Source organism: Staurois parvus, unplaced genomic scaffold (assembly GCF_062004578.1).
Source record: "Staurois parvus isolate SC_StPar_1 unplaced genomic scaffold, SC_StPar_1.0 ptg000361l, whole genome shotgun sequence".
Taxonomy (NCBI): Eukaryota; Metazoa; Chordata; class Amphibia; order Anura; family Ranidae; genus Staurois; species Staurois parvus.
Genome location: NW_028318157.1, coordinates 15,227,533 through 15,299,621, shown reverse-complemented (window position 1 = coordinate 15,299,621; position 72,089 = coordinate 15,227,533).

Sequence of the window (72,089 nt, the reverse complement as noted above, 5' to 3'; positions counted from 1 at the left end):
AGAGAAGGGAAAGCACTGTGCGGAGAGTTAACATTTGTGTCAGGGTAGGTGGTGCTTCTTGGGAACAACTTCATATAAGAATCAGTATCTTTTGTAATCAGACAGAGGAGGCTTGAAAACTAGACTCCACAAGTGCTGGGACATACGGTGGCTGTTCAGGAATAATCTGCCCTACCATCAATTCTTTGTAAGCTGGTCTTGGACTTTTGACTACTGTAAGATTGTTACGACTTCAGTAATTTCACTGATCCAGAGACATGTTGGTAATCCATTACCATACAGCATGTGGGCCGGTGCTCCCTCCTGATTTATAACTGCGTAATTAGGAAGGAGGTGGCAGGAATATTAAAACAGTAACAATTCCCCTTATAGCCTGAGCAGATATAAAGAGGAGGGTTTCCTATATGTGGCCAACTACAAAGTGCATAAAATATAAGAAATTTTACCTCCCCACAAAATACTTTCAGCCACAGCTGTTTCTTTAACCCGTCCGGCTGCTGTCCGGCCGCTGTTTATAAACGGCAGGACGGGACACCTACAGGAGCGGGTTGCCGTCTCTAAACGGCACCTTGTGTCTGAGGCTCGTGCGCGGCTCCTAGAGCGCGCACCCGCGAGCCCGATGATCGCCGAGTCCGACGGACACGGTAGATTACGTGACATGGTATGGGACCAATGAAATCGGTCCCATACCATATGATCAGCTGTGTCCAATAAGGACACAGCTTAAGTGTAAACAAAAGCCGCATGGTGCGGCTTCCGCCTCCTTCTCCTCACACGGAGTTTTCTGTGAGAGGAGAAACAGCCAAGAAGAGGTAGTCAACTGCCCTCCACCTCAGTGACACCTGATCGCCCCTAAAGTGTCCCTGATCGCCCCTAAAGTGGCCCTGATCGCCCCTAAAGTGGCCCTGATCGCCCCACGTGTCCCTGATCACCCCAATAAGTGGCCCTGATTGCCCCAACAAGTGGCTTTGCCCATAAGTGGCCCTGATTGCCCCCACAAGTGGCCCTGATTGCCCCAACAAGTGGCTTTGCCCAGAAGTGTTCCTGATTGCCCCCACAAGTGTCCCTGATTGCCCCAAGTGGCCCTGATTGCCCCAAGTGGCCCTGATCGCCCACAAGTGGCCCTGATCGCCCAACAAGTGGCCCAGCAGTGTCCCTGATTGTCAGTGTCCCTGATCGCCACATAGTGGCCCAGCAGTGTTCCTGATCTCCACAGTGTCCCTGATCGTCACAGTGTTCCTGATCGCCACACAAGTGGCCAAGCAGTGTCCCTGATCGCCGCAGTGGCCAAGCAGTGTCCCTGATCGTCACACAAGTGGCCCAGCAGTATCGCCGCAGTGGCCAAGCAGTGTCCCTGATTGCCACACAAGTGGCCCAGAAGTGTCCCTGATTGCCGCAGTGGCCCAGCAGTGTCCCTGATCACCACAGTGTCCCTGATTGCCACACAAGTGGCCCAGCAGTGTCCCTGATCGCCGCAGTGGCCCAGCAGTGTCCCTGATCACCGCAGTGTCCCTGATTGCCGCACAAGTGGTCCAGCAGTGTTCCTGATCGCCACAGTGTCCCTGATTGCCGCACAAGTGGTCCAGCAGTGTCCTTGATTGCCGCAGTGTCCCTGATTGCCGCAGTGGCCCAGCAGTGTCCCTGATCGCCACACAAGTGGCCCAGCAGTGTCCCTGATTGCCGCACAAGTAACCCAGCATTGTCCCTGATTGCCGCACAAGTGGTCCAGCAGTGTCCCTGATCACCGCAGTGGCCCAGCAGTGTCCCTGATCACCGCAGAGTCCCTGATTGCCGCACAAGTGGTCCAGCAGTGTCCCTGATCGCCGCAGTGGCCCTGATTGCCGCAGTGGCCCAGCAGTGTCCCTGACCACCACACAAGTGGCCCAGCAGTGTCCCTGATCACCGCATTGGCCCAGCAGTGTTCCTGATCACCACACAAGTGGCCCAGCAGTGTCCCTGATCACCGCATTGGCCCAGCAGTGTTCCTGATCACCACACAATTGGCCCAGCAGTGTCCCTGATCCCCACATTGGCCCAGCAGTGTTCCTGATCACCACACAAGTGGCCCAGCAGTGTCCCTGATCGCCAGACAAGTGGTCCAGTAGTGCCCCTGATAACCGAAGTGTCCCTGATCACCGCAGTAGTCCAGCAGTGTTTCTGATTGCCACACAAGTGGCCCAGCAGTGTCATGATCATCGCAGTGGCCCAGGAGTGTCCCTGATCGCCGCAGAAGTGGTCCAGCAGTGTCCCTGATCGCCGCAGTGTCCCAGCAGTGTCCCTGATCACCGCAGTGTCCCCGATTGCTGCACAAGTGGTCCAGCAGTGTCCCTGATCACTGCAGTGTCCCTGATTGCCGCAGTGGCCCAGATCACCACACAAGTGGCCCAGCAGTGTCCCTGATCACCACACAAGTGGCCAGCAGTGTCCCTGATCGCCGGACAAGTGGTCCAGCAGTGCCCCTGATCACCGCAGTGTCCCTGATCACCGCAGTTGCCCAGCAGTGTTTCTGATCGCCACACAAGTGGCCCAGCAGTGTCCTGATCATGGCAGTGGCCCAGCAGTGTCCATGGTCGCCACACAAGTGGTCCAGCAGTGTCCCTGATCGCCACAGTGTCCCTGATTGCCACAGTGTCCCTGATCACCACACAAGTGGCCCAGCAGTGTCCCTGATCACCGCAGTGGCCCAGCAGTGTCCCTGATCACCATACAGTGGCCCAATCAGTGTCCCTGATCACCTTACAGTGTGCCTGTTCATAAAGTGTCCCTGATCTCTGCCACACCAGTGGATCCTGTTCACTGCCATCGTCTGTGAGGAGAGAGATCCAGTACAGCTAACTGTGAGTAATTTTCAGCCTTTGCACAGAGTTTACACACACTCACAAAACATTGCCAGCCACCTCACTGTATCTCTGATTTTTGCCCAACAGTGACTAGTGTGAACCAACTGCAGCCAGATATCTGTCCCTCACTGCAACACCATCCTGATCACTGCCATACCAGTGGGTCCTGATCAGTGTCAAAAATATGGCCAAAAGATCATATACAAGCGAGGAGGCGTTTCAAATTCTGAGTATGACAGATGAGAGTGACGGAGAACTCTCACTGTCAAACTCTGATTCTGTATATGAACCAGAACACAGCAGCGGTTCACTCTCTGAATCAGAAGAAGGTGTTCCAACAAAAAGAATGAGGAACTCCAAGGAGCAGCAAGCAACCACCAGCAGCTCAATACGTTCTTCTGATATGGCTACTACCAGCACTGTAAGTGCAAGTTCTAGTATTCAGGTGTCACATCAGCCACCAAGGATTAGGGCCCATACTGCTGTCCCAGCTGCTCTTTTAAACCCTGTGTGGCTACCTTCAGGATCAAGAGCACCTATAATTCCCCCATTCATAGCCCAGTCAGGCATTCAGGCAGAAACCCAAAATTTTACAGCCATTGATTATTTCCATTTATTTTTCACTGAAGAGTTTTTGAATTCAGTTGTGCACCAATGCAATATTTTCGCCCAGCAATTAATCACTCAAAATCCCAACTCCTGTTATGCTCGAACATTTGAGTGGAAATGCCTCACAGTTGAAGAATTTAAAGTGTTTCTTGGCCTTACATTTAATATGGGACTAACAAAAAAAAATGAACTGCATGCTTATTGGTCGACAAATCCCATTCAACACATGCCGCTCTTTTTTCTACATTTCAACCATAATTCCCTGTTCCCCCCCAGAGATCACCCCGAGTACGACAAACTTTATAAAATTCGTCCACTAATCAATTATTTCAACCAAAAATTTTCAGAAATATATTGTCCTGAAAAAAACATCTGTGTCGATGAATCCCTAATCCATTTCACTGGGAGGCTGATCATAAAACAGTACATTCCAAGTAAACGGGCCAGATACGGGTGAAGATGAACAAACTCTGCGAAAGGTCCACAGGATACGTGCACAAGTTCCGTATCTACGAGGGAAAGGACAGTCAACTAGAGCCCCCTGAATGCCCAGCCTATATGGGGATTAGTGGAAAAATTGTCTGGGACCTGGTATACCCCCTCTTCAATCAGGGGTACCATCTTTACGTGGACAATTTCTACACAAGCCTGCCCCTTTTCCGCCACCTTTATCTCAAGGACACTGTAGATGAGAAAAAGGAGAGAAGCGCCTCTAAGTGCAATAAGTCTTTTAATTCAAGTCTAAATGTAGAAACACTCACATGTGTGAAGTAATCATAAGCATAAAAACCGTGGTTAACAATAGTTAACGGTGGGGTGGTAACCCGGGTGAAGAGCCGTCATCTCTCTGCGATGTGGGGAGGTCAGCTCTCGGCTGGAACAGCGTGGTGGCTGGAGGGGGAACAGTGGTGAGGCCAGCCTTCATGCACGTCCTCCCTCAAAGCCGGATGGAACGCAACCCTTCCTCAAGGACACTGTAGCCTGTGGCACAGTTCGACCCAATCGGAAGGGATTTCCACAACAATTGGTTGCCACCAAGCTAAACAGGGGGGAGTCAGCTAGCTTGAGAAATGAAGAGATCCTGGCCCTTAAGTGGCGAGACAAACGGGATGTGTATGTCCTTTCATCTATCCATAACAGCAGCTCATTGGAAATTCAAGGAAGTCGCGGTCCCATCCGAAAACCCCAATGCATACACGAATACAACCTGTTCATGGGGGGAGTGGATTTAAATGATCAAATGTTACAGCCCTACATACCCAACAGAAGATCAATCTACTGGTATAAAAAAGTATCCTTCTACCTTTTCCATATGGCCCTGTACAATTCCTACATCGTTTTCCAGAAGTCCACACAAAGACCTGTCACCTTCTTACAATATCAGGAAGAGATTATCACATCCCTCATCTATCAAGTAAGACCCGTACCTGAACAAATTCGGTCTGATGCAGTGAGCCGATTGCATGAAAGACATTTCCCCAATATCGTCCCCCCTACCGAAACAGACCGCAATCCTCAAAAGAGATGTCGGGTATGCTCCAAACATAGAATTCGATCTGAAACCCGATACTACTGTCCCCAGTGTCCCTCAAAGCCTGGTCTCTGTATAGAAGAGTGCTTCCGTATCTACCATACCGCACTACATTATTAGTGAAGTACGGTGAAGATATATTTCTTTGTCCTCTGTTTGCTATTTCCCTGCCACGTTTCTGCCTGTTGCCTGAATTCATTTTCCTGCCTTCCATCTGAACTGACCTCGGCCTGTTTATTGACCATGCCTCTGCTTGCTGCCTGAACTGACCTCGGCGTGTTAATGGACCATGCCTCTGCCTGCTGCCTGAACTGACCTCGGCCTGTTACTCGACCATGCCTCTGCTTGCTGCCTGAACTGACCTCGGCCTGTTAATCGAACATGCCTCTGCCTGCTGCCTGAACTGACCTCAGCCTGTTAATCGACCATGCCTCTGCCTGCTGCCTGAACTGACCTCGGCCTGTTAATCGACCATGCCTCTGCCTGCCTCCTGGACTAATCTTTTGCCCTCCCACTTTAGTAGTGGGATTCAAGACAACACAGGGGTCTCACGTATGTGAGGGGATCCAGAGTAGTGTTTCCGAGCAGAGAAAACTTTTCTGTTTTCTTTGGGTTTTTTAATTCCCGGATCAGGGTCTGGAGACCAGAGGCTTCGAAGAGATTTGGGTGGGATGAAGCCTCTACCCCTTTGTCCAGTCTTACCTAACCAAGGCCCTAAGCTTAATGTTTCTGCCTGGACCAATCCTTTTACCACGTCTTTGCTTGCTGTCTGTATTGACTGTGGCCTTTTTATGGACCATGTTCCTGTCTTCTTCCTGGACCACTACTTTGCCTGTTTGCTCACCACGTCTATGCATGACACCGGTATTGACCCATCTGCACATCCCACTGGCTACCTTCCTGCAAGACACTGGTGCCACCCATCCTCTGCACTGAAACAACAGGTACTCTTTGGTTTATCTTTTGTTCAACTTCTTGGTGAATGAACATAGTGCTATGTGGACAGCCACGTACTAGTAGGTTAAGCTTTTAGGAACAGGCTGTAGGTGAAGCTACACTATGCTTTATTGATATATAATGTTTGCTAATTTTTGTGATAAACAGGTTGCAATGACCAGTAATCAGTCCAAACACTGAAAATGTCTTACACATGTGGTATCCCCATACTCAGGAAAAGTAGCAGAATGTGTTTTAAAGTGTTATTCTAAGAATACCTATGCAGTGTGTTAGAAATATGTTATTATTGGTAACATTGCATTAAAGAAAAAATAACTACTTTTGTTTCACATTTTCTAAAAATCTGTGTAAAAAATTAAGTCTTCAGAAGACTTTGCTGCTCCAGGACCTCCAAAATTGTGATACGTAGTCAATAAATTAGATGTGTAATTTTTGCCCTTAGTATGCCTAAGGGTGCTTATTGCATGTGGGGCCCCTCCATTTGGTTAGGCTGTGAAAAAGTCTTGCACGTGTGGTATCGTTATACTCAGGAAGAGTTAGAGAATGTGTTTTGGGGTGTAATTTTAAGTATACCTATGCAGTGTATTAGAAATATCTTCTATATTGACAACTTTGCATAGAAAAAAATACATTTTCATTTTCTTTTAACATATTCCAAAAACTTTTGGCAAAAAATGAAGTCTTCAGAAGACTCCCCATGCCTCTTAAAACATACCTTGGGGTGTTTGCTTTCCAAAATGGGGTCATTTTGTGGATAATTCCATTGCCCTGATGCTCCAGGACCTCCAAAACGGCAATAGGTAGTCAAGAAATTAGATGTGTAATTTTTGCCCTTAGAACGCTAACAGGTGCTTATTGGATGTGGAACCCCTCTATGTGGCCAGACTGTGAAAAAGTCTCACACATTTGGTATCGCCATATTCAGCAGGAGTTAAAGAATGCATTTTGAGGTGTAATTTTAAGTATGCCTATGCTGTGTAATAGAAATATCTCATAGATTGACAACTTTGCATAAAAAAAAATATATTTTCATTTTCTTTTCACATTTTCCAAAAACTTATGGCAAAAAATGAAGTCTTCAGAAGACTCCCCATGCCTCTGAAAACATACCTTGGGGTGTTTGCTTTCCAAAATGGGGTCTTTTTGTGGATAATTCCATTGTCCTGATGCTCCAGGACCTCCAAAACAGCAATAGGTAGTTAAGAAGTTAGATGTGTGATTTTTGCCCTTAGAACGCTAACAGGTGCTTATTGGATGTGGAACCCCTCTATGTGGCCAGACTGTGAAAAAGTCTCACACATTTGGTATCACCATATTCAGGAAGAGTTAGAGAATGTGTTTTGGGGTGTAATTTTAAGTATGCCTATGCAGTGTATTAGAAATATCTCATAGATTGACAACTTTGTGTAGAAAAAAATACATTTTCATTTTCTTTTCGCATTTTCCAAAAACTTGTGGCAAAAAATGAAGTCTTCAGAAGACTCTGCATGCCTCTTAAAACATACCTTGGGGTATTTGCTTTCCAAAATGGGGTCATTTTGTGGATAATTCCATTGCCCTGATGCTCCAGGACCTCCAAAACGGCAATAGGTAGTCAAGAAATTAGATGTGTAATTTTTGCCCTTAGAACGCTAACAGGTGCTTATTGGATGTGGAACCCCTCTATGTGGCCAGACTGTGAAAAAGTCTCACACATTTGGTATCGCCATATTCAGCAGGAGTTAAAGAATTTGTTTTGAGGTATCATTTTAAGTATGCCTATGCTGTGTAATAGAAATATCTCATAGATTGACAACTTTGCGTAAAAAAAAATACATTTTCATTTTCTTTTCACATTTTCCAAAAACATGTGGCAAAAAATGAAGTCTTCAGAGGACTCCCCATGCCTCTTAAAACATACCTTGAGGTGTTTTCTTTTGAAAATGGGGTCATTTTGTGGGTAATTCAATTGTCCTGGTGCTCCAGGACCTCCAAAACTGTGATAGACAGTCAAGAAATTAGATGTGTAATTTTTGCCCCTAGAACGCCTAAGGGTGCTTATTGGATGTGGGGCCCTTCTATGTGGTTAGGCTGTGAAAAAGTTTTACACATGTGGTATCGCCATACTCAGGATGAGTAGCAGAATGTGTTTTGGGGTGTAATTGCAAGTATGCCTATGCCGTGTGAGAGAAAGAACTTGTTAAATGACAACTTTATGGAAAAAAAAAAATAATTTTTTTTACTTTCATCATTTCATTAAAAAATTGGCAAAAAATGACAACTTCAAAAAACTCCCCATGCCTCTCATTAAATACCTCAGACTGTCTACTTTCCAAAAAGGGGTCGTTTGGGGGGTATTTGTACTGTCCTGGCATTTTAGGGCCCCAAGAAATTATATAGGTAGTCCGTGCATCAGGATTGATACATTTTCAAATATATCAAATATATATACCGTGGTCTGTGGACTCTATAACTTTCACAAAGACTAAATAATACACACTGATTTGGGTTATGTCTACCAACAAAATGTAGCACAATGGATTTTGGCCTAAATTTATGAAGAAAGTATATTTATTTGCAAAACATGTTTTTTTTCAAAATTTTCAGTCTTTTTTCATTTTTCTAGCAAAAAATAAAAAACCCAGTGATGATTAAATACCACCAAATTAAAGCTCTATTTGTTTGAAAAAAATGATAATAATTTCATTTAGATACAGTGTTGTATGCCTGAGTAATTGTCATTCACAATGTGAGAGCGCCGAAAGCTGAAAATTGGCCTGGACAGGAAGGGGGTAAAAGTGTCCGGACAGGAAGTGGTTAACAATAGATGAATTGCCTCAGGGCTACTGATCACACTGTAGAGAATCCCTACACATACTGAGCTGATCTGAATAGTGGAGTCCTGTGTGAACTTAAAAACAGGTAGACTCTCACTTCAGTCTGTAGGACTGTCACAGAGTGAGAACACCAACAGAGAAAATGAACTGCGCTGCCTGGCTAGATGGTGAACTATCCAGGCTTTCCATATCCGGCTTGAATCTTCAAGTAGCCATAGATTGCTGAGGAACTTTCCAGGTCTGAAGAGAGAACATCAGTAAAAAGTAGAAAAAGTTACTGTTCTAAACTGACTGGAGAGAATTTCAGGGTTCTCATTATCCAGCATCTGGAATTTCCCAGCAGTTGTTGATAATAGAAAAATGGTCTAAACGAACAGAGAACAGCAGAGCTGAAGAAAACACACCTACATCTCAGGACACTAGCAAAAAACTGAAGCATGCTGGTTATGGGCAGTGTTATCCTGTGCTGGCTAAAAGGTTTTTTTGTCCATTTCCCCAGCAGGTGGTAGTATACCTCAAAGGTTTAAGACTCCCTACTTCCCTCAACAGACAAAAAAGCGTTAATGCAATTTAAATAGACACAATGCAAACAATTATTTAAATCTTTTTAAAGTGTTATTTTTTTCCTTTTTTCACTAGGCTTTTCCTCTCTCTGCTTCATTCCAATTTCTCCCTTTCATTTTCTCACACCTTCTTTATCTCTTCCCTCTTCCTCTCTCTTTCTTTCTTCTTGGTTTTTTTTTCCTTTTAATCTCTCTTTCTCTTTGCTTTTACTCTTTCAGTCTCCCTTTCTTGCTCTTTCTCTGCCTCTCATTTTTTCCCCTGCCTTTTAGTCTCTCCACCTCTCTTTTGTTCTTTCACTCATCCTTATTTTATCTCACTCTTTATTTTATTGTCCTCCTGTTGGTTTCTCAAGCTTTCTCTCCCACCTTTTCTCTACTTGCTTTTTATGCTTCTTTCCCTTTTTCTTTTCTGTCTTTCCCTCTTTGTTTTCTTGTACTTCTTCTGGATTGTGTCACTTCACACTCAGCACTTTTTGTGGGAAATTGAATCTGTAGTGTCAAACCTGAAGTGGCTCAAGGGCATCATTTGCATCCACAACTATGAACATTTTGTTTTTAGTTGGCACTGGATGACATATGTACAATGGGGGAGTGCTGATGGTATGACAGTGGGCAGTATGTACGGGATTAGAATGTTTGTGTGGAAGGATGACAGTGGGCAGTATGTATGGGATTAGAATGCCTGTGAGGAAGGATGAGATGGCTACTATGTACAGTAAGTATGTACTGGGAGTTAGGGAATTGGGGAGTATTTTGTCCAAGGAGAAATGCAATGTTTGCTGGCATATTGATTGTGAAGGGAGAAGGGACTAGGTGGCAGGTAAGTAATATGCCATGAGTGACCTTTGGGATGAGGGGGCGCATTGTGAGTGGAGGAAACGGCGAGGTGGCTGGGTAGACATGTTCTGTTGTTGGGGGAGAAGTAGGAGGGATGTGCTGTGAGAAGGAGTAGGGAGGGGTGCTGACTGCATAGTGATGTGCGGTGAGCCAGGGGTAAGTAGGGGGTCAGGTGGTTGGGGAGAGCTATGCTGGGACAGCTGCATGGTGTAAGAAGAGGATGAAAAAAGGGAAAATGTGTTATGATAATAAAGGAGTAGGAGAGGATTACTGCTAAATTACGTGTGTGTGTGTGCGTGCGTGCGTGCGTGCGTGTGTTTTGCAGTCTCATCCCTCCTACTCATGTAGTTCTGGGGATCTCAGCAGTACCTCTGTAGATGCCTGTACAGCAGTGAGCCTCAGCTCTGGGGTGGGTCCACACAGTGGCTATTTCACTAAAGGCTCTTTCACACAGACATTGAAAATAGGTGGTTGGGTCATGTTTTTTTTTTTTTTTTTTTTTACGCTTCCCAAATGCCTATCAATGCCACTCAATAGGGAGCCGATGGAAGTGTTCACACTGCTGTGTTAGCGTTTTTTGCAAGGCAAAAAACACGCACCACAAGAGCACCTAAAACACACTGTAAATGTGCCTATGGCAGTTGCAAAGCATCAAAAGTGATTGTTTTCCCATTTTAGCCTTGTAAAAAAAAAAACACAGGGCATTTGAGAAGTGTTGCCTGGCCGAACATGAACGCCTGTACAACACATCATAAATGCTCATTAACACTAAAGGTGCGTTAATGCACTTTTATCCTGCTTTAAAATTTAACACCAGTGTGAAAGAGCCTTAAGTGATTAGTATTTTTGCAGCTGACCATGTGCAAAAGAAGATCAGGTGCAGGCTGATAGTTGGACAGCCTGAACTTAAAGCAGCATTACATTCTGTAACACTCACCTGTTCTCCATTGGTCCACAAGATGCCTCTTTGGCATCTTGTCCACAGCTTCTTCTGGATGTGGGTCATAGGCCATCATAGCTGGTGTAGGATGACATAACTATCATGCATGAGCAGGCATTTCGTCATACCAGCACAAAGGCACTGTGTCAGAAATGTAAACTTAGCTGTGCATGCAAGGCTCAATGTACATTCTATAGAATAAAGCAAGCAGGTAAGTTTATTTGAATACAGAAGAGACATGGCAAACTCATAACATTTTAACATTTGTCAGTAAATGAAACCACCATGACCCTGCAGTTCACTATGTAATGTGTAACCACAACATATAACCAATCAGACACCCTGCAGATATGATACTGTCATGTGACAATGTCAGAACTTTTCTGGTTGGCTGCAACTTAAAATTGTCTGATTGGCTACAGGCTGTGTTTACACATTACATTTAGTGAACTGCAGGACCATTGCTGTTTCTCACTCATAATTCATCATTTCCCTCGGCTATGGTGGATGTTCCATCAATGCACTGGCCTAGCTGCTGTGCCATGGAGGTTCCCTCAGATGAGCCCACAGAACGAATAAGACACAGCAGTCTTTAGAAATACAATATTCTTGTGATTTTTAATCAAGAGCTTTTTACTGTGCAGTAGGACAGTCTTCCAACATAACACAAACCCTGAAATAAAATCTCGCCACTTAAGTTGCTAACTATACACACAGGTTTCCTCTTCCTCACTATCAAATTGTCAGTTCCACTCAATACGCTAACACATGTGCAACCTTTAGTTATGATTTCTCTTCTCTCAGCTACGCATTTCACTTTAAGAGGCAATTCCTATTGTTGATATGTTTGGAGCCAATATATCACATTGTTAAATAACTCAGAGAGTTAAAAGGATTGTCAACCAATGTGCAAACAAGAGCATGGTAAAAGTCTGACCAGAAAAATAGTATACCTTGAGGGAAGGAATGTTATACTGAGTGAGTTAAGGCTGGCCATACACTATACAGTTTTCTGTCCAATTTCTGCCCAATTTCCTTTAGATTTACATTCAACTATGTAGCGCAGGGGCCTGCCTAATTGGATACAATTGAAAGTGTTGTTTAGGTTTGACCTCATATTATATGGTTTTTGGTAAATCTAAAGCACATTTCTGAAGAAAATTGTATAATGTATGGCCAGCCTTAGTCTGAACTGTATGCATTAAGTAGGCCTTCTATCTCATGTGTAGAAAGAAGCAGTGCCATCTAAGTACAGCAATCAATAGACAATTTATTGAGGATAAAAAGTTGGCAACTCATAAAAAAGGTGTGTTATCGTCCAGTACATTCTGGGATCTGTGCCACTGTTTGTATCCACCTCCCGCTACCACAACCAGAAGTGACATCAGTCTCTTGGTGTACCAGAGTCAACAGGAAGCACTGGGAACCACCAGCGCCGCCGAGAGACACTAGCCTGACATCCACAGACAACAGCACAGATCCCCGAATGTGACGGATGATCTCTCTTTTATCAAGCACTCTAACACAACTCTCTTGTGAGTTGCCAATTTTTTATCCTCAATAAATTGTCTTCTGATTACTGTACTTAGATGGCACCACTTATTTCTCCTTGTGTTTCCTCCAGAGTCCCTTCTAGCTCTTCTCAATCTGAGACAGGCAGCTTTGGAATCAAACAATAAAAGACTGTCAGTTGGATTACATGGACTTCACCTTTGATTGTTTTCTTTATGTAAAAACATTGACTATATACCATTTTTGCAATACATACCCCAACCTCCACTAAGTGCCCCAAAATACCCACCTACGTTCAATCTGATGTTCTGTCAGTTTAGTTAATAAGGACAGAATAGTCTGTTTGGTATAGGCACAGGTCAGTTGGACAATCCAGGTGCAAACAATTCAGGAACCAGTCCTATATGGGTCTTCTGTGAAACCAAGTTGTAACATGATTGGCGAAGCCAGTATTGCCATTGAAAGTCTTGAAGTAATGAACAATTGGATGCCTTAAATCACACTGATTTGTATTTTTTGTTTGTTTTTTAATTAAAACAAAGATTTTGTATCAAAACATTCAGGCTTTTCAGAAACAGACATATGTTTAGATATGGTCCAAGAGAAACCACTCACGGTTTGCTCACTTAAACAAAAGAAAATATGTATTTTTTTCATTCTTTACATAGTAGATATGATATATTTTTCCTATTATTGAACTGCTTTAGGCTAAATGGGCTGATCTACTTTTAGCTATTGATTTAAATATAAATGAGAGAGCAATATTAGCTTTTTATTGAACATATTCAACAAACCAAGTTTTACCGACACAAGGTATCCATTATCCAAGTATATAATCACTCATATTTTTCAATGACACAATATAAAGGTCTGGTGAGCTTGCTCAATTTTTACAGTAGTATATCATTGCTAATACATTTTACACAATACTATGCATTATTGCATGCTTAGCTTTAAAAGAGTGCTTCAAACATAGCTTGAATGTTATACATGCATGGTGACTGAAGGACACATGGAAAATGTGTAAACTTCATTAAAATAAATAAAATGTATTTATTTTACAGCTGATAGTAAAACATCAGTATACTCATTTCCTAATGACAAGCTCAGTTGTTTTAGGAATGTACCATATTTGTTGTCAACCTTAGCAAAAAATGAAATCACTATGGTCATAAGGCATTGATTTTACCACTCTCTCCCAATGATGTTGTCAGTAGTTTTGCAGTGTGTAAACCCCAATGGTTACTCATATTTAAAGACATTCCTATCACAAGGTAAATTAAGAAACTCATCAACTGTCACCAACTAAAAAAAATGCAGGCAATATCACAGAAAAAATAAACTATTTAAACTAAATGCCTAATTTTAACCTTTAATTTTACTTTTCCATAAACTCAATATAAAGGTCTGGTGAGCAATGCACTTGCAATGTGTCTTTGAACTTGCTAAGGAATTTGACTAATCTGTAAAATTTACATGGCACAGCCACAGTTCCCCTCCCTCTTACCCCTGCATATACCTCTGCTCTTCTGGGAAATACCTAATTACTCTCTGTGATGACCATGCTATTTGGTTCATCTCCTCACCTTCTTACTGTTTATGTAGCTGTCAAAGAGGAGTGAAGGGGAATACTATAATATTCCACTTGAGTGACAGCTCTGACTTCTGGGGGTTCTGACATCACATCCAAGATGGCAGCACTCAGGCCTTTTAATGTCAAGACAAGGAGAGCTTTCACTGGTTAAAAAAACAGGTTAAAGTGATTGTAAAGACTCAAGGTTTTATTACCTTCATGCATTTTATGCATGAAGGTAAAAAAACCTTGTCTGTGCAGCAGCCCCCTAATACTTACCTGAGCCCCATCGCACTCCAGCGCTGTGCACGGGGGCCTTGGCTCTCCAGGGACTCTCCCTCCTTATTGGTTAATCACAGCCAATGAGCCAATAAGGAGAGAGAAGGGGCCAGGCCAAGCCACAGCTCTATGTGTGAATGGACACGCAGAGCAATGGTTTGGGAGTTAGCCTGCTTGGGAGCTCCCATAGCAAGCTGCTTGCTCTGGGGCAGGAGGGAAGGACCAGGAGCACTAGCGGGGGACCCGAGAAGAGGAGGATCAGGGCTGCTCCATGAAAAACCACTGCACAGAGCAAGTACGTATAACATATTTGTTATTTTAAGAAACAATGCATTTAATATCACTTTAAATACAATAAAAGCACACATAGATGAAATTAATGATCTGGCAACGGGGTCTTTATAAAGCAATATCTCTTGAAATGTGATAATAAAACTGTACACATCTGCCTGCTCTTACATACTGCTGGCTTTTAAAGTGGAACTAAAATCACAATATAGAACTCCCTTCTAAAGGTCTGATGTCCTTGAGGGTTCACTGACATCTTCTCCCTGGGTGGTGGTCTTCATCTGTCTTGATTGGCTGGAGCAAGACAACATAGCTCCTGTACAGTCATCCTGGCACACAGGAACCCTACCATTGATGTAAACTGAGCTGTGCATGTGCAGCTTAGTATATATACCAAAAGACTGTGAGTATGAGAGACCTTGCATGTCTCTTGTGTGATAGTCTGTCTGCTTGAAAGCTTTGTAATTTTAGCTTTAGTTAACTTTAACATTTTGCATAGACACAGATTTCCATGCGTCTGCTGTTCTCCTGTTGTAGCCAGGATAATTTGAAAGCATTGCAACAGCCACAGTGAGCACTAAAAAGCAATATCATAGATGTCAGACACATGGAGATTGCAAAAATAGCAAGATTTTTTTTTTGCATATTGAAGTTGGATCTTGTAAAAAGCATTTTAGAATTCAGGAGGCAGAAACATTATGCAGTTTAGCAGATGCTACAGTGCATGATGTCCTTTTTTGGCTTTATTTTATCATTTAATACATGTTTTGGAGATTTCATAAGCAGTATTTTTTTCTTCTTCATACACCCACACATCCTGGGTTTCATCTTCCTAGCCGAGATCTAAAAATAGAAAACAATAGTCAACCAATTGTTATTTATCTCCCGGAGTAAACATTTCCTGTATTTAATTATGCATTTGATTATTTAAAAAATGCTGGAGTCTTCATAGAATGGTTTTGCATCTGTTCATCCACTGTAAAGAGGCACAAAATGGAAAAACACTGCACACATGATTGATCAACTAGCTGCAGAAGCTCACTTATTTTCATTGTGTTTTGTTTCTATGCTAATTCTGCAACCCCTGTACTGACTGCTGATTTGGTAATATTAGCTTAAACTGCCTGTGCGTGATGAGCAGCAGCATAATCTTAACTGTAGGTTTTTAGATTTTGTGAATTGAATAGTTCCTATGGTGAAAATGCAACTGGACCCTAAGGATCTCAAATGTCTGATATTATGGTAAGTCATATATTATCATATTTTATTAAAGGACAGCTTTCAGACAAAGTCTGCTGACCCCTGCCAAACTGCAAGTCAAACTGGAATATTGCTTGTTGCAGGACTTTTATATTGTGCTGTCATGCCTGAGTGCAGCTTCGTGTCAGCAGTGGAACCTCACAGATACATGGCTTGTCTTCCAAGTATCTCCAGTCTTGTGGTCTCGTACATGAACTGCTCAAAACTTGGGTGTTTAATGTATCAATCTACTTTTAAGGAAGTCTCTCTAGCTTCTAGTTAACTATTTTATATATCTCTGTTCTGGTAGTATCACAGATTAAAGCAGAAATAAAACTTTACTTGGTTATAAAACATAGGTTTTATCTTAGATCCAACCAATTCACATAAGAAGAAGATGCACTGTTATGTGTTGGCAAGGGACCAGCAGGTGATACCACTCATAAATATGGAGATGGAGACATTGCCCTTTATACTTCTCTCCCTCTACTGTGATTCTGATGTTATACTGCACTATCCTCATCTGGCCAGCAGGGGGAGAGCTGAAGCCAAGCAAAGATCTGAGAATCCTGGGAGTTGTAGTTTTAGATGGCAACCATATAATGGCTCCACAATAATGATTACACTATGTTGGATTTTAGACACTGTGGGAACTCGCTTCAAAGTGGTAGAGCTTTTAAATGCACACAGCTACTCGCTTTCTTTTTCAGGGCCTTTTTAGCCCACTTTTATTTAAAGAATGTCCCATAACATAAAGGTTTCCCGCACAGGGGTATCCACCATCAAACAAAACAATGATTCAGCCTCCTGGCTTACACTCAGCTTGATGTCTGCCTCCTGCAGACTTCTTCAAGAATTATGGCTCTTGCTCACAGCTGGCCACTAGCACACAGCTAGTCTCTAGCAGCCCCTTGCTGCTTTTGGCTTTCACCTCCCCTAGGTGGAGTCCTCCTGACTCCTGTCTTCCGGGGTGGAGCCCAGAACCTTGGTCCTGACTCTATGAAGAGGCCTGCACACACCTGTGCAATCAGTCTCCTGGCCATTCTCAAAACCTGGTCCCAGGATTGGAGATTTCATCCCTCCCAGATCTCTTTGAAATCTCCAGGCTCCAGATCCCAAAACAGACCTTACAAACAAAGGAGGAAAGTGAAAAGCCACTTTCCTCCATATCAAACACTTACCCTGGAGCCCCTCAATCTGCCTAGTTGAGAATCCTGGGTGACAGATAGTCACACTGTCACAACACATATAATACTTCTTTTAGTGTCTTGAGGTGATTATAAATGAAAGAGCCATTGAAATAAAAATGAAGTGTGATTTTATTCTATCACACAACGGCTTAAAATAACAATGTAAAGCGTATCATGAACAGTTCCATGTAGATAAAACTACTGTAGAAATATCAAGCAGAAGTTTAAAGAAAAGTCACCAATATTGTCATTGCTGTCTGACCATGTGCACCTTCCATGTTCTCCTTGTCCTTCTCGAGACTTTGGGAAGAAGCCGGAAATAGACGGAAGTGACAATCTTGTCTTACAGCATGCACCTGTTCAAGCTTCTCAGAAGGTTCTCAGACGTGTGTGTGTGTGTATGTGTGTGTGTTATGTATGCAAGCGTCCCAGTCCACTGTCCCTTATGACCTTTTATGAAGCGAATAAGCTTGAGATTTTTAAGGCCTTGTAAGGAAGTCAGTACTGCTAGCAAAGCAATTTCATAGAAGGCAGGGGACGCTATATATATATATATATATATATATATATATATATGATGTTTTTGATGGACAGGTACATATGTTGATGATGTAACCTCAACTATCATATTTAAATTATAATATAACTTAAGAACGTATCTTTACAACATATCAATGTATAATCACTAATCTATATATATATATATAATATATATATATTAGCAACTTATAAATTATACTAAATACACACAGATACTATAAAAATACATTAAGTAATAGTAAGTCTATAATGAGTCACTCCTAATACCCTTGACATTTACTAGAGACTTCTAACCAGCTATGACTTAATATAATCTTCAGCTGGTTTAGCTGGACTCAGCTTAACTAACTCATATCTTTTGGTCTCAGCTATATTTGAAGAATTGTAATTAGAGATGAGCGAATTATTCAAAAATTCGATTCGACTGATTCGCCGAATTTGCGGAATAAATTTGATTCGATGCGAATTTATTCGCTGCGAATTTAACTTATTAAAAGGGTTTCTAGGCTTCAGAGAGCCTTTATATTAGTGCAGAACACTGTACCTTTAATTTAAATGCCCTTGGAGTCTGCTGGGGAAGAGAAATAATACTGTCAGTCAGTATGACATGCAGATGAGTGCCGTCGATCTTAGAATCACCGCACACTTCACTCATTTGGGCAGTCACGGGGCACGACGAAGAAGATGAAGAAGAAGAAGAAGATGATGAAGAAGAAGATGATGAAGAAGAAGATGATGAAGAAGAAGATGATGATGAAGAAGAAGATGATGATGAAGAAGAAGAAGATGATGAAGAAGAAGAAGATGATGAAGAAGAAGAAGATGATGAAGAAGAAGAAGATGATGAAGAAGAAGAAGATGAAGAAGAAGAAGAAGATGATGAAGAAGAAGAAGATGATGAAGAAGAAGAAGATGAAGAAGAAGAAGATGAAGAAGATGAAGATGAAGAAGAAGAAGAAGAAGAAGAAGGATAAGAAGAAGAAGAAGAAGAAGGATAAGAAGAAGAAGAAGAAGGATAAGAAGAAGAAGAAGAAGAAAAAGATGAGGATGGAGAAGAAGAAGAAGATGAGGATGATGAAGAAGAAGAAGAAGAAGAAGATGAGGATGAAGAAGAAGGATAAGAAGAAGAAGAAGAAGATGAGGATGAAGAAGAAGAAGAAGAAGAAGATGAGGATGACGAAGAAGAAGAAGATGAGGAAGATGAGGATGAGGATGAAGAAGAAGAAGAAGAAGAAGAAGAAGAAGGATAAAAAGAAGAAGAAGAAGATGAGGATGAAGAAGAAGAAGAAGATGATGAGGATGAGGATGAAGAAGAAGAAGGATAAGAAGAAGAAGAAGGATAAGAAGAAGAAGATGAGGAAGATGAGGATGAGGATGAAGAAGAAGAAGAAGCAGAAGAAAGATAAGAAGAAGAAGAAGAAGAAGAAGAGGATGATGAAGAAGAAGAAGAAGATGAGGATGAGGATGAAGAAGAAGAAGAAGAAGAAGGAGGATAAGAAGAAGAAGAAGAAGAAGAAGGATAAGAAGAAGAAGAAGAAGACGGATAAGAAGAAGAAGAAGAAAAAGAAGAAGAAGAAGAAGAATAATAAGAAGAAGAAGGATAAGAAGAAGGATAAGAAGAAGAAGAAGAAGGAGGATAAGAAGAAGAAGAAGAAGGATAAGAAGAAGAAGAAGAAGAAGAAGAAGGATAAGAAGAAGAAGAAGAAGAAGAAGAAGGATAAGAAGAAGAAGGATAAGAAGAAGAAGAAGAAGAAGAAGAAGGATAAGAAGAAGAAGAAGATGAGGAAGATGAGGATGAGGATGAAGAAGAAGAAGAAGGATAAGAAGAAGAAGAAGAAGAAGAAGAAGAAGAAGAAGAAGAAGATGACGATGAGGATGAAGAAGAAGAAGAAGAAGAAGGATAAGAATAAGAAGAAGAAGAAGAAGAATGATAAGAAGAAGAAGAATGATAAGAAGAAGAAGAAGAATGATAAGAAGAAGAAGAAGAAGGATAAGAAGAAGAAGAAGAAGAAGGATAAGAAGAAGAAGAAGAAGAAGAAGAAGAAGGATAAGAAGAAGAAGAAGAAGAAGAAGAAGAAGAAGAAGAAGAAGAAGAAGAAGAAGAAGGATAAGAAGAAGAAGAAGAAGAAGGATAAGAAGAAGAAGAAGATGAGGAAGATGAGGATGAGGATGAAGAAGAAGAAGAAGAAGAAGAAGTAGGATGAAAATAAGAAGAATTCCAGTACAGCAAAAAGTGTATCTGCAGAGAGCTCCGCTATTTCTGACAGTTCTCTGACAGTTCCTTCACATTTACAGCGGTTGAAACATTGTATCTATTTGTTTCCGAATAAAAACATCTGTATCCTAAATGGAAACAAATAGATACAATGTTTCAACCGCTGTAAATGTGAAGGAACTATCAGAGAACTGTCAGAAATAGCGGAGCTTTCTGCAGGGACACTTTTTGCCGGCTGTAGAAGGGATGAAAATCGGCCGATCGGGAAAAATTCGATTCGTGCATCCGAAGTTTGCTAATTTTCGGATTCGGTGCAAATCGAATTTTTCCTAATATTCGAAACGAATTCCACTTCGCCAAGTTCGATTCGCTCATCTCTAATTGTAATACTACCATTTGTCAAAGACCATTCAGACATCCTAATATTAATTATGATTAATCATAAAAACGAAATATTTTGCAAGCTTGCCATCAATATAAGTGCCGAATCATAAATTTTTGATTATTTAATTTTCTTCACACTACAGATCACAACAGGTCCTGTTGAGTAGGAGGAGTAGAGAGATGATTTTTACTTAATTGCCCAGGAAAGTTTTTCCTCTTGGCATGAGGGAGTTAGAGATCACCTCTGTCTGAATATTTGCCTGCTATCTGGAGACCATATCAGTGTAGAATGGGTCTGGGAGTGAGGACACCTGGAAGCAGTAGAGCACTTTCCACATCACAGCATCTACACCGCTGCCACAGGGAGACTGCAGTGTCCACTCACCCTTTCCACCACTGATCACCAAAGGCTTTTACAGATAGACCTAGGGGGCCCCCCTTCTACAGTGAGAGGTCACCACAGCATCCCAGGAGCTGCTGGTAGGGCTATTTGCCCATTGTCCATACTACTAACAGGGACTGAGCCACTCAGAGCAGAACACTAAGTGTGTCCGATCCGTTTCACATCCACACTGCACTCTATACTGTACTTATTCCAAACCTAAAGAACACCTATACCAACACCTATAATTTCTTATTTTGAACCTTACTTATCTTAACGACATCTTAATGTATACTTTACCTACACTGTATGTAGGTTAACTGGGACTGTCGTTAAGTGCACTGACGCAGAAGAACATCTCAAAGGACCACTCTTCCTGTAATAATTAGTCTGCAAGCCCCCTTTGTTCCCCTGCCCCCTCAGCTACCATCCTCCTTTTTTTTTGGACAGTGCATACCCAGTCAGAGTAGAGCTAGCACTGCAATCATAAATGCACTCTGTCAGTATAGTTCCAGCATCCAGTGGATTAAAATCTATGACTGCTCACTGCTGCACTTGAGGTGGCTTTGCTACTGTTTATACTGATCTGGATTCCAAATGTCATCTTATGCCTAGTCCTAACTGTTAATCACTTTTTATTCTAAATTGTGTTATCACCATTGTTAATCTATTTTATGCTTGCCTAGCTACCAACCATATTGGGTGACAGTGCTATATCAAAGAAAACAACCATCAAACTAGGCAGTAAAGGCAAACTTATAAATATTAAATATTTTACTATCGGGTACCTTCAGTGATTTCCTGTGATATTGTATGTTTATACACTCAACCTTGTGTGGGAGAAGGGCTGAAGTTTTTTTTAGGAAAAGGTCAAAGAAAATAACAGAGGACCCATTCTTATCAATGGCTCCTATGGGCATAGAGCTATATTACAATATTATGTCAGGTAAAACATTTAAGTGTGTGGTGTTTTTATTTACATTCTTTGCTTTCTGGCATGCATGGTGGCAGCTGGTTAAGGACCCCTAAAACCAGTTTACCAGGGAAAATATGGCATGAAAAAAAATCCTTCCTTGCCAGCATCCCCTGATGGAAGTGGAACTCAAAGCTCTCCCCAGTGCTGAAGAGCATGTTAAATGGTATATACTGTGAGTGTATGTGTATGTATATATATATATATATATATATATATATATATATATACAGTATATATATTCATAAATATACCAACACCCCGCCTAGCAGTCTGTTGTAAAAAGTTAATATCAAGGCTTCATAATCTAGAGAATAGAGGCACATAAGAATATATAATGAGGTTTCCCAAAATTCTTGTCTGTGAATATCTTCGAGAGGATTTTTTTTCCTCAACAAAAATGGAGTTCACTTTATCATACAGCTGATTCACAGTGAATCCTAAATAGGAAAATGATTGGCCCTTAGCACATTGCTCTTTCCCTTATTAAATATGTTCTTTCGTCTTAATGTTCCACACAACGGGTCAAACTATGGGCAAAGCACTAGACAGTCTAAAATGCATTTTAATATTATTTTGTTTCTTGATTTTTTTCAACTGGCTATGTGATTGTTTTATAAGATTTAGCAGAGTGGCATAGAACATACTGGTCCATTTGGTATAAATTTCTTTGTTCAATACTGTAAATTTTATTTTTTTCTTTATGAAAGCGGCATATATTAAACATTGCAAGACATTCAGAAAATCCTTATTATTTCTCTAGTCTACAAATGGTCCTATTGATTTCTCCTCCATTTTATTAACTCAGTCTTTTACACAATGTCCTTTTAAAGGGAGAAAAAAGAAAAAGATATGAAAGATGAACAAAAGCAAAACAAGATAACTGTGTATAAGACAAACAGAATAGTTATGTGACATTGTTATTATTAAGTTGGTTCTGTAGCAATACACATTCCGTATAGAGAACATAGAGGAGAAATAATAACCTTTGGCATATACAGTACCTAATACACTATGTACTAGGCAAATGAATAAAGCAGCACTGTTGCCTTTCTGTGGTCATATGTTGCTTTAACCCTTTTCTGATTCCCCGTTGTAAGTAAAGGCTTTTTTCTGGCAACTCAACCATGCAGCTCATTCTTGTTCAAGTATTGTCATATTGTTTTCCTTCAAAACAACCATGCCATCTTTTTCCAGAACAGCCTGTCTTTCTCCTGAGGTTACCTGTGGGTTTTTCCTTACATCCCAAACAATTCTTCTGGCTGTTGTGGCTGCAATATTTCTTGGTCTACCTGACCTTGGCTTGGTATCAAGAGCTCCCTAATTTATTTATACACAGACACTAATTGCAATTGAAAAAACAATAGATGTGGGAAATTAACCGTTACCATTGTGATTTTAACCTGTATGTGTCACCTTTTGTGTCTGTACCAAGGCTAAACATTCCAGGCTATATATACTTTTGATGAGGGCCATTTGGGAGATTTCTGTTATATTTATGATTTAAAAAGGAGCCAAACGCTAATAAATGGCTTAATATAATCACTATCCTTAAATAAAAGACAGCTTTTTGGCATGATCAGTCACATTTTCAATATCAATATCAAAATGTCATGATTTCTGCAAGGGTATGCAAACTCTTGAGGACAACTGTAAATGAAAGCTTCATATGTCCTTAGAAACTATGTGAAACTAATTTTGTTATGCAAAGCAGTTAAAACGTTCTTGTTGAACAATGTGATGCTTCCTAAAACTTCAAAATCTCATATGGTAATGAAGGTTTTGTTACACATGGATATGAAAAAGTTAATAAAAGAAAACACTGGCACATCAACAACTCTCCGAAACCCGAGCTTCTCTTACTGATGCTCAACCTTCTGAAAGCAAGCAAAGCCATGTGACCGGCCCTTCCTTAACTGCTCCCCCTCTGCTATAAGGCAGCAGGGCTGCAAAAAATCACGTGTATATATATATATATGTGATTTTCCTTTTCGGGTAGGGGGCGCTCGAGCGTGCGTTACCCTATCCGCACTGCCATTAGCGGCTACAGATGTCAGTCACCCAGTCCCGGCCGGATTCCCCGCTGGCACCCGGCAATTGCTGAGAACAGTGTCTATGACTTTTTTTTGCGTTATGGAGCTGCATTACTTTGACAATTGCGCAGCCATGCAACGCTGCACCCAAATGAAATTTACGTTCTTCTTCTACGACACCTGTACAAGAAAGGAAGTTGGTATTTGACTAGGTGTAGTTGGAGAATCTGGCATGGCAGTGGATTTTGGTAAACTCGAACCAAGAAATCTCCCTACACTTGTTTCATGCTCCTTTCTACCCAGAATGGGAGTTCAAAATCCCAGCTCATTCAATGCAACTACAGAAAGATTTAGTTGCAGGACAATTCCAGGATGGTAAGAGCACACGGAAGGTAACCTCATTCAACTTCACTGCCTGAAGGAAGCATGCAGCCACTTCCAATTTGATTTCACATAGAGAAGTTTGGGACTTTACAAGTTACTTTCCTGGGCAGGAAGGACTATAAAAATATATTATGAGAGGTCTTCAAAAGGCCTTTATACAGTATGTTAAAAAAAGTGCAGAAACATTTTGAAGAATCCTTGTACATTGTACCTAAATATACACAAGGAACTACATGTACTTTTTCAGTTGGCTGGGGCTGATAGTGGTGTGTATGACATTGATGTGCGAGGTATTTTTGGTTGTAATTTGAACCATGTTGAGATGTGTAGGTGGTCAGGGAGGGATGTAAAACAAGGAGGAGGGTAAGGAGGGGGGTAGGTAGGGAAAGGATGGGTGCATCCAGTCTAAGTTTAGTGGTCAGGATAGTTTATAATTAGGTTATCAGCATTTTACAGAACAGTTTGGGTGCTGTAGCCAGTGAGACCATTGGGGATTAAATTTATGATGGGTGGAGTTGTTAAAGGCGGATGTTTTTTCCATTTCACATTGGAAATTAAGGTCTGTTATCAGTGACGTGAAGGAAGGGATCTTAGTAGCATTCCATAGCTTAGTAATATTGATTTTAGCTGCCGATAGTGTGTGAATAATAATAGTGCGGGAGTTGTGGGGGAATTTGTCAATTCCAATGTGTAGGAGTTCAAGAGCAGGGTTTGGGGTTACTGAGGTGTTGGATAGCTCAGAAATCAATTGGAAGACGCTGTTCCAGAAAGATCTAAGTGATTTGCAAGACCATAGTTTATGAATTGTTGAGCCTATTTCTCCGCATTGTCTCCAGCATGAGGAGTAGTGTATTGGGTAATATAGGGATAGCTTAACAAGCATTAGGTACCATTGATGGAGGATTTTTAGGTACGATTCCCAATGAGAGCTGCATCGGGAAGATTTATGGGTGATGTTGAAAGCTTTTTCCCATGTTTGTGTTATTAGTTGTGAGAGGATTTTTCCGCAATTAGTTAGGGATGTAGTTTGTAGAGTGAATTGGGAGTTTATTGTGTATGTGTAAAAGGTGGAAATACCCTTACCCGGGTATTGTGGTTTAGTCAAGAAATGGTATGCAGTGATAGGGATTTTTGTGAAATATGTAAGCTCCAGTCAAGTGACTTTGCCTAGTCTGAAATGTGTAGTCTGCAGGCTAGAAGAAGTAATGACTGTAAGGCTGCAGCTGTTTCAACTGGAGAGTGATAAAAACCAACATGAGGCTGATATGTATGAAAAAACATATCACATAAGACTGCTATGCAGGAGTCGGCATTTAAAAGATTTTAGTCCATTAGATCCTGACACTAAATGAGGGCTAAACAAAGATGTTCCTGGATTTCAGCATGGAAGAGTAGATAAAGACATTGTTGAAGGAGTCCTTTGATCCTTTTAGAGATTTAAAGGATAAGTACACCTTTTTTAACATGTTACACTCATATTCAGGGTGTAACATCTTACTGTTGCAGCAGCCCCCGCACCTCCTGATCCCCCGTTGTGACAGCAAGCCAGGGATCCTCTCCCCACACCTTCTTTCACAATTTTAAAAAATGGGGTCTTGTGGGGCTCCACCCACCCTGCCACTTCATTCATTCACAGAATTCGATGAATAGCAGAACTATAAGTATAGACAGCCTTTGCAGCTGTCAGCTTGTAGTTCTCAATGAATTACCAGGCTGCTGATGAGCACTATAGGTAGTATATTGATGTTTCCTGTCATTGTGTACCGTATTTTTCGCCGTGTAAGACGCACTTTTTCTTCCCCAAAACTGGGGGAGAAAAGCTGGTGCGTCTTATACGACGAATAGAGAGAGAATCCGTGAAGCGCGGCCAAGGCCGTAGGAAAGGCCGCGGCTTTGGCCTATCTTTGGAGCGGTCGGCCATCTTAGTACACCCGGCGGTGCGCGCTGACGTCATCACCCCCTCTGCTCGTGGATCCTACCATAGCGCGGATCTACAACAACGGGTGAGGAGCGGGGCAATGCAATGTTACTGGCTATTATTACTATGTTGGGGGCAATGTTACTGGCTATTATTACTAATGTGGGGGCAATGTTACTGGCTATTATTACTAATGTGGGGGCAATGTTACTGGCTATTATTACTAATGTGGGGGCAATGTTGCACTGGAACAGTGATGGTGATGACGAGTGGGGGGCAATGGTGGACTTTACAGTGATGAGTGGGGGCAATATTACAGTATTGGGTTCAGAATCTTTTTTTTCTAGATTTTCCTCCTTTAAAATTTGGTGCGTCTTATATGCCGGAGCGTCTTATATAGCGAAAAATATGGTAACTGCCTGCCTGTACGAAGTATGAGCACACAGTTTACACTGACAGTCTGCAGAAGCCCTGCATTGGTCTACGATCTACAGATTGCGGGTGCAATGCTTTGCAGGCTCCTCGTTAAATACATAATAAAAATGCAAATACTTTATTTGCAAAAAGATGTGTTTTTTTATTTTTTTTACAAAGATGAACTTGTCCTTTAATTTATAGCAGCTGGTGTTATACTTAGTGCCTTGAAAAAGTAGCCATGGTGAAGATAGCAAACTGCACCCCCTCGCCTTTCAGTGGGGAAAAATGCCTCTGTGTAGGTGGTGTCAGTCTGGGGAGGACTGCTTTGGCATGTATGTCAGTGGGATGAAGGAAGGGATAGAGCTATGAGGTGGGCTCCGTTGGGTAAATAAAACCTAAATGGATCCAGAGGGGCTCTGAGGGAGGAAGGGGGGTTAAAGGGCTCTAAGGGAGTGAGGAGGCTAAGAGGTTCTTGGGGGGTGAAAAGGAGAGAGGAGGTCTAGGGCAGCCTTTTTCAACCAGGATGCCCAGGCACCCTGGGGTGCCTTTAGGTTTCTTCTGCGGTGCCTTGGCAAAATGTCTAAAAATTTACCCAAACTTGTATACAAGCCAGCAGGTGGAACAAGCCTTTTAGTTACACAAAGCCACAGGTATTCATTGTGCACCATTACAACCTTCTAGGTGCTGGTGACCTGACAGTCAATGACATCATCAGTTGATTAGTAGGATATCGATTGCCTGTACAGCATCCTTGTTTGACCTTCCCTTGCTCCCTTCCATCTGTTCTGGGGTCACATTAGCTCAGTGATGGAGAAAAACTGAAAGAGAAGATAAACACTGGAATACTAATCAGTACCAGTGTTTAAAAGTGTATTTGCTTTGGAAGAATAATTCACCTCTAACATTAGGTGTCTTATGTGTGTGGGTGTTGTAGTGTTCTATAAAACTGTTAGAATAGTTCTTTTACATTTTAGAATGGGATGCCTCAAGACTGTCCACAAATTTAAAGGGTGCCTCAGGACTGTCCATAATTTTAAAGGGTGCCTTGACTGAAAAAAGATTGAGAAACATTGGTCTAGGAGGGTGTAGTTTTCCCTCTGTGTACTCAGTTCAGACTTTCTCACCTGTTGGTAATAAAGCCCTCTTCTCCTTCTTTCCATCTCTGGCCATGTGGTATGTCTTATAACAAGAGGGGATAGGAAGAAATGCAGTCTTCCCTCACTTCCCAATGGTGCCACACTGAAAAAGATGCATGCTTTCTCCTTCCTATGGTAGACTGCTATTGGAGGGAAGAAAGAATAGAATTCTCCAATCAGCAGTTATCTTGGCCCTGATCCTATTGACAGGAGTAACACTGCAGTCCCTCCTGTCAGTGAGGTGCCAGGGAAGAGAGCGACCAAATCCCAGTGTTTCCATTTCCTCCACCTATCAACCCTACCCCCGGAGCATGTGCCCCTTCTGCTCTTCTCTTGCTCCAGTCCTGATTACACTTAAACAAACTAGGAGGCTATTTATATAGGAGAGTAGATACCTGCTATTCATTTTCTGCAACAGATGATGATTTACTGGATCCCTCCCCTAAAAAAAATGCAACCCAACACCAAGACATGCTAAGAATGCACAGCTAAATGTACATTCTAAAGAAGTTCGCAAAGTTTCTTTTTTTTTAAAGTTTGCATTTTTTCATTAATAAATTCCATTATAATTGTCTTCTGCCACTGTCTTCTTCTACATGTGCACGTTAACCCCTTCTCATCTAGGCCCAGTGTCCTTTTAACTACTTAACCTATGTGAGGTTTTGCCCTCTTCATGACCAGAGCATTTTTGCTATGCAGCAGTGTGTTACTTTAACTGCCAATTGCTTAGTCCTGCAACACTGTACACAAATTCTTTTTTTTTTTTTCACACAAAAGAGATTTTTCAATATAAACTAAAATAACAAAAATGTTGTGAAAAAAATTAAATTTTCTACTTTTTGTTTATAAAACATCCAATAAAATCAAATTTCTTCATAAATGTAGGCCAACATGTATTCTGCCACATTTCTATGGTAAAAAAAAGCTTTTACTTCCTGACTGCCTATCACATTTCTTGAGGAGCTAAAATGCCAGGGCGGTACAAACACCTGCCAAATGACCCCTATTTGGATTGTAGATACTCCAAGGTATTTGCTCAGAGGCATGTTCAGTCCATGGAAGATTTTATTTCTTCCACAAGTTTTTGGAAAATTACAAAAAAAAATATTTGTTTTACACAAAGTTGTCACTTTAATGAGACATCTCACATGTGTCATGGGTATATGTAGAATTACACCCTAAAGCACATTTTGTTACTTCTCCTGTGTATGAGCATACCACATGAGTGAGATTTTTTGGGAGCCTAACCATATGGGGCCCTAAAACCATAATTTCACATCCTGGCTATCTCTCACAGTTTTAGAGGCCCTGGATAGTACAATCACCCCTCCCCCAAATGACCCTTTTTGGAAAGTAGACACCTCAAGGTATTTGATGAGAGGCATAGTGAGTATTTTGCAAATCTAATTTTTTGTCACAGGGTTTTGAAAACTGAAAAAGAAAATTTTTTTTACTTCTTTTTCCAAAATCTTGTGGCAACAAATGAGATCTGTAAAATAAATTGCCATGCCTCTTAGTAAATACCTTGTAGTGTCCACTTTTCAAAAAGGGGTCATTTGGGGGGGTTGTACTATCCTGGCATGTCAGGGCCTCGGGAACTGTCATAGGTAGTCAGGAAGTGAAATGAGAAAATTCCGCTCTTTGAAAGACTGAAGGTGGTAATCAAATTTCGGGCTCATCTACATGGCTGATCTCTTATTATTTTACAGCAGCTCATAAGTGAAAAACATATAGACCTAAATACTTCTCAGTTATCACAGTGCAATTTGTGAGATAAAAGCAACTGTAAACAAATTTTTTTTACAGTAGTATGTAAACTGTATTTTGTTCCTTCTTTGGATGGTAAAATAAATATTATTATTTTATTATAGAATAAAAGAAACATTGCACATATATTTTCTACTGACAGCTAAACAAGGAAACAATCTATTTGCTCAGCCAGCCATGTTATTTTTCTATGGCAATAGAATGTTTCAACTTTATCAATGCATTCAATATGGACATTGCTAATTTAAATGGAAAGCAGTTTATTTCCAATCAAGAGAAATTAACATTCAATACCTTAGCAACAAACAAGCACAAAAGGAGACAAAACTCAAAGAGAGCAACTAACTTTGTATCTGTAATCAAAGAAACTGATTAAAATGTCAATGTATTGTACCTTGAGTCACAGGATTTAATCACAGTAAGCTTAAAATCAGTTTCACAGATGGACCATTTGTGTAATACTATCATCAACAGTGTTTTCTCTTTGCTTACATATTATAGGTAGATAAAGGTTACATTCTGTAACCATTCAGGCCTTTAGCAGAAAACAAATCCCATCTTCAAAAATATCTAGATTCTTCATTTTTTGGAATAACCATTAAACACACTGGGGGGGGGGGATTAGAAAAGGGTGTCATAGGCATCCTTTAGAATTATGTTGGGAAAATGCACTGAAAGTGTTTGCACTTGTGCTCAATTCACGTACCTGTTAGAGACAGTCCATACTGGACATTCTCCTTCAGTGCACTCCCTCCCTCTATTCCCTGACACTGCACACATTGCACTGACAGGCACATGGCTGAGGAGCAGGGGCGGACTGACCATTTGGAAACTCAGGCACTGCCCAAGGGCCCGGGTTCAGTAGGGGGCCTCATGAGATGCCCCTGGTGCCTTTTTCATAGGCCTTTTTGAGTTTGGGCAAGGACACAGGGGCCCTATGATCCCCTATTGTCCGGGGCCCCATGAGTTGTCAGTCTGCCCCTGCTGAGGAGTTTTGTACCAGGAGTTGACAGACCCTAAGAAAAAAGAGACTAGTTCTTAATCAGGCATGTTTTACTTTTAATTTACAGCACACGGCATCAGAAGGTTTCATAGCCGCTATTCAGTGTAATAACGGCTTTAAAATCTGATCACGTCTGTGTGCTGACCATCAGAATTAAAGCAGACCTGAGTAACTAACCATTTTGAAAATCTGGGAATTGTCATATTTGGCCAATTAGATCACCATTATCCCCACCTCCTTTGTTTACATTTAGCCAAGAGCTGAATAGGTCCAAGTATACAGCATGGTGCAGGAAGCTGTCACATACACTACAGCTTACCAGCACAGACATGACCCACTCTGAGCACTTAAAATGGTGGTATTCAGAACTACCTAAATTTGTCTCCTGTATCAGCAATGTTACTAACACTGCTTGCCTGAATTAGGCTCAGATAGTTCTAAAGGGAACTGTCATCAGCAGAATGTCATTATAGATTTATTAAATTCCCCTGAGTCTGCTTTTGTTGGAGAACTGTTGCAGATATGATTCTTATCAGACAGATGGTGTTTAATACTAGAGATTAGCTTGTGTTTATTCGGAACTGGGCTCTAGTCTGAACCAGGAAGTCAGCTGTCATTCCTGGTCAAAAAATGATATCAGAACCATGTAGTTTCACTGGAAAGGACATTTACATTATATATAAACACCACCACAGAGTGATAGAACTAAGGTCTCATTTACATGGGTGGCTTCCTACTCATGTCCACTGAGACACAGTGGCTGCATTCAATATGACATCCGTGTGGGTGCTGGTGCAGGTCCCCAAATTCACCCTGGGTGAGTTTAGTATATAAGAATGGTTGTTGTACTTATATCTGTAAAAACAGCCTACTAACAGCTTAAGATCCAACAACGAACCCTTCCACATCCTGAAAATGTCTGCACTGGACTGGAAACCTGAGCATATCAGATAGGAGCTTTTTAACAGTTAGTGTAGGTGCTGCCACAGGTCACAAAGTGTGACGAGCATATAATTTAACTATTCACAACATCGGGCATGGAAATGAGCACAGGCAGATTGCTTATAAAAATGAGCACACGAATGCATGCACGCAGGAGCATGCCCACAGTTTCTGGCACCAGATGGGCTATTTAAGGAAGGCTCTTACTCTCTGTCAGTGCTGACTGGTCTTCAGCTGTTTCTCTGTGTCCTGCTGACCCGGCTTGTCCTTGACCTGCTCTTGGATCCTGTTTATGCTTCTACTCATCGGTTTCTGATCCTGACTTACTCCTGACCACGTTCCTCTCTGATGTTTTGGTACCTCATCGCTTGCTTACTGCTGACCCTGGCTACCCCCTGACTGCACTTCAGGCTCCAGTTCAGCTCTACAGACCCACTGAGTGCTTGCCTTGGCTGTCTATCATATTAGCTCCAGTTGTCATGGTGTGTTCCAGCCTTACTCTTGTTAGAGGTTCCGGCAAGCCATGCACCCAGATCTTGCAGTTCAGGTGGAGTGCTCCTTTACCCTCGGCAGGTCATTCCTGCATCTCCTCTGTTCCTGACTGGATGCAATGCCTGATCTACCGAGTTTACTTCTCTGCAATCAACATCTGCAGGCACTCGTGTTCCTTCTGTCTCTCGGTACCATCTCTTCCACTTTCAGTGTGTCCTGGGCTGGAGATACAAAAGAGGCCGACCTCATCAGTTCAGACTTCTACCAAGTATGTGACATGGCCCATGTTTCATAGAGCAAGCTGTGGAATCAAATGGATAGTCATATGTGAGGTTAAAGAAAGCCTTGTTTAATAAAAGCAATTTTGCTGAAGAGTTTTTGCAGGAAGTGAAGTGTATGGGAGTTGGGGGGCAAAGTATCACCAAGGTGTACAGTTTTGAAATTATTTCATAAAGAGGATGTTTGTTCTCAATCCAGACAGCAGATACGAGTGTAGCAGGGTAAAGGAGATTGAATTCCTGATGGCGATTAAGACTCCTAATTTTTTACTGGTGCACATGCTTTGTAGATGTAGGGGAAGTTTTTGTGTGAATATTTAGAAATTACATTGTTTTGAAAGTGTGTCTCATGTAGGCAGCAAATGTCATAGCGCGAGGGTAGAGCCTCCTGCCATATAAAGGACCAGTTGGCCCTAACATTTAAGGATGTAACTTCAATCCCATCTAAAGTCCAGACAAAATAAGTATACTGGGAGCTTACTCTAAGGGGTAATTTATTAAAAGTGCATGGTGTAACATCTTGTGCAGCTCTGCTTAGAAAGCAATTAGCTTCCAGATTTTATTGTCAAAGCTTAATTGAACAAGCTGAAGTAAGAAGCTGACTGGCTTCCAAGCGCAGCTGCACCAGATTCTGAGTGCACCAGTTTTAGTAAATCCCCCCCTAAGTGTTTTGAATGTGGAAACCACTGCAGTGGGTACTGTGGTGTAGTGGAAACTATGAAGGTAATGCTTGAAGGTTCCAAAACAGGTCACGTGTTGAAGAACAAGAGGAGAAACATCAAGCAATTACTGCAAAACATAGTGTTTAATAAACCAAACCTGATTATGCTATGTGTCACAAACATAACATAAGAGAAAATCAAAGTTTCAATGGTAGCTGCACTCACTATTTATATCACACATAAATATATAATGTATATATAAATGATCAAAAACGGTGTTGCGCTTATCACAAATAAGAATGCATATACAGTTGTGCTCAAAAGTTTGCATACCCTGGCAGAAATTGTGAAATGTTGGCATTGATATTCAAAATATGACTGCTCATGCCAAAAAATGTTCTTTTATTAAAGGAGGATGATCATATGAAGCCATTTATTATCAAATAGTTGTGTGGCTCCTTTTTAAATCATAATGATAACAGAAATCACCCAAATGGCCATAATCAAAAGTTTACATATCCTGGAATGTTTGGCCTTGGTACAGACACACATGGTAACACACAGGGGTTAAAATGCCAATTAGAGGTTACTGTCCTACATCTGTGTTTTTTTAAATTGCAATTAGTGTCAGTGTATAAATAGTCAATGAGTTTGTTAGCTCTTACATGGAAGCACTGACTAGGCTAGATTCTGAGTCATGGGGATCAGAAAAGAACTGTCAAAAATCCTGCGTAACAAGGTAATGGAACTTTATAAAGATGGAAAAGGACATAAAAAGATGTCCAAAGCCTTGAATATGCCAATCAGTACTGTTAAATCACCTTTTAAGAAGTGGAAAGTTCAGTGATCTCTTGGTACTAAGCCACGGTCAGATAGACCAAGAAAGATTGCAGCCATAACTGACAAAAGAATTGTTCAGGATACAAAGGGAAATCCATAGGTAACCACAAGAAAAATACAAGCTGCTCTGGAAAAATGGTTATAAAACTAGGATTATACAACTAAAAGGTCTCATTAAAACACTTCCAGCCCACCTACATTCAGAACTTATAAATACGATTCTGGATAATCCAGAAATCAGGGACTTCTACATGCTGCCCAAAATCCACAAGCCAGGAAATCCAGGCAGACCCATCATAACAGGTATGAACACACTCACCGAACAAATCTCAGGCTTTGTAGAAAAAAATGTTAAAACCATTAGTCAAGAATACTGTTAGTTTCCTGCAAGACACAACTGATATTCTGAACAAGATCAACAATATACAGCAATTACCATCAAATACACTTCTAGTCACTATTGATGTAGTATCCCTGTATAATTATATCCCTCACAAGGATGGATTAGCTGCATGTCACAGATCCTTATCATCCTCACCAAACCATAAATACACTGCTGAGGATGTTACACAGCTCATTGAATTCATACTTACACACAACTACTTTTCTTTCAATAAAAACATCTATCATCAATGTATGGGTACTGTGATGGGAAGTAAAATGGCACCCCAATATGACAATTTATTTATGGCTGACCTGGAGGAAAAATTCCTGAACAGCATGCAACAAAAAACATACAGATACTATCGCTATATTGATGATATTTTCATCATATGGACAGAAGGTGAAGAAAACCTAAAATAATTTTACTCATTGATCAACACTTTTCATCCATCAATCAAAGTAAAAAACACAAACACACTCAAACACACATGTAAACTTCCTATCCAATCTGCTATCGACTCTTTGGAACGCTAGGGCCAAGCTGGAGCAGGCTGAGGCTCAGGTTGGAGAATTGGAGGTTCAGTACTTGGCTTCCAGGGATGACGGGCTCCGCTGTGATATGCAGGGGGCATTGCGTGAAGTCACACTTCTCAGAGTTTCGACAGCTAAGAAACACTTGCTACATCAATCTCAATGAATTTTTGAACAGTGTGAGCGGACTGGATGTCTGCTGGCATTGCTTTCTAGGGAGCAGGCATTCTCTACTTCTATTGCCAATATCAGATATGCAGATGAACGATTCAATGGCCTGAAATTCAAAGGTCAGACAAGCTCCCTTTATCCATTTTTCTGTTGGAAAATCATTTGAAACTCATTTGTGCATGCAAGGGGACATCATCATGTCGGGTGTGTGGCGGCCGTTTTGACCGCATAGATTATAAATTAAGAAGACCTTAGTTTGCCTGCCATTTTTGCCACATGGTTTTTTTGTTTGTAAACAGTTAGATCTTTGTTTATAGCAGTTCGATTTTGTCGATTAACATGTTCCGTTTTTCTTATGTTTTACATTTTTGTGTTTCCTTTTTTGGGGGCACACATGGCTTTTTTAGGAGGGTTACATACACTCCAAATGTTCTTCCTGGTAGTGGTTAAAACATTTTAAGAGGACTCAGTAGTATTTTACCACTTTATGGCCTTAGTTCTTTACCTGGAGGATTACTGATAATCTAAAGGTCTCTTGTTCACATCCATTTTTCAAATTGAAATTGCTTTAAGTGGGCCGATAAATAGCAGTGGAAAGGTTGTTATATAATTACCACCGCTTATATTACATAGTTGGTGTAGAGTAGATGGAATATTGAAATTAGAACTGCATAGCCAAGAGGTATTTTTATGGTTCCCTATATCTGGCATTTGAGAAAGATTTTTATCTACCCCAGCATAATGACACCATTTTACTTCTTTGGTTTTTTTTTTGTGATATTTTTTAAAGAGTTATTGAGTTTCCTCTCATAGAGCCACAGTTTCAGTGAGAATAACTGATATATTATTTCCCAATTTGATTGGAAGAAAAGGGGTGTTGTTTGGCTTTCCCCACCCTACAAGTAGTAAAATATATCACACAATGGCCCTGCTACATATTTACTGTAAGTCCTAAGTGCCTAAACGTTAGGCAATATACAGTATCCTCCCTGTGGTCTTGGTGCTTGAGGTATTGCCATATAAAGGGAGATTTTTGATACAATATAATGGACATTATTTTTGAGTACATTTTTGATACTATTGTGTTTTAGTGACCGAGCCTGGATCCAAAATACAGAAATGGCTGGCTTTCTTGAGAAAGAGATAGAGTCGCTCTCATTAAAAGCCAGTAAAGTGTTCTCTAATGAAACAATGGTTCAATAAAAGAGAGATACCATATTTGAAGCATTCAGATGCATGTTGAAAACCTACAAAAATACACTAGATGTTGGTGGGAGGTAGCTAGCCTGAAAATGTACATCCAAAAGAAGATAAGTGTTTGTGGTTTATGAGAAGACCTCATTCACACACTGATAACACGGCATGGCAGGGCTGGACAACTTGCAAACAGAAAACACTTTAAGAAAGATGCAATATCAAAGAAGACGAAGGAGACCAGCTAGTATCCCTAGAGGAAACCAGGGATGTTTCTTAGAGGTACCCACACAGACAAGAAACCACAAACAATGGGGTTATACAGGAGCCAGAAGAGGCAAGGAGCAATAACAATGAGTCCCCTAGAAAATGCAGATGGCCATAATGATAATAGTGATCTTCAGATTTTCAATCTGTCGAAGATGCCACTGTCATCTGATCACATTGCAGTCCTAAAAAAGGATTTATCTTTTGTACTCACGCAACACTTAGATCTATATGAGTTGATGAAAGATGTAAACCTTTTTGCAAGAAAACTTGCCCTTAGTAAGGAATATAAGAACAAACCTGTGCAAACATCTATCACAACATCAACATCCAGGGATATTGAGACTCCTTACAAAAGGAAAATGAAGGTGGTAGTGTGGAGGTTAAGGTGTCACAAACATGCGCAACAGAGACTGACGCAGTCCGCCATTTTGTTAAGAATCTGCATTTTCTCCCCTCACTCTCCCTCCTGTAGAGAACCTGTGCCATTTCACACCCCGGAAGAGATAAGGCAAGCTTTCCCAAGAGTTGAAAGAGATTCTGACCTAATAAACCTAACTCAGCATAGGTGACAGAATCAGATAACACTTCTCAAAATCCATTTTTTCCCTATGTCTCATATCTTGGAATATGAGAGACTTACATAAAAACCGGACATATCGCCAGATGGACGATGAGCAGGCGAACAGTTTGATGGGTCACTCGCCTTGTCTCGGACACACAGGAAAGCAGAAAAATAGATCTTGTGAACCGTTCAGTGTACACTTTCATAATTCATATCTAATCAATCCTCAGACTTGTCTGCATAATAATCTACCCGCGGGTGGAATGTCACTTGTGCAAATGGAAAGTTACAGGCCAAAATATGAGTTACGGGAGATTTTTGCTCTAGTTGAGGCATCCACCCATATCTCCACGCCCTAAGCGAGGATTGGTCCTTGACTGCATAGCCACCCCCTGTTGGGGACTACAAAACAGGCTGTCAGGCCTAAGAGTAGAAGTTGAAGACGTCTCCCATTTTAACATCAATACCACCTGGGGGAGACCCGTGCCCCTTCTGCTCAGAAACTTGATCTGCTTACATCCAAGGCTTAATGGCAAGTACCTTAACCTTTTAACTTCTCTCTGTTATCTATTTGCTGTGCTGTTATTCTCTGTATATTTATATATACATCTTAATTACATCTTTTTTCTGTAAATATTTTTATTGCACCCGTTTGACCTTTTAGTAATAAATCTTTCCTTCTGAATGTTTTGAACTGTTTCTATAGCTCTGTATTGCAACTTATAAATCCCTGTCTCTAAAGAAAACGCTACTGTTTGTTTAACCCTCTGTATAACAGGCCTGTGTTATGACCGTATTATGCAGATGATTATTTCAATCATTATAGTGTTAAAACTGATATTGCCGCGTTAACTCTTTCTCTGACAAAAAGGAGGTGGTGGCAGTGTGAAGGGTTAATTGCATAATTAACCTCACCCAGTAAGAATTGCTCAGGCTGCCGGTACATTGATCTGTGGTCCATTAGGTGGAAAATCGTTGTGCAGGGTGCTGCTGGGTGTGGCATTATTACGCACGGGACATCGCGATTTTAGATTGACCTTATTATATGCAGATAGAGAGGAAGGAGAGAAAGCAAGTGAGGCAGATTCCGTCAATGTCGCAATATTAGAATAATGTTTAGAATAATGGGGTCATCCATCAAACTCCTATCTGCAATCCAAACCACCACAAAGGTCCAAGTTTATATGAAGTGTGACCCAAAAGCACAAATTCGCTTTAACTAGCTGTAAAAAAAAAAAATGATCATATATACATTAAGCTATACCTGTATCATGCAACACCTGGTCGATCTACAGTAGCTTTATTAGGACGTGGCACTCGGGAGCCCTTTCCATATCACCACAGTTGTCACTCTGTGCTGAGCATTGTTTACTTATCTAAGCATATATAGAAGACACCTGTGATTTTGTCAACAAGTTGGAAGGGGAAATTTAATTTCAATATTTTTATTGACGTTTTAATAACAAGACATTGTAGGTAAATATGGTTCATTTAGAGATAATGCAGTACAGGATTAAAAAATATTTTCCCCACCATTTGGCTGGGGGTAATACTAGAATATGTGGCATTGGCATGAGAGGTATGTTCAGTATATTCTGAACCATGTAAGGTTGTAGAAGAGATATATAGGGGGTGGAGAACAAAGAGTAGGGAAATAGGGGAGGTGGGAAAGGGGAGAGGGAAGGGAAGGGTACCAGTCTAGGCAGATCGGTCAAGGTATTTTATAGTGAATTTATCAGAATTTTATGGAGCAGTTTGGGTTTTGTAACCATCGAGACCAATGGAGCTTAAATGTGTGATAGGCAGAATTGTTTAGGGCAGATCTTTTTTCCGTATCACATTGGAAGTTAAGGTCTGTTATCAGTGAAGTAAGGGAAGGAGATTTACTAGTGTTCCATAATTTAGTTATGTTTATTTTAGCTGACGATAATGTATGAATAATAATGGTACGGGAGTCTCGAAGGGAAATCATTGATTCCAATATGGAGGAGTGCTAGAGCAGCGTTTGGGGTTATTGGAGTTTTAGTTAATGTTGAGAGAATTTGGAAGACGCTATTCCAGAAGGATTTAAGTGATTTGCATGTCCATAGTGTATGGAGCGTTGATCCTATTTCTCCGCACTGTCTCCAACAGGAGTAGTAATGCTGTGGATAGTATAGTGAAAGTTTAACTGACGTTAAGTACCATTGATGTAGTATTGTTAGGTACAATTCCCAATGAGAACTACATCGTGAGGCCTTTTCCCACAAATGTGGAGGTATTGGTTGTAGGAGAGTTTTTCCCAGTTAATTAAGGAGGAAGAATGTAGGGTAAATAGGGAGTCTACTATTAGTGTGTAAAAGGTAGAGATACCTTTACCTGGATATTTTGTTTTGTTAAAGAATTGGTATGCGGTGGTAGGAACTTTCATAAAATGAGGAATATTTATTGTTCGCAAGCAGTGCGCTATTCTCAGGTAGGTGAAGTATTCGGTTGCGGGTAGATTAAATTTATCGTGGAGAGTTTGGAACGATTCCAAATTGTGATTTGTGTAGAGCTCTTTTATGTTGGTTAGGCTGGATTTTTCCCATTGTAATAGAGTTAAGGAGGGAGTGATGATTGGAGAGAGGCTTGGATACAAGGGTGTTTAAGTAAGTATTTGGTTTGGGGTATTTACGGTGTGAAGAGTATGTTTCGAGGTAAAAGTGGAAGCAATGGGAGTGTTTCCATGGTAGACCATCATTTTTCATTTGTTGGGTGCCACCAAAAGTATATTTGGTCAAGAAGAGTCGCATTGTAGTACGATTTTAAGTGTGGAAGGCCTGCTCGTCCTCTGGATGTTAGCCGTAATAGTAGATTTGTAGTACATCTGGATTTTTTAGAATTCCAGAGGCATTTAGAGAAGACTGTTTGCATTTTAGAGAAGGAGATATTGGGAATGGGAATAGGGAGAGTGCGGAATATGTATAGAATTTTTGGTAATATGTACATTTTCAGAGTCGCTACTCCTCCCAGTTTTGAGAGTGTTGATGTACGAAGTGTTGAGATTTCTCATGAAATGGATTCAAGTAGTAATTTATGATTTGCAGGGTATAATTGGTCTATTGTTGCGGTGAGTTTAATTCCTAAATAGGGTATGTTGTGTTGTTCCCAGGAGAAGGGAAATTGTTTGGCTAGTGATGTTTGAGTTTGGATAGGTGTGTGAAGATTTAAGATGGAGGATTTAGGTTCATTAAGTTTGTAGTAGGAAACTTCCAAATAATTTTGGAGAGATTTATGTGGGTTGGTTATCATTAGTATGATGTCGTCTGCGAATAAACTGATTTTGTGTTCTGTGTGGAGGTGGGTAATTCCTGAAAATGATGGGTCATTTCTTAGTTTGGAAGCTAAGGGTTCAATAAGTGGTGTAAATATTATGGGGGATAAGGGTCAACCTTGTCTGGTGCTGTTTGTGATGTCAAAGGGATCTGATAGTGTACCATCTGTTAATACTTTGGCTCATGGATTGGAGTAGAGGGAAAGGATGGCTGATAACATCCAATCCGTGATGACAAATTTTGGTAGGGTTAAACGCATAAACTGCCAGTGTATTCGATCAAATGCTTTTTCCGCGTCTAAGGATAGTAATATGGAGGGTTGTTTGATGAGTTCTAGGTTATGGAGAAGAGATATAATTCTCCTAGTTGCGTCAGGAGCTTGGCGACCAGGGATGAATCCTACTTGGTCTGGGTAGATTAATGTAGGTAGATAAGGGAGAAGTTTTTGGGCTATTATTTTAGCATATAGCTTTATGTCTGTGTTGAGTAGTGATATTGCTCTATAATTCTGGAAATTTAGAGGATCTTTACCGGGTTTCGGGATACTCATAATTATGGATTGTAGCATTTCTTTGGGGAATGAGGCTGTAGAGGAGGCACGGTTAAAGAGCTTGGTCAGATATGGTGAGAGCTCAGGGGCAAATGATTTGTAAAATTTGTTGGTGAAACCATCGTTTCCTGGTGATTTTTTGAGTGGTAAAGCTTTAATGGTTTTTTCTATTTCCGCAGGGGAAATTGGGGTGGAGATAGTAGGAGTTGATCTGAAGTGAGTTGGGGTAGTTTGATAGTATAGAGAAATTTTTGTATGGATATGGGTGTCGGTTGGGTAGTGTGAGTCATTTTTGAGATTGTATAATTTTTGGCAGTACGTCGCGAAGGCATTTGCTATTTCTTGTGGGTTTGTGAGAGAAGTGTGAGTAGTTGGATGTTTGACTAGAGATTTTAGTTTTTAGGCATTTTTGTTTGATTAGTTTAGTTAGTAGTGAGTTTGCTTTGTTGCCTAAAGAGTAGAATTTTGCTTTCATTTTTTTGCAGGTTGATATCATATTTATATATATATATTTATAGTAGGGCTCTTAGTTTATTTCTATCTGAGGTGAGGGAGGAAGTGTGGAGGGGTTGGGATTTTTTTTGTTTTGGTCTTCTTTTAGTTTAATAGATGCAAGGAGTTGGTCAATTTGTTGGGTTCCTTGTTTTGTGATGCGGGAGTTTAATTGTATGAGGATATCTCTCAGGTAGGCTTTGTAAGCGGGCCACAGTGTGGATATAGAAATGTCAGGTGTGTCATTAAGTTCAAAAAACATATTGTGTGCATCTAGTATGTGCTTCTTTTCATCTGGGTTCTTCAGTAGCGATGAATTTAGTCTCCAGATTTGAGGTATCGAGGAGTATTGCTGGTCGTCAAGGGTAATGTTGATTGGAGCGTGATCTGACCATGTTATGGTACCAATTGATGAGGAGGTTATGCGTTGTAGGGTCCATTTGTCTGTGATAAAAAAGTCAATTCTGGAGTAGGATAGGTGGGATGGAGAGTAGTAGGTGTAATCTCTTTCCGTGTTGTGTTGGCATCGCCAAATGTCATAGAGATCATTGTTATGAAGAAATCGGTTGAAATTCTGTTTGGAAGATCGTTTGTTTGAAGAAGAGTCCAGAAGTGGGTTGCCAATGATGTTGACGTCACCGCCTATGAGGAGTCTGCCTTGTTTTTGGGAGGAGATAATTGATTGAAGTCTGTTGTAGAATTGTAATTGATTGGAGTTAAGGCCATAGACATTGACTAGGGTGTGTATAATTTTGTTGAGTTTGCAGATCAGGATATGGTATCGAGCTTGAGGGTCTATTGTTTCCGAGATGTGTTGGAATTGGATAGAGTCTTTTATGGCTGTATTGACACCATTTTCTTTTTAATGTTCATTGCAATGTATATATGGGAGAAATGTTTGAGGTGGAATTTAGGGATTTTGGTTGTCGCGAAGTGTGTTTCTTGCAGAAAAAGTACATCAGTATGTAAGGAGCGAGTTTCTTTCAGGAGCAGGGACCTCTTAAAGGGGGAGTTTAGGCCGCAGACATTAAGAGATGATAGTTTAATCATTCGATAAGCTTTTGATTGGAGTTAATGAGTAGGAGAGTCGTTTCTTATCTTGATGAGAAGGTACATGTAGTGTGGTGGTGGTCTTTCATACACAAGATGTGTTAATTGTGGAACAATCGTTGGGTCAGGTGGAGTTTTGCTGGTGATGTCGGAGATGATAGCTGAATGATGGAGTGATTACGTTGACTGGTGGTGCAGGAGGGGAGGCAGGGTAGATAAAAAAAGACTTGCGAGAAATGCAAGTAACATGAGTAGCGTGAATTGCTACTGCATGACAGGGGGATTTGAACAAGCATAGACCATAAGAGAGGTCATGCTGAAAAGTCTCTTGTAACTTGAAAATGTTCGATTTGGGGCCGTTTGCCAGCAGTTGGTTAGGTAAGGGAGAGAGTGCCCAAGATGGCGGGTGTTTAGTAGTATGAGAGCTTGTAAAATCAGGACCACTCAGCATCCATTGGTTGCGTGTTGGCAGGAATGGAGTGTTGAGATGCTGCCGGTATTATGTTCCACTTTTTTAGGAGATCGATGCCCGCTTCTAGATTTTTGATGGTGTATATTTTTCCATGTGTTTAATGGTAAGTTTTGTGGGAATGCCCCATTGATAACCTATCCCATGGTTCCTCAGAGCTTTTGTTATGGTGACAAGCTTTTTGCGATTGAGGAGTGTGGCTTTGGATAAATCAGCAAATAATTTGATATTTGCTTGTGATGGCGGAAGGGGTGGAGGATTTCTGGCTGTTGACATTATCTTCTCTTTTACATGGTAAAAATGTATGCGTGCCAGTACATCTCTAGGAATAGTAAGAAAGTTGGTTTGGGTATTCTGTGCGCCCGATCTATGGCGAGTTCCATATCAGTGAGTGAGGGAATGAGGATTTTTATGTATTGTTGAAGATATGGAGTCAGGGCATCGTTGGTAATTGATTCAGGTATGCCTCTAAATTTGATGTTGTTGTGCCTGGATCGGTCTTCTAAATCAGCTAATTTCAGGTTTATTTGTTCAATATCAGCTTCATGGTCTGCGTGTGCTTCAATCAGGTCGTTATGGGCTGTAAACATTTCTCCCACTTTGTTTTCAATATGGCGTATACGGAGTTCTTGTTGTTGTACCACATTAGAGATTTGGGATAGTGACACTAAGATCAGTGTGAAGTGTTTGACGCAGAGAAAGAAGCATGTTTTTCATGGATATCTAAGTGATAAGTTGATCAGAGGCGGGGAAAAATTCGATTAAAGATGGAGCAGAATTTTGAGGTAGAATTTGTGGGATAAAGAGTGGATGGTCAGGAGTGGATTCAGTATCCAATCTGGGTCTCAATTTAGCAGGGCTACTTGTGGTGGGAGACAGGGGAGGAGAGGACTCACCCAGATTTCCTGGGTACAGTGGTGCTCTCAATCTGGGATCCAGGTGCTGTGCTGCGGTGTCTCTGTCACAGGCTCTGTGTCCGTTCATGCTGCAGCCGGCGCCATCTTGGCTGCATGAGGGGACAGCAGGGAAGAAGCTTGTCAGCTTCCCTTGCTGTCCTAGGGCTTTCCTCCTCTGTGGCATGGTAGGCGAGGGGTTAATGAACTCTTATTTATAACTTAGAACACATGGATCCCTCCGTTGTCGGCATGAGCTGCATCTCTGCTGGCGGATGGACGGAGCTCTGTCTCTCACACTTCCATCCCCGGAGCCGGTCGCGGATGCGAACTCGGAAGGGCAAATTTAGACGTTGAAGTTCTTTACAGCAATATTAAACATGCTCGGGGTATTAAAGTGTGTAAGCACTATTTAAAGACACGGGGTATGGTGTTTCAAACACACACAGAGTTTACTTTGAAGCTTCTACTCTTTGTGCTAGAGCTCAATATCTTCCTATTTGATGGTAAAGTGTACAATCAGAGAACTGGGACTGTGATGGGTACAGCTTGTGCTTCCACATATGCCAATCTATTTAGGCTGGTGGGAGCACCCTGTGGTTTTTGCTGATCTTGAGGTCTATACATCTAAGATATTATTGTGGGCATGTTTCATAGATGATATTTTCATCTTATGGCAAGGTTTGAGGGAGCATTTTTTACCTTGTGGAACGACTTAACACCAATGACATCGGAATTTTTTTTAACCAGTGAAATTCAAAAAGAAATCATTAATATTTTGGACCTTCAGATCACCAGGGAAGGGGATGGCATGATTGGAACAACAATATATCAGTAGCCTACCTCTACCAATATTTTGCTGCACTGGGACAGCCATCACCCCACCCATCTGAAGAAAGGCATCCCCACGGGACAATTTATAAGGGCAAGGATAAAATTCTCCTCAGAGGAAGCCTTTAGAGCAGAAAGTGCATGGCTTTTTGAATGATTTCGTAAGAGGGTTTGCAAAGGGATAGATCTCAAGAGATCATTTGACAAGGAAAATAGCAACCCTTGGGAATATATTGGCACATTCTTCTTGATAATAAAGATTTGTCCACTATATTACCACAGTCTCCCACATAGTCAACTGGAAAAAAACATCAGTACCTAGACAAACTTGGCTGACAGAAAAACTAATGGGCAGCTATAGATGTGGCCACTGCAAATCATGCGCCTATATAGCAAAAGTCAAGGATGTGAACCCCAAAAATGGTGAAACTATCACAATAAAAACTTCTTCAATTGTAGTTCTGAAGGAGTAGCGTATGTGGCAAGGTTTTCTTGCCCTTTCTTATATGTTGGCAAAACAATTCAGCAACTAAGCCCACGGGTCTTAGAACATGTTAATGATGTCATTTTAAAGAAGGACAGGCCAATTGTCAGACACATCCGGCAGAAGCACAATTAAAAACAAGATTGCCTGTCCTTTTGGGAGGTACAACAGGTGAAACTGGATCCAAGAAAAGGTGACTTAGGTAGGATTTTACTTAAATTAGAGGTGAGATGGATTTTTCATCTGAGCTCATCTGGTGTGTGGTTTATTTGGCAGATTTAGTGGGCTTAATTTGAATAAAGGTAATTTTCCTCAATGAATTTGGATAGAAGGTAGAAGGCACTAATGGGAAGGCTTTATGTAGAGCACTGTAATCTAGAACCTAGAACAATGGCAAAATATAGTTGTTTTGTAAGCAATTAAATTGCCCCTATTTGGTGCTGCACATTATTCCAATTATCTCCCCTAGGTGCATATAATTTGGTCCAATATATAGGATTGGTACAAGTATATAAAAATGTGCTAAAAAAATCAGTGGCCATCTCTTGTTTGACTGCTAGATGGTGCTGGGCATGAACTTCTCATGGCATGCATCATGAGGTCACGGTGTGCATGGTGACATCATTGTGTCATGTGCATGGCGACCATTTTGACCACATAAACTGTAAATTGAGGAGCCCTTTGTTTGCCTGCCATTTTGCCCAGTAGTTTTTTGTTAGATCTTTCTTTTAATTTAAACTCCTGATAAAGCTCTTTTGTTTGAGCAAAATATGTTGAGCTTTTCTTCTTTTTTATTTTTTTAATAAAAGGACTTATCAAAAACTGCCTCCTGTGTTTTTTTTTACACTACACTTTTTTATTGGTGAATGAGTGGGGTTGTGAGGAGTCTTCCCATCTGTGAGATCTCTACAAGATTCTGGACTACTAAAAGAGAAAAAGTACCCTGGACTTAAGGAGGTACCAGTGCCTGTACCTCACTTAAAAAGAGGTGATACATGACTAGCTGAGGGATAAATTAACATCGAAGCCTTCTTAGCTCTCCTTGCTTTAACATGTCAAGATGCCACTAGAACACTAATCTCTAAAGCGATAAAGATCCAAGAGGTGTTACAGGCCTGCATAGTCTGTAGAAACACATAGAAAACATTTGGATGGATGTCAACCTGAGATTAGATATCAACCTGAGTATGCATTTGAGGTATCTTGTTTATTCCTTACCCTCCTTCCCATTTACCGAAATTCAGCTATAAAAGTGTTCATATTTGTTAAGAGTGACTTGTGACCAAGTTTTTTTCTACTCTCTAAAGATCTAGACCTAAGGTGGGTGCGCCTCAACAACTACAGACACAGACATTTAGAAACTGGCTCTCATCCACTATAGGACATAACAGATTGAGCATACAAAGGCCTTATAGTACAACACTTCCGCTTGAGGTAAATACCCTTTGAGCAAAATATTACAACTCTTTCTCTGCTTAGTTTGGTACTTAAATAATATAGGGGACTGTAACTCTCTCTTTCTTTCTATATATAGGCATCATTTTGGTCTCTTCACATCCTCATTACCCTGGATGGCCACCTCCTGTTATTTAACATAGGAAATCCTTTTATGTAGTAGGTTAGTCTCTTACCCGTTGGTGTTGGTGAAATAGAAAATTATGCAATGAGTATAATCATGTGCTTAGGCTCTCTTCAGTAGCCCCCTTCTCTCCTTGTGCTCCCCCATAACACCCCAGGATCATTGGATGACCCTGTGTGCTGTATCCAGTGGTGGGGTTCTGCTAGTGCTTAACATCCCTGGATGATTTTGTTTTTGGTCAGCACATTATTGTGAACGTATCATTATCATACTATTAAGAAACTTATGCTGTATTGTTTAAACATTATATTTTACTATGGTTGTCTCCCTTGTTCCCCTCTCCTGAAGAAGCAGAATAATCTGCAAAATGCATCTAGGATTGGGAGTCTCTGCCTTGGACATTTCACACAAATTTTAGATTGCAAAACCAGTATTGTATTGATCTAAGTTGTAAATATGAGTCTATGGAATTATGAGGTCTATTTAGGGGACAGAAACTACTGTATGTAAATAAGAGTTTTTAATGTCATGCTTTTATTGGTACTTCAGTAAAGAGATTGTTTGTTTTGTTTTTATACTGGATGGTTTCTCCTTGAGCACCATTAAAATCCATTTGAGGGACAAGGTCCTCTTCCCCACATTTGATGTATCAATAAGAATGTGGAAGCAATATGGTGGTCTTATAGTTGAACCTGGAAGCCAATTTTGATACGGAAACTCCCAGATATCATACCATACCAATTCCTGCAAAGGTGATGTCCATACTCTGCTATAAGTCCCAACATATTACCAGTGATGCATTTAGGTTTTGTGCTGCTCTAGACAACAAAAAAATTGGATGCCCCCCCCACTTCCTGCACCAGCATCGGCCACCCACCCGACCCATTGTAGTGCCTGCCCCTGCTATTGAGAGATAGACTGACCTTCACAGCTGCAGAAATTTCATTGCCATCCCCTCTCTACGTGACAAATGTCAGGAAGTACCAATTTTTGGATACGTGCCTCCCCTCCCCCCATAAAGAAAAAAATTGCACCTGGCTTTGTTCCCTACCCCACACACACATTCTCTGTCACAGCTCAACATTATGTGAGAGTCAAAGTGAGCTGACTGCATATGCTCAGCTACTCATTTCTGTGCCCTTCCAATTCCATCCTGCAGATCCCCAGCAGCACCACCTCCAGCCAGCATCATCTCCCTCCCCTCCCCCTGGCCAGGCTCTCTCTCTCCTCCACAGACAGCACCCGTCCCTCTGCTCCATTCTCCCCAAATACCCATACAGAAAATGGGCAGAGTCAAGGTTAGGTCTGCTCCCAGGCAGCACTCACAAATCAACAGAGAGTCTCCTCCTCTCTTCCGACTCGTGTGTGCCCTGCAGATCTGGCTGCTCAGTGATCCCAATTCCTGGGGGTGTGGCCAGATAAAAGAGAGGAGGGGATGGGTTGGCTAATTCTGATGTCAAACGGGCGGAGCGATTCTAGCTGGGCTAAGCAGCCCACACATCATGGCACAGCATCTGCAAGTAATTCATCCTGAAGAGTAGGACATTGGACACCTTCTCCACCCATCCTGCAGCAGCCTCTCACGGAATGGATCCATTCCCATGCAGGTGGCAGAGACATGTAAGCCTAGATAATGTTTCCTATGTGTCACTGCTGATGAGGGGGGGCGTGGCCGCCGCTTTTCCCCTGAAAAATGCCACCCTAGGCAAATGCCTTGTTTGCCTCGCAACAAATACGCCTCTGCATATTACCCCCACATACTTCTTGGTACATAAGACAGACTGTCCTGTCTGTTACAGGAAGAGGGGAGGGACACAACTACTCTGCCCTCCCTTTTATAGCCACTCAGGAAAGGGTTTGGGTGGAATTTTGGAAGGAACCCCATACCATTCTTTCTCCTTTTTTTTTGACTGTCACTTTTAAAGTGTACTGTTCACTAAAATCATATACAGCTTTAAGGAATCAAACATGTTATTTAAGGGATCTGGATATTTTCAATACTGCCCTTTAAGGTACATGAATAGACCCTCTCCCCAGCTGAAAGGTATTTTACATTTTTTTTTGCTGTTGTACATTTTGTTCATGGTGTTGCCATCAAATTAACAGAGGATCTAACCCTTTCCAAACGTGTCCAAACTGTAAAAAAAGAAACATTTTGGTCAGGATTAAGTTATAAATAAGCACATAAAACCACAAGCACATCTAAGTCAGCAAAGAAACTGCCTCCCAGGGGGATTATTTACTAAACCTGGAGAGTGCAAAATCTGCTGCAGTTTTGCATAGAAATCAGCATCTGGATTTTATTGTCAAAGACTAATTGAACAAGTTTAAGTTAGAAGCTGATTGGCTATCATGCACAACTGCACCAGAATCTGAGTGCATTAGTTTTTGTAACTATCCCCCCAATCCCCCTATGGTGCCAGATTGAATACAATTTCTAAAAACCACAATATGTTTTGTAAAAAATGTTAACAGTTTTCATTTCTTGCTTCTTGTGTTTTGCATTTCCCTAATAGCATTTCATAGATGGATATTTGTGTCAGGCAGTCAAATTATCATCATTGTTGCAAGAAGATCAGTTATTTAAAAGATACATTGAAAGTGTTTTATATTCAAGACTATGTGTTATGTAAACTCAAAAAACTTTACTAAAATATATTGCTATAGAAGCATTCAGTCTGCTGATTTGAGTTTTTAAAAATAAAGAAAAAGTACACATTATATTAAATAGATAATATAGTCTCTTTAAAGCGTAACTCTGCTTCTGCCTAGCAGCACTAGGGTCATTGGTTCCAGTCCCAACCACAACAGTACCAGCCTGGAGTGTACGTGGGTTCCCTTTGGGTACTCTGGTTTCCTCCCACACTAATATGTGTATGAATGTGAGTTAGGGACCTTATTTTGTAAGCTCCATGAGGGCAGGGAGTGGTGTAAACCAATGAGTAAATTGTTGGCGCTATACAAGTACATGTAATACATTTAAGGCTACTTTCACACTAAGGAGTTTTTTAAATGTTTTTGTGTTCAAAAAAGCTCCTGAAAAGCTCAAGAAAAAATGCTTCCCTATGTATGTGAATGTATATCTATGTAAGTTTTCACACTGAGGCGTTGCGCTTGCAGTGCGGTGGAAAAACTCCTGCTTCCAGCATCTTTGGGGCATGTTTGGTGAGTTTAAAAAAATGTCCCAAAAATGCCTCTTCCTGTTGAAATCTATGGAAATGCCTGCAAAATGCCTAAAGAGCGCCTCAAAATCGCCTCTGAGAAGCATTTTTGGTGCAGTTTTTAAGTCACGCGTCCTTTAAAAACCGCTCAGAAAGCACGGCAAAAGTGCTGTAAAAACCTATGCATTTTTGCTGTGTTTTGTGGTGGATCAGTGTGAAATTATCCTAAAAAATTGTGATTCAGTATCACTGTTTTTCCCTATGGATAGATGGCTACTAGTCAATTTTCTAGCTCATTGTAGTTTGCTGAAGCAGAGCAGTGACAAGCTTATGTCAGCGTTACTGCTGCAGGTGGATATGACATCCACAGCACCCAGCTAAATGGCCACAATTGTTGATTGCCAGCTATGTTTATGGATGCTATCTGGTTTTCACAATGCCTAGCATGTCAGTGCATTCCCATGGAATCATGGGAAATGTTTTTTTTTTTTTTGCCTCTAGGAAGAATGTCAGATTGAAGAAATTCCTCCCACCAGCTCCCAGGCATAATAAACTGTAATTAAGGAGCCAATGATGTCACACAACAGAAAAGCAATCATAATATAGGCAATATATGGAAAAATGTAATAGCATTTAACTGAGCATGGGGAAATAAAGCAAAGGGTTAAGAGTGGACAGGATCAACAGCTATAAAAAAAAGATATATAGGCAGATCTATAGGCAATTTTTAAAATAATATCTCTGTTTTAAGTTAGTATAACACTCCCACAATCTTCTTTACAGCTAGACTATGAGAAGATAATGCTGCACTGAAAGACACTTAAGCTCTACTGTATTACAGAACTATGTTCTTTTAACATAGGGAGCTTGCAGATAGGAGTACATGGTACGGAGATGACCTCATAAATAAAATGCTACACCTCCACTATCCAGTCATAGGCTGGAGAAGCTCCATGGTCAAGCGCTATAGCTTTCATTGCAATGGAGGTGTGCAGTTAAAGATGACCCTTAATATCTGGTTGGATGGGTGACTTTAAAGAATGGCTGAACAGATTTACAAATTTATAGATTTTACACATCATGTTAAACAGTTCACAGCTATGTATTCATATTGTGCATTTACCCACTTGCCTCTAAGTCTGCTGCTTCAAAGAAAACCTTGTCTGAGAGAAACTTAGTCTCTACTTGCTGGCCAAGCATTCTGCTAATGTTAGTTGTCTAGCTGTTATGCTTTATGCCACTTGTGGAAGGAAAGTAAATTGCTTGATGGGGCGTTCATCCCACAGAGCTATAGTGATTCCAATAGATCTGTGCTGTCCTGCAGCAAAGGACCAGGTGGCAGGTAAGATAGTTTCTGAGTATTTGAACCAGCATGGAACACATTGGCAGCATGATAATGCCACACTGCAGGGGGTGATAATACATTTCAGAGCATACACGCCTTTGTCAAAATGATGCCCAACCAGGAAGACACCCGCATTTTTATTCACCATGGGACCAAAAGGCTCAGCAGAACCTGAACATTGCAAGAATTGGCATTATTACATTATTTTATGAATAAGATACTCATAAGAAAGCCTTATAACAAGAATGTATCCAAGAACTTGTATCAATTTATATACAGTGTTTGGGGAGCTGTAGGAGCAGATCAAAAATGAAAACAAAGGACAATTGCTCCAACAGCCCTTAGACAATACATATCAACATATTTATAATTACTGTATAATTGTTAAATACTGTCCATTCATGTGCACTTGATTTCCTCGATGACTAGGATAGTAAGACTACCATAACACCTGCTGTTGTTTTTCTGCAGCCCAGTTCTTATGTTTTCATGTATAGTTAGGTCACTTAGCCTTGTTTCTGTGTTGGAGGTAAGACTTTTAGGCTGCAGTATGTCCACCAAGACAACTTCTAGCCAAATTTTCCTTGGGTGAGCCTGGATCCCACTGGTTTCTGCCAGTTTTGTGCTGATGGCACTGCAAGACATCTTCCAATAATGTAAGGAATGCGGTATTACTACCTTGTGTCTTGTTACTGTGCTTGCCATGGTGTATGACTTGTGACATGTTTTAGTTAATGACTGTGTTTCAATCTACATATGAAATTGATGATCATTAGCACCTGCTTGGTATAATCAGTTAATCATACAATTGACTCTAAGGCTTGGTTCATATGTGCAGGTGGTGATGCTGCGGATCCCCACAAAAATCTGCGCAGCCGCACCACCTGCACAGAACAATGCGGACCCACGGGCAGGTGCCATTAATTCTAATGGCATGCCGCCCACACTGGAAATCGCAGCTGCACTGGGAACCGAGGTTCCCGTGCAGGCTGCGGTTTCCAAAGAAATGCAGGGACTTCTTTCCTGCATATCCTAGCGCACGGGAGTCCATTTAAATGAATGGGCTCTCGTGCCCGTGCAAAATGCAGCCCACACGAATGTGAATATGTGAACCAGGGGTAATTCCTGACTTTGTGTAAGTTTACAAAGTGTGCAAGTGTAAGAATTGCTGCTGGTTTGAAGCCAAAGGGTAGTCTCACAAAATATTTATCTGATTTAGATTTGTCTTCTATTTGCTCACTTTGCATTTTGTAAATTGATACAAATAAATAATGAACCTATATATTTTTGAAACATTCTTACTGTACAGCATTTCTTTATACTTGCCTAATAATTTTGTACAATACTATATTTGTTCAGTATAGAACAGTTTCTGCTTGGCATTCTCATGTAGTCAGTGTGGTATAGCCTAGTAACATTCTGCCATTTCACACAGTTTACAGGCATGAGGTGTGCTAAATAGGTCATCTCCGCTTGATCACAGGCTGAGGCAAGATCCTCATGAGGTATATTTAATAAAGAGAATGGTAGCCAAAACATGTGTGAAGTGGAAGCAAAAGAAAATCCCTCCAAAGTGAAGAAATTTCAGTGTGTCACCAGGGTCACCAAAACAAGTGCCCCTATTGGAAGGTTTCCCTACAATATTTGGGATTTTCTTTTACTTTAATTTTAAATGGTAATGATAAGCAGGACAAATAGAGTGAGAGATTCTCCCTACTGTGGCACAGGCAGCAATAAAAACTTGACAGGTGTTCTAATTCCTCTCTTCTCTATCTAAACCTAAAAACGGTTTTGCTTTATTTATACTTTAAGAAAGCCATTATTATACCCCTTAAAAGTGTCTGAAAGAATGTTAAAGTCAGCAATTTTTGTGTGAGCTTCCAAAACAGGTGTTTTGGTGATTCGGTATCTATATCTCCAAAATGTTGTCCAACCGAGTTCAGTTGTTTTAATATAGAGGAACGAGCCATGCGTATAGGGGCAACACCACTTTGTCTATCTAAAGATGGAACTATAATCATGTAGAAATCACCAATAAAAAGCATACAAGCTTATAAATGTTGTGCCATAAAGAAGACAGCAGCTTGTAGAACAGATAAGGGAGGTGGTGGATTATGGAGGCTAATGATCACATAAGGCACCAAGACATAGAAAAAGATATACTGACCTTCTGGATCAATTTTAGTAATAATACATTCTCGCTATACCTGCCTGTGAATCAGGATGGAGACTCCATTAGAGAAGGTGGCATGAAAAGACAAGACCACTAAAGCCATAATTTGTAAAGGTAAGTTAAAGCTGTATTAAACTCAAACCCAAAACCAAAAATGTATTATACTGCAGCTTACCAATCATTAGATGTGGTAGCTGCATACATTTTCTTTTCTTTGGCTTTTTCCCTCTGATTTCACCTGGTGATCTGGCTAGTAACTCACCTCTTGTATAAATGAGACACTCCTTGGGAGGAATGAGCACGACACAGGAGCAGACAGTAGCAATGTCAGTCTGGGAGGGGAGCATTAAATGTATTAGCAGAACTGAATACAATAACAAATGTTAGTCAAACTCCAGCTCACACTTTACGTATAATCAGTTACAGCAAATAGTTTTTTTCCCTTTTGGGATAAAGCTGTTCATTTTATTCACCCCTGTCATTGGTAAATGGATTGTCTCACCCATGTAAAGTCATTCATTCTGCCGGAGAGCTTGAACTTCTGAAAAACAGCAGAGTTGTTGGCTGAATCACCAGATGAAAATAGAAGAAAGAAAGCCTAAAAAAGTAAACTAATACAGCCATCACATCTAAGAATTGGTAAGCTACATATAACAAAATGGTTTGCTTTTGGGCTTAATACTGTGTTAAGTTGCCTTTAACCACTTGGCAACCGCGCTATAGCTGAATGATGGCTACAGCGTGGTTGTCCAGTTCTGGGAGGGCGTCATATGATGTCCTCCCAGAATGCACCCTCCTGTGCGCCCCCAGCTGTGCGCACCCAGTGATCTCTGTCATCACTGTGTCCTACGGACACTGCTGATCACGTGATGTTGTAAAAGGCCAATCACAGCGACCTTTTACCATGTGATCAGCTGTGTCCAATGACACAGTAGATCACCGGATAAATGCAGTTACCGGTTATTCCTCTCGCTGTCACAGTGTGAGGAAAGTACTGTCGATAACCAGCAATTGTCAGAAAATGGATCGGCACTGATGATCAGTGCCCCAGTGATCAGTGCTCAGCAGTACCACTCACCTATGTCCAGCAGTGCCACCCACCTGTGCCCAGCAGTGCCCCCCATCAGTGCTACCCATCAGTGCTGCCTATCTGTGCCCATCAGTGCTGCTTATCAGTGCAGCCTCATCAATGCACATCAGTGAAGAAGAAAAATTACCTGTTTGCAAAATTTTATAATAGAAACAAAGAAAAAAAAATTTTTTTTGCACTTTTTATTTATAGCGCAAAAAATAAAACACCCATTGGCAATTAAATACCACCAAAAGAAAGCTTTATTTGTGTGAAAAAAATTATAAAAATTTCATATGGCTACAGTGTTGCATGACTGCACAATTGTCATTCAAAGTGCGGCAGCACTGAAAGCTGAAAATTGGCCTGGGCAGGAAGGGGGTATAAGTGCCTGGTAGGCAAGTGGCTAATTAAATATGTTTCCTGTAGACAAAGCTGTGCAGCTTTCAATTTCAGGATTTGTGTACTCAGCCTCTGAACATTTCAAATCAAGCACTCGCAGTTGGTGGAAGTCATTTTTCTCCACAAAAACAAATAATACAGTAGAGGTATAAACCCTACAGTTAGGACAGAACACTGCAGATTGGTTTTGTGGATAGAGGAATGTAAGGGAAGCCATGCAACTTGGTGGTGAACAAAAACACTCTAAATAGTAACCAAGTATAAAAGCCTGTGTAGAAAAAAACAGGACATTATCTGCCTAGACTGACATAATTTCTGAAGGTAATGTATCACAATTTGAGCCTAGAGAAAACACAAAGTGTTACCAACACAGACTTATATGGTGAGTGTTTTGACCTGAGCAAATGTGATGTAGCACAGTAACACCATTAGTGACAATCATTTAAACTACAACAATGCTGCTAGTCAGGTAATAATGTAGGACTGCTGCCACCATCTAATGATTATAGGGACCATCACACAAATCTGAACAGTTTCTGCAATCTGAAAAGCACTGAAGAAATATTCAGTAAAATGATGCTTCCTCAGAGTATGTGTGAAGAAGATGCTATGAAGCATACACAGGGTAGGCGTAAAGAAGACATCAAAGACATCAGTCAGCCTAGAACAGTCAAATGCCAGATACAGCCAACAGGATCATCTCCAATAGGGAAATTGGCTTTGCCATACTGATTGCCTTATATAGCCTGAGGAAAAAAAACAATATCCGCTAGAGTGGTGTCAAGATAAACTGCATTTATCAGGCAGTAATGGGCAAAGGAAAAGAGGGAAAATTAGGCGTAACCTCATGTTAGCAAAAAAGTTATCCAGAATATGAATAAAATAAACCAAGATCAAGTCTATTTTCTGAGGCATACAAAAACCGAGGCTTATAATAAAAGTCCAACATAACAGAAAAATTTAACTTTTGAGGTGCATATATTTACAGTACATATGAGATCATCAGAGAATTCACAAACAGTACATTTTTCTAAAATCCATAAGTTTTATTGTAAACATATTAAAAAGCAATGTGAAAATTGATCATTGGACACAAGTCATTTCATCATACATATATTGTCTGAGGCAGACCATGAAGGTACTTGTAATACTCATATTTCATATGAGAACAAAAAGACGATACACAGCCATGCTAGTGCTTTTTCTGGGTTAATATAAAAGTGGACCTTACCATTTTCAGGACTCTGAGATGTGCAGCATATGCCATAGAGTATACAGTATGAATCCCTTATCCTGAACTTTCCACTTGGCCTAACTGAAAGTGGCCCTGTGTTTCTGTAATTCCATAGACAAATCTGTGAATTTAGAAATTAAGGAGTTTCCAAAAGTAATGTAGCCCTTTTGTTGAGAGTGAAGGTTTGGCATGAAAACTATGAGCCCTTAACCATTTTAATACTGGACACTTTTACCCTCTTCCTGCCCAGGCCAATTTTCAGCTTTCAGCATTGTCACACTTAAATGACGATTGCATGGTCTTGCATCACTGTACCCATATCAAATTTTTATCTTTTTTTTTCACACAGAGTTTTCTTTTGGTGGTATTTAATCGCCACTGGGGTCTTTATTTTTTGCTAAACAAAAAACAAATAACCTAGTTTTCTTTTTTTCTGTTATACAATTGTGCTAATAAATTATATTTTTTCCTAAATTTACGCTAAAATGTATTCTGCTACATTTCTTTGTTAAGAATAACCCAGATTAGTGTATATCTGCAGGAAAGTTTATTCCACATAAACTGAATAAATCCTGATGTACTGATGGCTTATCTTATTTCTTGAGGCCTGAAAATGCCACAACAGTACAAATATCCTCCAAATGGCCTCTTCTTGGACAGTCCAAAGTATTTAGTAAGAGGCATGGCACGTTTTTTGAAGTTATAATTTTTTGTCACAATGTTTTGGAAAATAAAGAAATTGAAAAAAAAATGTATTCACATTTTTTTACATACGGTCACCGGTGCAATACAGCACCATCATACAGTATAACTGGTGTGACAGTAGGCACGGACAGTGACAGTATGTAAAATATATATTTTAATATTTTTTTTACATTTTTCAAAAAATGTTTTATTTTTTTTTCTATTTTTTTTACATGCTATGACTAGAGCAATACAGTGTTACCATAGTTACATTGTACTATTCTGGGGAGGTGATGAGGATTTATCTGTTTTTTTTACACACTATGATTGCTTACAGTAATGAATTTCACTGCTATAAGCACACATTTTAACTAAACAAACATTTTAACTAAATGAAATACTTGCATTCAGTGTGTAATGTTGTGATTAGCTGTGATTGGCCACAGTTAATCACATAGTACAGATGGGCTGTGATTGGCCCTGTCTGTACCATGTGATCACTGTGACCAATCACAGCTAGCAAAACAATTGTACACAATAAATGGCATGAATTGAAGCCATTTATTTTTTCACAATTCTCATGTGATCTGATGTGATTGGCCTCAGAGATCACATGGTACACTGATCAGTCACCCGCTGTGTCCAGTGGACAGATCATTCACAGACATCCACCCAGAACAATAGGGCTCCTGCTTGACCATCATTTTACAATGGCCTGGACATGAAGAAGTTAAAATCTATGTGATAGTCTGTATAGATGTAATATTTCAGCCATTCAGTTCAGGGCTTGATCTTTTGGGTGCTGCTGTGGACTGTGCCCCCCCTCCAGAATTTAGTTGCACCCCTCAGGCTGCTATGGATGCTGTGTCCTAGTCCTCTGTGGCCCAGCCCTCTCCTTATCACACTGCACATAGGGATTCAGCATGTGCTCCCCCAGCTTCACTTTTGTCCCCAAGTCATAATCTGTTCTAATTTTGAGATGCTTCTACTTATCAGCTATGTGCTGTGTGGGGAAGACGAGCTCTGCCAGCAGTGCCAGTGACTACTATGGACACTGTATCCAGCCCTTTGAGCATCTTCTCATCACACTGCACATAGAGCTTTCCCATGCACTCCCCCAGTTTCACTATTGTCCCCAAGGCATAATTTGCTTCCACACATCAGCTGTGTGGGGAGGAGGAGCTCTGCTAAGTGTCCTGCCAGCAGTGCCAGAGACTGCTGTGGATGTCCAGGACCAATGACATACATTACGCAGGAGCAGGGAGGGGGTAATGGGGTTTCTTCTTGGTCAGACTCATGACTATAGATTTTTTAGTACAGAAGCATGTCCATTGCAGTTAGTGCACATGGAAAGCTTGGTTCCCCAGATTAATTTCCTGAATCTCTGTCACAGTCAGTGACCCTCATATATAGCCAGACTGGTTTCAAACGTTCACAAGCCAATTGATTAATTTACAGACGACTGTCCCAAGTCAAGAGCTCGAAAGAGAAAAATGGGGGGGGGGGCTGAAGAGACAGAAAAATGGAGGTGGTGAGCAACACAGGTTTATCTGCTTTATATGTGATATAGTAGTGCAGCAAAGTCTGTGCAGTGAAGTGTGCATTCTTGCTAGTTTGCTTCTTGTGGATAATGTTACCTAACCCAATGCAGTTGATTTACTAAAACTGGATAGAGTGCTAAATTTGCTGCAGCTCTGCATAGAAACCAATCAGCTTCAAGGTTTTAATGTCAAGCTTCATTGAACAAGCTGAATTTAGAAGATGATTGGTTACCATGCACAGCTGTACCAGATTCTGAGTGATCCAGTTTTAGTAAATCTCCCCCATTATCTTTGTCAGATTACATTAGCAGTTCATTATGTATCATTTGGAGATTCAAAAGACAGAGACTGCTGCCCCTGACTCAGATAGTAATACAGGATTCAGCTCCCTGGTTCTCAGCCAGAAATTCCAGCAGAGCTTTCATACTGTCAAATGACAGTTCACACTATGCCTCCCTGACTTTTTTTTACTACACCCCTACATCAATCAATCTCGATCTGCTCCTTCTTCATCTACAGATTGCTATTACTTATGGTGCCAATTATGAGCAGTATGATTTGCAATGATGGATTCGGGACGGATAAAGGTGAAGTGGGTCATGACACAGGATGCTGTAGGCTCAGGCAAAAGTTCTTTCAGAAGTGAATATTCATGTTGGCAATTAGTTATGCACCCTATTTACCATTATAAGTAGAAATACTGTCATCTCATAATAGCTTATTTACACATTTCTAAGAACATTTTCTGGGTAAAGAAGGAGATCCTAGCAAAGGATTAATGTTTTTAGCTCAATGGCTAACATGGCTTTTTAACCTGTTCCTGCCCGACAAATAGCATAATAACGGCCGAGTGGAACTCTCGTTGATCTGCGTGAGCATCAAATGACGTCCTTCCCTGCTGCCTCCTTGCACATGCCCACGGGGCCGTGCTGTGGTGAGATCTGTCACCGGCTGTGTACCTGGCCCATTGCCAGTATCATGTGACCTGCTGTGACCAATCACAGCAGGTCACATGACAATTATAAACAATGGATGGGCCATTCACAGCCCATCTGTGTCATGTGATTAGCCATGACCAATCACAACTAAAAAACCAAAATTAATCCATTTCATTCAGTTAAATGCTTGCTTATAGCTTAAGCACTCATAATGTGTGTGTAAAAAAAAAATAATACTGATCACTTCCCCAAAGTAGTACAATGTTACTACGGCAACATTACACTACTCTGTTCACAGTGCATTATGGAATATGTGGTTATGCCCTGGGACACAGCGGATCACTGATCATTGTAAAGAGCCAATGGCATCGGTTCTGTCATGTGATCAGTGTGTCCAATCACAGCAGATCACATGTAAATAGGAAATGCCAGTTATCGGCAGTCCTCTCCTTCCGCTGACAGCTCGTGAGGAGAGGAGAGCTGGTAATCAGCATTCCTTCAAGGAGACATCTACACTGATCATCAGGCCACTGATGATCAGTATTAATCAGTGCCCTGATGATCAATGTAGCCCCATCAGTGCCACCTGTCAGTGCCTACCAGTGCACATCAATGCCCCATATCAGTGCCCATCAGAGCTGTCTTTCAGTGCTGCCTATCAGTGACAGTCAGTGCCCATCAGTGCCACCTATCAGTGCCCATCAGTGCCGCCTAACAGTGCCCATCAGTGCCACCTATCAGTGCCCATCAGTGCCGCCTAACAGTGCCCATCAGTGCCGCCTATCAGTGCCATATATGAGTGCTGCTATTCAATGCCCAATAGTGATGCCTGTCAATGCCCATCAGTGCCTCCTCATCAGTGCTGCATATCAGTGCCCATCACTGCAGCCTCATTAGCGCACTTCAGTGAAGGAGAAAAATTACTTATTTACAAAATTTTATAACCAAAACTAAGAAATTTTTTTTTTTACATTTTCAGACTTTTTTAGTTTGTTTAGCAAAAAATAAAAACCCAAGTGGTGATTAAATACCACAAAAAGAAAGCTCTGTCTCAAAAAAAAGATAACATTTTATCGGATGCAGTGTTGCATGAACGTGCAATTGTCATTCAAAGTGGGACATTTCTGAAAGCTGAAAATTGGCCTAGGCAGGAAGGGGGTAAAAGTGCCCTGTAGGCAAGTGGTTAATATGTCAGTGTAAGCATGCTATCTCCATTGAGATAAAGACAGTTCCTGTCATGTTATCCGTAGACAACAGAGAAGTCAGACTAGCTCTTCACACACCAAAACACACCTTTTGCCAATGTTTCAAGCATTCATTAAACTCTTTACAAAGACTATTTATTCAATTGTTTGCTTATCATATAACAAGGGATATCAGGAAAAAAAATTAAATTGTGTATAATAATATATTTGTCTTTAGGCTATTGCTGATGCATTTTGATTAGTAGCCTGACCAAAAACAATGATAGACATTCATTTCTGTATAATTGTTAGTTGATTTACATAAATTTTTGAATGCTATCAGCAACTCTTTTACATGAAATAGTAAGCAGCATTTGTAATTCAGTTTGACTGTTGCTTTAAGTTTTCTGTCCATGCAGAAGTAATTTGCTTTGTTCTGGGAAGTGCTTTACTTCTTTTTTCTTGAGGGATAGGTTTAAAAACACAGCAGACATACAAGAACATAAAGCATTTTTACTGTTACTTGAGGGTGAAAAAGATTGGCAGGCATGCAAGTTCAGTGAAAAAAATATCTGGCACATTGCATAATGTAATACGAAAATATTGTCTTTTTTTCAATTAATCTGAAATAGAATATGGGATTTTAACGTAGAATCATTACTCAAAACATGGCATTCTTATTTTCCTGGCTCGAATATTCATGGTGGAAATAAATTAAGAAATTATTCATAGTGTGTGGGATTGAAGGAAAAGTGAACATCTGACTTGCAGTTGAACCTCTGGTATTACACACATCACGTCTGCTTAACGCTTGCGGCCTGGTTATTTTTTAAAAAGCATTTTTGATTATACAGTGGTATATTATGTTTGCCTGACCTTCAAAGATATGCACAGCTTCTCCATAGAGCAATTATTAATTTATATGTTCCTCAGAGGGATTAAGTGCAATTGAACATTTTTAAAACACTATTTTTCAGTTTCCACTTGCACTCATCCCACAAAATGATGTTTAATAAATGATTAATGTAGTAGATGATATTATTTAAACAAGCTTATGTCTGTATATTATCTGTCAAAAAAAATCATAGTGCATTTTGCGGCTTGGTGTTGGGACTTTATATTCAAACATACTGCACAGTATGTCTATTCAGGAGGTTGGGGAGAAAACTGAATAAGAGAGAGGTTTTTGGTTAGATTACACATGTCTATGAAAGAGCTGTAAAACAGTAGACCTCTTTATGTTCTGGAATTTTACAATAAACAAACTGAGACATTTAAGACCTTACCCAATGGTACTTAAGGTCTATTTTACATGAGTATATCTTGACTCAGGCTGTCTCAACAATATATTAAGTCTAAGGTGGATTGATCCCATGGGTGTTAATGTAACCTGATTGTTTTTAGAGTAATGTATCTAATCTTATACATAAGTCTTTTCTATTATAAAGTTCCTGATTTTTTTTTTCTTTACATATTGTAGGTTGGTTTGAAGAAATGAAAAGAAAACTTTTTTTTAATAAAATTAATCTTAAAAACAAAAATGGTGCAAAAAAATAAAAAAGAAAGAAGCATACTCATATCCCATCTGAAGGCCAGTTTGTATGCTACAGTGACAATAGTTTGAAAGCCTTTCTTCCTGTTTTTCTGAAGTAACTAACTGGTCCTTTCATTTGATGAATATCAATATACGTGCACATATTTTTCATTTTCAATGACTTGCTAATTAAATTCATGGCAAATGAAGTGTTAAACCATATCAGTAAACTTGAAATATACCATTCCCAATTTATAATTTATAAGCAATGCAATTTTTTGAGGTTGCCAATGAACTGGGTTCCCCTATAGTCCTGCACAGCCAGGCAATCTGTATTCTTCACACAAGCTTGCATTTAGAGTCAGAAACCAGTCCTTGGACTTTTGTTTTGTTGTTTTTTGAGGGGATTTAGAACTGGGATAGGGTAAGGGGATTATAGGATGTGCTGGAACAGATAGCTATTCACAAGCTTCTCTTCTGCAACACAGTACCTGTTGGATAGCTAGTCAGCGTCTCCTTGATGTACCATCCCAGACCCTGTATGAAACTCTATTCACCCAGCAATCTGGAGGTTTTCTTGAGCAGGGGATCTGGTTCCTGTTCCTTTAAATGGGTAAACAGTCACTAATAGGGAGCTAATGTGATTTCCCGCCAGAATGCTCCTTCCCATATCCACTCATGGGGTGCTGGTGTACTCACTCAGATCCTTTCCTGTTCTGTTTGCAGGTTGGCAGCTGCTACAAGCTAGCTGGGCTGCTCCTTCCCTGCAATATAGATGGTCCTTGCTCAGGTTTTCCTCCTTTCCAGTTTCAGGCTCGCAGGAAGGCCCCATTCCACTAGGCCTCCTGGCAGCCTGCTTCCTCAGCCTCACATCTTCCTCTTGCCACACTCCAACTCCCACCCTCTGCCACTGAGCAGATTCTAACACTTTTAAGGGTGTCCAGTCCCTTGCCAATCCTTTTGTTGATGTCCCTCAAAAGTGCAGCCAGCCAACCCTCACATCCACCCACTGCTTTGAAGGCCTTCCTCCCAAAGCTTCAGAGCAGGGGGAAATTCCAGAGGGGCTGGTCTGCAGAGTCTCTCATCCTTGGCCACAATTTGACCCCTCTGGCTATTACACCTGAGCTGCTCACAGCTCCTGTCTAACCATTAGGATCTAGTTCCCCCTAGCTAAACTAGGAGGGTGCTACACTTGTGTAACACAACCCTTTTATGTTGGTTTCATGGTATCGTATGGCTTTCATACTTTTTAAATGGTGAGTCTATTAAAGCAGTTTTAGGGTCAATAATTTTCAAAATAAAATGTTCAAATTTTTCAAAGTAAAATATTTGTTTTTAAAACCAGCAAACTCACTTTCAATTTGCTGAGTTACTTCTAAAAAGCCTTGAGGAGTGAGGATTCTTCTTTGCACTCCTTTTTATATTAGGATTATTGTCTTCTAAAATATTAGTGTAAAGACCAAAATTAACCAATGCTTCTAAAAAGAAACCAAAGGCTGTTACCTGTATTATCAGCAGACACACACACATGTATTAGCTGACTGTAGCTGTACTAATGCTCTTGTAGTATCCACTTTCGAACCAGTGACATATCCGTACATCACTGTACTTTTGGTAGTTATACTGGAGTAATTCCTGCAGCTGCTGGCATCACCCTGTTACCGTTTTTAGAACCGGTGGTCAGCTTTCTTGTACAAGCAATCATTGCTTATGCAATCAACAGGAGGGGGCATTTCCCTGCAGCCGCCTTCCATGGCTCTCTCTGTATCTCCCATCCCACCAGAAGACCTGAGCAACCAGCCAGCATATCCACCAGCTGGCCGGACAGCCGAACAAAGCTGGTGGGATCAGCTTTGATCAGCTCTCCCTTATAGTAAACCGGAAACTATGACTTGACTTCACTTCCTGTTTACTCAAAAACTATCAACGCCATTTTTGAAGACTGGAAGCATTCAAAAACACCAATGTTGGTGTTTTAAATGCTTTCAAGCACAGAGAAGGAATCTGGAGTCTTATACACCCCATAGCCCTCCAAAAAAAGTACCTGTCACATGTCTATTGCTGTCACAAGCATGTTTATATTCCTTGTGACAGCAATAAAAGTGATACAAAAAAATTAACAGCACACACATGTGCACACATGCAAACAGCAATTGTCCCACACATGAGGTATCGTCCCGCTCGTGAGGTATCACCACAAATGTCAGATCATGGACAGTAATTCTAGTACTAGACCTCCTCTGTACATATAAACTGGTAACTTGGAAAAGCTTTTGAAGCGTTGCCTATGAATAGTAAAATTTTTGTTGTTTGTCGCCATTGCACGAATGTGCACAATTTTAAATACTGACATGTTTGGTATCTATTTACTCTACGTAACATCATGTTTTATATTTTACACAAAAATGAGTTATGTATTGGGTTTTTTTGTGCTAAAATTCAATAAAGCGTATTTTTTCTCCATAAATTATGTTTGAAAAACTGCTGCGCAAATACCATATGACATAAAAAAAAATGCAAAAACACTAATTTATTCTCTAGGGTCTCCACCAAAATATGTAATGTTTTGGGTTTTCTAAGACATTTTCCACCAAAAAAATACTGATTTCAACATGTAAACAAAAAGTGCCAGATATGACCTGGAGCTGAAGTGGGTATACTTAATTTGTACTAATCCGAAGAAGAGAGATCTCTCAAATGCATATCCTAAAACTGAACATAAAATGTATCTTATGCAGTATTCAACTTTATAGCTCACAAAAACTCCCTTATCTAAAACCAGGGCTTTTTTTTCAGCTGAAACATGGTTCAACCACCTCTGGCTCAGGCCCTTTGCTCCCTGCTCGCCACTATCACTTGTAAACACAGAAGACCAGGCTTCTGTGTTTACAAGTGACAGCTTATCTTCCAAAGTATCTTCCACATATCTGATCTTCTAAGCGGCTCACAGTGCAGGATGGGTACAAGGTGCCCAGGGTGCAGTGCAGATGCCAACACCCGCACTGAATGACCTCCCTGCAAGTGAGAGAGGCAAAGCCACCTACAGTTTGCAGGAAGGTACTAGAGCCTGCTGGTGCTTTCACCTAATACAGCAACAAAAGTAAGACATGTGGAAGATGGTGGAGCTTTTAAAGAGGTGGGGAGAAGATGGGGGCAGTGGAGGGGGTTGCATATAGAAGAGTAAACTGAAAAGGGGTGAAAAGTGAGATGTGGATGGGGGATGCAGAGGTAAGCAGCTGTGGAAGATGTTTGAAGTCTGAACTCTGCAGCACACCCTTGAAATCTGCACTCTGTGGGTAACCCCTGAACTCTGCATTCTGTACATAATGTACTCCTTGTATTTAATGCCCCTTTAAGACCCTCCCACTGTTTGTGACCTTCAATGACCATAGTTTTAAACAGGGCTTTTTTCACAGAAAATAGGCACAGAAACTCAACCATGACCCCCAAAAACCCACCCACTTCCCTACACATGCCCTCCAAATCCTATCAAATAGTGGGTGTGGTCAAATTTCACTATTACTCCGCTTTCTGATATTTTAAATATGTTCACTTAAAGATGTATGCACTTTAATTTTGTACTGAGTTTTTTCCAATTCCTATTGCAATAACCTTGCAATTTATATATTACCCTGAAATAATTTACACCCAACAAAAATTGCAGTTCTTTTAAAATCTAGTTCCTTCAGAATGGAGCAGCCCACATCTTCCACAAATCTCTCCAACAAATATATTAAACAAATGTGTAGATATGTACAGTTTATATATATAAATATAAATAGATGGAAACATAGCATCAGGGTTTATCTATGACAGCCGGATAGGCTGGGCATGGATGCATCACTGGTTGTTAGACAGCTGGCAGCAGCCAGCTTCCTAACAACCAGCCTGAGCTGAAAGTTGTTACATTTAGCAATGGTAATAATACTGCTGCTAAATGCATAGCTTCCTGCTGGAGCTCAAGGTTCCGCTAAGCAGATAGGCGAACATCCCATTTAGATTGCCTTTTTACTAAGTCTGGAACAGGCTAAATTTGAACTGAATTCTAGTGCAGTCTGAATCCAAGGCTCAACCCTAATCTTCACAATTTTTTTAATGGTTTATCTAGTTTTAGTCAGTGAATATGGGTTTGCAAAATCAGAATATTTGGATTAATAGTTTATAATTAAAAAAAGGAATAGATTTACAGCTTTGCATCTTTGCAACTAATTGTAAGAAACTTTCTCAGGAAGGGTCCTTTCACAAGGGGCCGACCCGTTTAGTGGATCCACTTGCTCAGTGGGGGATCTCTCTGCTGATCCCCACCGAGCAAGTGGATGGCAGCTCTGTGTCCACTGCTGAAGAGCAGACTCAGAGCTGCTCGCTCTCCTCAATGGGTGTTCGGATGAAAACGGACCGCCTGTCCGTTTTCATCTTTACCGACGGACGGACGGAGAATTGGATTCCCATCTGTCCCTTTTTGGGGGATCAGATCAGATGTTTGCAGGTGTAAATGGACATACAGTATGTCCATTTGCACCCGTCACTCCATAGAGGAGAATGGAGGTTCCGATCAGGTCTGCCTGAAAAATGGGCAGGCAGCCCCGATCAGAACGTACGTGTGAAAGAACCCTAAAGGTTTTGAAACATACAGATAATTTTTTAATGATATAATAAATACAAATAAGTAAATAGGAACATGAAAACTTATACTTAAGAACAGTGTTCTAAAAATGTGAAACAAGCAGCAATCTTTATCTTTTACCGGAACTCTTTACCACATAATTATCATAAATGGTGATAGAGGTCAAATTTCATGCCTTTCATTGTTCAGTATGATTATTAATCCAAATTGCTGCACACATCCTTTCAGACTCCCCCCTCTAGTACCTCCTATACTATACAATTTACTTCTGAAACCTGCTACACTTTTTTTTATTATACCTCCAAAGAATACACCAGATGTATTGTTCAGTGTACTGCTGTTCATGCATCAATAAAATATTGTGTTAACAGCACAGTTTGAAATATAATATTACACTTTGCCAGGTGTTAAATGAGTTATGTTTAAATACTAACCACAAAAGCACTAGCATGAGAGATTAGACCAAATGTCTTTTTCCCATTTACCACTGAAGTGAACATCTCCTGGCAAACTAGACAGTTGGACTGAAACATCTATTCTCATCCTAAATCAATTCTGTACTTGGGTGAAGCAGCGGTTAAATGTAAAATTGCTGGAAAAGTGTGAACATGCATAAATGGTGATTGCTAGGCAATGGAAAACATTGTTGCTGTTTTTTTTTTTTTAACTGCATGTTAAGGAAATATTTAATTTTAAAATGTAAGCTTTATTTCTAAAGTTAGATGTATGTAGTTTACCTGTAATATACATATAACCTTACATTTGGGAGCCCAGAAACTCTGATAATCTTTCAGGCAGCAAAAGCTTCAATTGTATGTTTGCTGATAGTCTGGAAAGAATCAGTGCCATCAAAAGCAGAAGTGGAGAGATTACAAGTTGGCAATGGCAGCCTGAGGACCTTAATTGTTAAAAATGTAAATAATTTGACAGCTGTGGCTATTTTCATAAGTGCTGGATTACCATAATTTCTGTATTTTTGGATCCTGAACTTTATACTAATTATAATCAGGGTTTAACTGTAAGGTTTATTGGTTTGATTCCTGGTCTGCAAAAATAGTGAAGCTTATGTGCTTATGTGCAGCAGCCCTCTGGGAGATGGAGCTCACATACATAACATGACAGATGGTTTTGAAATGCAGAAGAAGTTCAAGGCAGGAACTTTATGCTGGTTCAGTCGGGAATAGTGACTGGTTGGACACCAAATGTGCCAGAGTCCATTATACAAGCAAGGATATAGGCTGAAACTAGTCTGTACAGTGGTCTGTATCCAGGTAAGAGGTCATGGCAGGAAGCAATCAAGACAGTAATCCAGGTCCAGGCAAGAAGGCAAAGGCAAGCTGTTGGTCTGTCTATTAGGCAGGCAAGGGTCAGTAAAGCAGTTATCATGGACCAGGAAAATTAAGGCATTAGTTACTGAGCCCTGGCCTTGTGATTAGAGATGAGCGAATCGAACCAGGCGAACCGGAATTCGAGTCGAATTTCAGGAAATATTCGATTCGCGGCGAAACCGAAATTTTGCCTACTTCGGGTGCGCGAATCGAACATTTCCCGATCAGCAGGCAAAAGTGTCCCTGCAGTGAGCTCCGCTATTTCTGACAGTTCTCTGACAGAAGGAACACATGTTTAGCGGTTGAAACATTGTATCTATTAGTTTACATTTAGGATACAGATGTTTCAACCACTGTACATGTGAAGAAGCTGTGAGAGAACTGTCAGAAATAGAGGAACTCTGCACATACACTTTTTGCCGGCTTGGAATTATTCTTCTTTTCATCCTACTTCTTCTTCTTCTTCATCTTCATCCTCAGAAGAAGAGGATGAGGATGAGGATGAAGAAGAAGAAGAAGAAGTAGGATGAAAAGAAGAATAATTCCAAGCCGGCAAAAAGTGTATGTGCAGAGTTCCTCTATTTCTGACAGTTCTCTCACAGCTTCTTCACATGTACAGCGGTTGAAACATCTGTATCCTAAATGGAAACAAATAGATACAATGTTTCAACCGCTGTATGGAAGGACAGTCCCAGAACTGTCATTAATAGTCTATTTCTGACAGTTCTATGACATTCCCTCCATACAGCGGTTGAAACAGCTGTATGGAGTGAATGTCCCAGAACTGTCAGAAATAGACTATTTATGACAGTTCTGGGACATTCACTCCATACAGCGGTTGAAACATTGTATCTATTTTTTTCCATAAATGACATTCTGCAGATACACTTAGAGGAGCGCTGCAGATACACTTTTTGCCGGCTTGGAATTATTCTTATTTTCATCCTACTTCTTCTTTTTCTTCTTATGAGGATGAGGATGAAGAAGAAGAAGTAGGATGAAAATAAGATTAATTCCAAGCCGGCAAAAAGTGTATCTGCAGCGCTCCTCTAAGTGTATTTGCAGAATGTCATTTATGGAAAAAAATAGATACAATGTTTCAACCGCTGTATGGAAGGACAGTCCCAGAACTGTCATAAATAGTCTATTTCTGACAGTTCTGGGACATTCACTCCATACAGCTGTTTCAACCGCTGTATGGAGGGAATGTCATAGAACTGTCAGAAATAGACTATTAATGACAGTTCTGGGACTGTCCTTCCATACAGCGGTTGAAACATTGTATGTATTTGTTTCCATAAATGGATCCATTTATGGAAACAAATAGATACAATGTTTCAACCGCTGTATGGAAGGACAGTCCCAGAACTGTCATTAATAGTCTATTTCTGACAGTTCTATGACATTCCCTCCATACAGCGGTTGAAACAGCTGTATGGAGTGAATGTCCCAGAACTGTCAGAAATAGACTATTTATGACAGTTCTGGGACATTCACTCCATACAGCGGTTGAAACATTGTATCTATTTTTTTCCATAAATGACATTCTGCAGATACACTTAGAGGAGCGCTGCAGATACACTTTTTGCCGGCTTGGAATTATTCTTATTTTCATCCTACTTCTTCTTTTTCTTCTTATGAGGATGAGGATGAAGAAGAAGAAGTAGGATGAAAATAAGATTAATTCCAAGCCGGCAAAAAGTGTATCTGCAGCGCTCCTCTAAGTGTATTTGCAGAATGTCATTTATGGAAAAAAATAGATACAATGTTTCAACCGCTGTATGGAAGGACAGTCCCAGAACTGTCATAAATAGTCTATTTCTGACAGTTCTGGGACATTCACTCCATACAGCTGTTTCAACCGCTGTATGGAGGGAATGTCATAGAACTGTCAGAAATAGACTATTAATGACAGTTCTGGGACTGTCCTTCCATACAGCGGTTGAAACATTGTATCTATTTGTTTCCATAAATGGATCCATTTATGGAAACAAATACATACAATGTTTCAACCGCTGTATGGAAGGACAGTCCCAGAACTGTCATTAATAGTCTATTTCTGACAGTTCCATGACATTCCCTCCATACAGCGGTTGAAACAGTTGTATGGAGTGAATGTCCCAGAACTGTCAGAAATAGACTATTTCTGACAGTTCTGGGACAATCACTCCATACAGCTGTTTCAACCGCTGTATGGAGGGAATGTCATGGAACTGTCAGAAATAGACTATTAATGACAGTTCTGGGACTGTCCTTCCATACAGCGGTTGAAACATTGTATGTATTTGTTTCCATAAATGGATCCATTTATGGAAACAAATACATACAATGTTTCAACCACTGTATGGAAGGACAGTCCCAGAACTGTCATAAATAGTCTATTTCTGACAGTTCTGGGACATTCACTCCATACAGCTGTTTCAACCGCTGTATGGAGGGAATGTCATAGAACTGTCAGAAATAGAATATTAATGACAGTTCTGGGACTGTCCTTCCATACAGCGGTTGAAACATTGTATCTATTTGTTTCCATAAATGGATCCATTTATGGAAACAAATACATACAATGTTTCAACCGCTGTATGGAAGGACAGTCCCAGAACTGTCATTAATAGTCTATTTCTGACAGTTCCATGACATTCCCTCCATACAGCGGTTGAAACAGCTGTATGGAGTGAATGTCCCAGAACTGTCAGAAATAGACTATTTATGACAGTTCTGGGACATTCACTCCATACAGCGGTTGAAACATTGTATCTATTTTTTTCCATAAATGACATTCTGCAGATACACTTAGAGGAGCGCTGCAGATACACTTTTTGCCGGCTTGGAATTATTCTTATTTTCATCCTACTTCTTCTTTTTCTTCTTATGAGGATGAGGATGAAGAAGAAGAAGTAGGATGAAAATAAGATTAATTCCAAGCCGGCAAAAAGTGTATCTGCAGCGCTCCTCTAAGTGTATTTGCAGAATGTCATTTATGGAAAAAAATAGATACAATGTTTCAACCGCTGTATGGAAGGACAGTCCCAGAACTGTCATAAATAGTCTATTTCTGACAGTTCTGGGACATTCACTCCATACAGCTGTTTCAACCGCTGTATGGAGGGAATGTCATAGAACTGTCAGAAATAGACTATTAATGACAGTTCTGGGACTGTCCTTCCATACAGCGGTTGAAACATTGTATCTATTTGTTTCCATAAATGGATCCATTTATGGAAACAAATAGATACAATGTTTCAACCGCTGTATGGAAGGACAGTCCCAGAACTGTCATTAATAGTCTATTTCTGACAGTTCTATGACATTCCCTCCATACAGCGGTTGAAACAGCTGTATGGAGTGAATGTCCCAGAACTGTCAGAAATAGACTATTTATGGCAGTTCTGGGACATTCACTCCATACAGCGGTTGAAACATTGTATCTATTTTTTTCCATAAATGACATTCTGCAAATACACTTAGAGGAGCGCTGCAGATACACTTTTTGCCGGCTTGGAATTAATCATATTTTCATCCTACTTCTTCTTCTTCATCCTCATCCTCATCCTCATAAGAAGAAAAAGAAGAAGTAGGATGAAAATAAGAATAATTCCAAGCCGGCAAAAAGTGTATCTGCAGCGCTCCTCTAAGTGTATCTGCAGAATGTCATTTATGGAAAAAAATAGATACAATGTTTCAACCGCTGTATGGAGTGAATGTCCCAGAACTGTCATAAATAGTCTATTTCTGACAGTTCTGGGACATTCACTCCATACAGCTGTTTCAACCGCTGTATGGAGGGAATGTCATGGAACTGTCAGAAATAGACTATTAATGACAGTTCTGGGACTCTGACAGTTCCATGACATTCCCTCCATACAGCGGTTGAAACAGCTGTATGGAGTGAATGTCCCAGAACTGTCAGAAATAGACTATTTCTGACAGTTCTGGGACAATCACTCCATACAGCTGTTTCAACCGCTGTATGGAGGGAATGTCATGGAACTGTCAGAAATAGACTATTAATGACAGTTCTGGGACTGTCCTTCCATACAGCGGTTGAAACATTGTATGTATTTGTTTCCATAAATGGATCCATTTATGGAAACAAATACATACAATGTTTCAACCGCTGCATGGAAGGACAGTCCCAGAACTGTCATTAATAGTCTATTTCTGACAGTTCCATGACATTCCCTCCATACAGCGGTTGAAACAGCTGTATGGAGTGAATGTCCCAGAACTGTCAGAAATAGACAGAAACTGTCACAGAACTGTCCTTCTTCTCATCCTTCTCCTTCTTCTCATCCTTCTTCTCATCCTTCTTCTCATCCTTCTTCTCATCCTTCTCCTTCTTCTCATCCTTCTCCTTCTTCTCATCCTTCTCCTTCTCCTTCTTCTCATCCTTCTCCTTCTTCTCATCCTTCTTCTCATCCTTCTCCTTCTTCTCATCCTTCTCCTTCTCCTTCTTCTCATCCTTCTCCTTCTCCTTCTTCTCATCCTTCTCCTTCTCCATCTTCTCATCCTTCTCCTTCTCCTTCTTCTCATCCTTCTCCTTCTCCTTCTTCTCATCCTTCTCCTTCTCCATCTT